The sequence below is a fragment of the Pyxicephalus adspersus genome, chromosome 5 (assembly GCF_032062135.1).
Source record: "Pyxicephalus adspersus chromosome 5, UCB_Pads_2.0, whole genome shotgun sequence".
In the NCBI taxonomy this organism is placed as follows: Eukaryota; Metazoa; Chordata; class Amphibia; order Anura; family Pyxicephalidae; genus Pyxicephalus; species Pyxicephalus adspersus.
Window position 1 is genome coordinate 39,687,838 of NC_092862.1, and position 72,089 is coordinate 39,759,926.

At 36.4% G+C, this 72,089-nt stretch overlaps 1 protein-coding gene across 1 annotated transcript; it reads left to right on the forward strand.

Annotated features, from left to right (window-relative positions):
• Positions 1-52,747: 52,747 nt before the first annotated feature.
• PPDPFL (pancreatic progenitor cell differentiation and proliferation factor like) lies at positions 52,748-60,430 on the forward strand. The gene is made up of 5 exons (XM_072411232.1): positions 52,748-52,903; positions 53,204-53,316; positions 53,618-53,698; positions 56,472-56,571; positions 58,561-60,430. The coding sequence occupies exons 2-5, from the start codon at positions 53,262-53,264 to the stop codon at positions 58,571-58,573; spliced, it is 249 nt and encodes an 82-aa protein (XP_072267333.1). The 5' UTR covers positions 52,748-52,903; positions 53,204-53,261; the 3' UTR covers positions 58,574-60,430.
• The last annotated feature ends 11,659 nt before the right edge of the window (positions 60,431-72,089 follow it).

Consider the following 72,089-nt stretch of genomic DNA (forward strand, 5'->3'; position numbering starts at 1 on the left):
CCCCCCCGCTGGCCATATTGGGGATGGATGGTAAATTGGTCCTGCAAAAAATGGAGAGAGGCTCTACTTTCTTTTTCCTCTGGGGTTGTTGCTGCTGCAGCTGGTTGTTGCGGAGTTCGGGTCCCAGGATGGACATGTGGACTTTGGAGGCATGTGTGGTTTTTTCCTTTTCAGGTTGGGGCATTCAGTTGTGGTTGGTTTTGTTGCATTGTGGGGTGAGTGGGGCACAGTCGCTTGGGGCAGGATGTGTGGAAGAAATTTTACAGCTGATAGTGAGGTGGTGGTCCCCCCTGGGGTGGGAATACCTTGGATCGGGCTCCTGCGCTCACAGGGATGGGGAATGGGTTGGTGCCTTGCACATTCGGGTCAAGTGAGTGGCCCTGGCATGGTGGGGTATGGGCTGCTAAGGTGATAATTTTGTGGTGTTGGCGGAGAGTGCCTGGGAGGGTTTCGGGCAGGACATAAGTTTCACACTGCCTGTGCAGACGGAGGTTGGCCATTTCGGTGATCAGGATGGGGGTAGCATAGTGCTACATTTTGTACGGGTGCTAAGGTGTTGCGGCCTGGTTGGATAAAGGGGGACCAGGACCAGTTGAGAGGGGTGAACAAGCTAAGTGCGGTGACCAGGCATGGGGCATAGTGCTGCATCCTTTTAGGCTGAGGATGACCTGGTGTTGGAGTCTGGTTCGATACAGTGGCCAGGACTGGTGGGAAAGGCGAGCGCCTGTAGTTCAATACTACATGAAGTGAGCTGAATACAGCGTTGGGCCATTTCCGTGGCTAGGAATGTGGATGGCGTAGTGCTACATCGTATGGTGTCGGAGGAGTGGCCCCTTGGCATGGTAGGGGTCCGTGCCACAGGGGGGTCGAAGGGTCGAAGAAACAATTTCCAAGTGGGATGTATTTCGGACTGGTAACTGGTCTTCACGGTGGCGACTGGTGTTGCGGTCTGGTCCGATACAATGGCCAGGACTGGTTGGATGCGGAACGCTCGTGGTTCCATTTATGTTAATGTATGCTTATCAATGTGTAAAATGTAATTTTATTTGGCATTTATTTTATTTGGATATTTGTTTGTTAATTATTTGGAAAGTTAACTTTATTTAATGGTGTTTTAAATAAACAGCTGCTTGCCAGCCAATTTAAAATGCAAGATTTTGTGTTGGGGTATTTAATGGGGGGGAGTGGCTGGTAAGCAGGGGGAGGTTTGGAAGTAGGCGGTAGTTATGACAATGGTGTTTATAAAGGATGGGCTAGAAGGTCCGAGCTACCCTGGTCATGGTGGAATTTGAAAAAATGGTACAAAACTCAAAGAGTACTCTTGGTACAGGACTTCATCCTGCAATGATGATGTCAACTGCTATACAAGAAATGTGCAACCTATGCAATATTGATGAACAATATGGTTTTTATTAGTGATGCCCAGGCATAACAGCAAGAGGTGTACCTAAGTACAAAGGGGACTTTTTTAGGTTGATTCCATAATTTTTCCTCATTGTTGAGTGATTCCATAACTTTCCCCTACTTGGTCTGAATAAAACATTTACCATTAATTACAACAATGTCGTTTAACTTTTGGAGGCATGTTTTGCAACCCCAGAAAATTCAGCTGTTAAATAAAATAGGTTTGAGTCTTATCTCTGTCCTTTTATTTTTGCATTAAAATATTTAAAAGTCAGCATTTTTTGCCAGGGGTTGTACAGTCAGAAGTCACTATTGGGAGCCCTGATATTTCTCTCCACTGGTTTCCTTTAAATCTAAATCAAACCCATTGATACTCACATGTCCTTGTTCATCCATCACAGGCACTTCTATCTCTCTCTTTCACATTCCAGTCTTTGGCCATTTTGTTTGACTAGAATGGGATGACATAACTCCCAGGCTGGCATGCAGAATTGTTTTAATTTTTGGCACCCACAAGGGAATCACTGATCTGCAAAGGTTAACAGGTAGATGGTGGTCAGGCAGATTAGAATAGTTATTGCGGAATGGACATTGCCTGTCCCTTTTTGTAATAAATACCTGCCCTGTTCTCTTTTACCTGTTACAACAATATACTCTTAGAAATGAGTTGTAGAATAATCTTTCCACCAGCCTGGGTGTTTTTTTTTTTGATTGGGACAAGCAGGTGCTGACTTTTTTGCAGGGTTCTTCTTTAAGCCAAGTGCTGACTTGGGTAGTAGGGGTATTGGCTTTTAGCAGTTGTGACACTTGATTGTTCGCATCTATCCCAAGGATGGTAGTCTTCAGAAGGGGGAAAGAATCTTTTATAAGGCTGATAACTTCTTTTGTGCAAAATTGAGCTAAAACATCTAAAAAGCATATTGCAGATTATAGAAAGTAAAATTGCAGTTGTTTCCTTAGCAGTTCCCAGCCGTACAACATTACCTTCAATAGACTGCAGGGTATGGGATGCATGCTAATTACTTATCAGATGTCCGCAGTTTAAAACTGCAACTGCTTCTGCAAGTAAAGTAAATCTAGCCAAAAACCTCTTAGCCCCCACTTGTAAAGCCCCAGAATAGAACTGTGCTTAGGCAGAATATCAATCAAGGAGGAAGAGATGATTAAAGCCTATGTATTATAGTCTAAATATAAGTCTTTTAGTATGCTGACACTTTGGTGTGGCCTTTTCTTTTCTCGTAGACTAAATGTCTTTTGTTTTTTTATCATTCAATTCACAGAATCATCCAATTTTCTGATCATTTTACAATATATATGTGAAGAAGGCAGTAAAATATTTAATTGCTACTTCTTTCTCTTAAAACCTGGTAGCTGGGGTACACAAGCCTCTACTCAGAAACAGATTTTCACAAGCAGATTTAATATTTTATTTCTCATACCCTCTTTAAGAAAGCTTTTTTCTTTTAAAATATTTAAACATGCTAGTTAATCTATATTCAGGCAAGGAAAATGGTTGAGCTGCACTCAGCAGGGATTCATTTTCTTTCCTCTAGGTCTCACATTTCTCCTCTAGCCTTTGACAAACATATATGAAGTGTTTCATCAGGGTTTCTTAGCATTTTATATGTAGCTTTTATTAAAGGTATTGATTGCTTTTCTCCCCTTCTCTCTGAGGTCCTATACATGTAATTTTAATCTGCTGCTCATTTAAGGTTTTACAGGTTGAACTGGGGTTTCTTTATATTTTCATTAAATCATCATTTTTATTAATTGAGTAGATTATTATAGGTTAAATGGTGTTCATTTGACTGTTTTGTTCATCTATTAACAAACTGATGCTGATAAATACAAGACTGGGCTTTACAGGGGCAAAACTACATATTAATGTGCCCCCTCCTGCAAACTCCCCAAAGGCATTCATCCAGGAAATAAATCAGACCACACTGTAATCTCTCACCACCGTCATTCCTGTCTCTACATCTCTACAAAGCCGCTGATTGTCCTGAAGACTGCTTAACAAGAGGTCGTATGAAGAAGACCACACTCAGAGAAGCTTGCATCTTTATGTAGCTATACTGTATATCCCCCAGTCCTTACTGTGACTTCAGGGGCTACATAGTGTAAGATAAGTAATGTCACCCTAGGACATTAAAGTCTATGATCAATGTATGTACCACACACAGTGAATTCCACACTGACCTCATTTCTCTCTTCTTTCTGCTGCTCCCTGTTATATCTAATGCCACCATGTTTTCTTTTTTTTATACTAGCTTCCATTTGATGACATCCACCCTCATTCTGTATATGTGCAAGATCTAGTGATGTGTCTTCCCACAAGGCCTCCAAATGTAAACAGCGGAGCTCCATTCTTATTCTGCACAAGTATTGCACAAGCATGCAAACATACATTGGTTTTTTTAAATTTTTATGATGCTCCAATCTTGCACATGTGAAAAGGAGCATCTGGCAGCCTCATTGGATATGGAATGTAAGCATCCTAGGAGTGCTTAATATGTAAAAGGAGAACTAATTATGTAAAAGGAAACGTGATTCCTATATTTTGATGATGGGTTTGATTTACGAGCATTACTGTCAGGATCACAAAGAGGATATTAGAAAAAAAAGCCAGAAAATGAAAACTATTGCAGCCACTCCATCCATGGCAGGTAAAATGCAATATGTTAAACTCTGTTTTTGTTTTGAAGATATGCTTCAAAGTACATAACATGAGAATACAACTTGGCAGGGGTACAGCCATTCTCTACTCTTTTAAAATAAAAAAAACTTTCAAGATAGAAAGAAACACTGAGCTGTTAATAAGAAAATCTCCAAACCTTTGAAGCTGTTTCCATGGCACAGATTGTCATTTTCTGAAGGCATCCTTTATGTCCTAGTATGTTTTTTACATGTATCTGCTGCCTAAACCCAAGTACCCCAAATATTCTTCTAACTCACACAGATAGCATAGTACATTTATATCACTATATCACCAATTTTCACATCTATCCTATTCACTTGCATTGGAAAGCAGCGAAATGTATTCTTTAAACTAACATCATCAGAAACGTACCCATACTCATCTTGGCAACAAATAATGCTGATGTACAGCAGAAAATGTTAAAAGTCTAAGACATATTGACAGAAGAACTTTCTTTTATCTTTATTTTATATTTGCTCAGTTATGACAAGCAAGGAAGAGTTATCTTATATTAGTCTTTTTTTGTTTTCTCTGCATTGGGTTTATATTGTGTAGTAGCAATAATTAAAATGAGTGAATGAGTTGCATTCATGAGCTGTACATAAACTTGGCAGTGGACTCCTTAACATCTATGGGGGGGGGGGGGGGGTTGAAGTTGAGCCAATTGAAGGTCTAATAAAGAAGCATATGAAGAAGTGGAAGCTAGGAAATTCCATCAAGTATGTGTTTTAATGCCATTAGTTATTAATTAATTAGAAAAAAACATTCAGTGGGTAGAGGGCCTTTGTATATGGCTTTGAATGTGTCATTGAAATAACATAAATCCCTTAAACAACAAGTTTGGGGCATGGTTTGAAGCTATACATTATATTGCTAAACATCTTACCAAATTAGATCTAAATGCTAAAGACTGGGCATAAGCGAGAAGGCCTTTCTCTGTCAGTCTCGCGAAAATTTCCTTGAACATCCGATGGGTCCGCAAAATTTCAGAGAACCGATTTCGCAGACCCATCGGACGTTCGAGGAAATTACAGTATGATTCCTACGGCTGCATTCATTGATGAGCACAGCTGTAGGACTCACACTGACAGGAGCAGTACTGCGGCTGTTTTCGTCAATGAATGCGATCCCCGGGCACTAGAGGTTAAATTAGGACAAGTCTCCCCATTCATCACCTCTAGTGCTCTGTGATTAACACTTTTAAAAATGCTATGAGGAATAGAGTTCAAAATGCCCTAAGAGGTGCAGAAAGTAGTAATGCAGGTGGATGCTGCCCTTGGGAGGAGACTTCTTATTATAAACCTATCAAACTTGTCCCCAAATTGATAAACCATCTTCTTGGAGTGGTTTATGGAACAGGTATAGGCATAGGTAAATAAGTCCATGATTTCCTCATGATTTCATCACGTGTAATGGAGACCAAGGTCCCATTCCCATTGCTTTATATAACATAGAACAACAAAGGCAAAGTGAGACCACAGCTCAGCATATAATAAGGATATAACGATCCGTAATCTCCAAAATCTGAAAAGTAGGGTCCCTACTGAGTTCCAAGAGTATGGGCCAACTAGGGGCGGAAAGCAGGGGTCAGAAAGACTGCAGGTAAATTTCAGGTGAGCAGTTATAGGGGTGGAGGGTGCTAAGGAAAGTAAAGATGACCAATAATTGATAAAAAAATATAGGGTGGTTCCTAGGAGTGAATGAGCATGGAATGTTATGGAATATTTGTCTAGACTCCATGGGACAGTGATCAATGTTTATCCATTGCTTGAACGTGGCATTCCCACACCAACCTACAGTTCTATTTAGGTGGTATGCTATGTAGTCAAGATGAACATCTGGGACCTCATCTCCATCGTTGGCATGTGGAGATACTTTCTTGTTTGATCACATAAATCAGAAAAAAAGGTGAGAACATCAGAGAAAAAGAAATGGGTAAAGGAGTATGTATATTATTCTAGAGAGAATGTTCATTTTTGTTTCATTGTTTTGGCCAAACCAAAAGAAAGTACCCTTCTCCCAGGCTAAGAGGTCTTGTCTGATAGAGTTCAAAGGAAAGGGGAGTTCAGGGCATTTATTTTTGTCTTACATTTGTTACATGTTTAAAAAATCCCCAGCCCATGTTGTCACTGTTGGGAGTTTCATAAATGATTCCCAATGTTTCTATACATCAACACCATAAATACCAGATTTAGGGGGACCCAAAGAATTTTTATTGGAATGATTTGGGTCTTTCTCATGCTTTCCTCTAAGTTAGATTGCTTCCCCCCATAGCTGTACCCATTTTTCCTCTTTTTATTTTTACAAAACACAATACACCTGATTTATTAAAGCTCTGCTAGATTGGCGAAGATACACTTTCATCAGTAAACCTGGGTGATCCAGAAAACCTAGAATGGATTTCTTAAAAGTCATTTGCTATTTGTTAGTAAATATTTTTAAATCTGGACCAGATCCAACCCTGGTTTGCTGGATCACCCAGGTTCATTGATAAAAAGGTACCTTTTCCAGTTGTGGATAGCTTTAGTAAATCAGCCCAATGTTCTTTAAACATTCATGGTCTTCCAAGCCATACCAATGAGTATTATCCAGGATCTTTTGGGTTTATATTTGTTACAATGCCGAAAATGTGAAATTTAGGCAGAGCATGTTCACTGTATGAGTGTTTTCACCTGTCCCTCTCCACACCAATACCTGTATTGTCACTCAATACAAATTCGTTCTTGAACAGAAACTGAAGCCATCAAAAGGTAATAAATTAATCCGGGGATGACAATTTTAGAAAATAAAACACTATTTCAGCTACATTACATGACATTTTCTGGATAGCCCCCCTCAGCCTGAAGGTTACCTGACATGCTTGCTTTAAATGTCTTGTCTAGAGCTCACAGAGTATAATTCTTTATATAGTATTACAATTTGCATCGCTTTTAAGTACTTGCAACCTTTTCTGTTATTATTGAGCTATTTAAAGAAACATTAATGTTCATTTTTATACATTCCGCTACAAGTTATTATACGAACACAGATGAGTTATTCACATAATTACAAAGGTCAAACAAATTAAAATGAATGCACTTTTTTCCCAGCTGTATACATTATCCACTGCAAAGTATTGAGCACAATTAACAAAAAAATGTAAAGCGTTCGTTAAGCAAAAAAAAAAAACATTCAATACACCTCTGGAATACTTACAAATGTTTTTTTTTCCTAAAACCAATTGAGCCTACAAAAAATTTCTGTTGATGTGCCAGAAATATAGAGTGCTCTTACCTTTCTCTTTGACATGACAATACGCACATGTTGTCAGCCCTGTCTTCTTTATTTCTGACAAGTGACAAAGAATACAAACCACCTCCCATATCCTACCCCAACATCCTTTTCATCTTCAAAACCTCTCCTGCACATGTACAAAGCACAGGAAATTCACAAGCTCATATGTTTTCGAGCAAAATCAACAGGCTGTTTTGAAATGATAACACACATATAACAAAACATTGCAAATGGGTGTATTACCAACAAAAGATATATAGCACACAACATAAATATAACATGACCAGGGTAGCTCGGACCTTCTAGCCCATCCTTAATCACCCTATCAGAGCCTCCACCTCCCCCCGACCCCCCAGCTGCTTACCAACCACTCCCCCACCATTAAATACCCAAACACCAATCTTGGATTTAAATTGTCTGGCAAGCAGCCGTTTATTTAACCACCATTAAATAATATAATTATTCAAGTATATAACAAACAAATATTCAATAATAAATAAATGACAAATAAATAAATACATTTTACACTTTTGATATGCAAGCATACATTAACATAACATAACACACCATTCTTCTTCTTCTTCTTCTTATTATTATTATTATTATTAATAAACCGGGAATAAAAACCACCAACATATTACATTGAATATAACCTAATTAACCACCAACCTAATTCCCCCCTTTTAATAATACATAACCATAACCGCAATATCCATAATGTTATCAAACTCCAAACTCCCAAAGAACCAGGCTGCAGGTCTCAGAAGGCAAAATCCACACCCAACAGTAATTTAACTCTTCCAACATCTCCACTTTGGCCCCTAGCTGCCCAGCAATGCCTTTAGGAGCCATAATCATCCGTTTACCATAAGGGGGTAGACCCCACCAAAGAGGATACCCCCCTGCCAAAATCCACTATTTTACCATGGAATGGATCCTTGCCTTCCAGGACCCCAAAACTAAGATCAAACTTTCAAATTTTAACCATAACAGAAGGCGTGGGTGGGTGGGAAATTTGTTCTTCCAAAAGAGGGCCTCTTACTTCTGTCCTGCCCCTTTTACCTCGTCCTATGCTTAATCCCCTCCTACCTCACTCTCCACACTAGCACAGCCCCTCCTAGCCTTACTTCATTTTATTAACTCTTAACACCCCTGGGCTAGGCCTAGCACCCTGTCATGTAGGCCCTGTGCCTGATTTTTTGTGGTTACGGGCCTCTCTAAATAATTTAGGGGCACCTGCCATTGGAGATCCTTTACCAACCTCTTCCTAAAAAGTAATCTAGCTGTAACTCTTATCTTCATATTCAAATAAGTTAAGTGATATAAAAAAAACAATGATCAAATGATCATTACTGCTGCCACAAAACTAGTGTTTTGTTTTTTTAAGGAAGTCAAGATGGCAGTATCTGTAGTTCTCGCATGGCATGGCATTATTTCAGAGCTGTGTTTTTTTTTAATAAATTAGTAACATAAACAGGATTTTTGTTACAACTGTTTTTCTAAATAGACCTTCATAACCACATGGGAACCAAAAAGCCTTTGGCAAATAATATAATAGATGGTGATAACATGATGCACAGTCTAGGCGTGCTTGGATACAGAAGATTTCAAATACAGGGTTGTCTATTTTTTTATTATTTCATGTATTAAAGGGTGTATGGTGTTTAGTTATTAATATTTTTGATTATTTTATATTTTGTGCATACACCACGCAGTTAACTAAATTCTGGTTACAGTCACTGTATGATATAGATAGAAATGTTTCTTGTAAAATTTTGTGACAAAATTGAAATAGTTACTTTTATGTCTACTTTCAAATATACAACATTGTACAATCAGAGAAAATCTTCAATAACCACTTGGTAAGATGCAAGTTAACAAATGGAGGAAGAGACCTGTGTGTGTGGGATAAATAGTCAGGGCAGCTATACATGTATTGTCCAGATATCTGTTTCCAGTTAGCAACGTCTTTTTTTTTATTAAGAGAACACTATCTATCAAGCTCTAAACTGTGCTCAAATCTCCTACCACTCAAATTCCCCTTCTATCATTCTCATGTTATAACAAACTCTGTTAAGTATATTTATTATTACAAACCACCAGGTAAAATGGCAGACATGTAGATTTACATATTGAAAATACTTATTTTACAATCTTTATATTTCCATATTTTCTGTATTGCTGTCTAATGTGGTAGAGAATACTCTCCTTAAATATTTGTAGAATATATTGAATTTGACCAAACTGTTTCTTTGAATGTGATTATTGTGCAGTGATATGTAAAAGGAAATAAATAACAACAGAGAAGGCTGTTGAACGTAGTACATGCATTAAACATTCCTGCAACAAAACAGGAAATAACATTTTAAAAATGTTATTGTATTTTAATAAATGTGTATTTAAAAAATGACAAATGGCAGTATTTCCATCTTTGCTAGATAAAGCCAGGTAGCAAATGTAAATTCTGAGATCTTCCATAGGTGGTTTCTACCTTTACTCTGCATCCCCTTTAAAGCAGATCTCCAGCCTTATCTTTGTTCTTGCACAGTTGCCCAGGTTCCTCTCGTGTACAAATAATATGTATTTACTGCATACTGTGACCTTGCTATAATGTACATTTGAATCTGCAGCAGGTCAAATACATGTCTAGAATAATGTAGCCTATTCTTCCCAAGGCTTACTGTTCCTTGGAAACCTCCTGCATTTAAGTTTATTAATAATGGAGCATCTCAGGTGGATATCACATATGGTTGTCTTCTTCTAAATACAGTCTACTTCTAAATACGTCTGCTTATGAATGCCCACTCATCCAGACTGACATTCACACATATAGGCATTTTAATAGTTGCTAGGACATTACAATACTTACTAGAAGCCAACTCAATGCACATATTGGAGTGAGGAAACTATGTACACTCCCTTCTACCACCCATGATCTTCCTGCAATAAAACAGAAGCACACAATAGTGATATCACTTTGACTAACTAGGGTATCTAATAAAAACAAATAGCTTCTTTTACAAATTTAATCACTATTTTAATTGTGTATGTGTGTGTTGGGAGTAAAATGAGAAGGCAACATTAAGCAGATTAGGCTTTTGCTTTAAAACCTAAACTAAATTGTTCTTCTCTAATAGACAATTTGTCCAGTTTTCATTATGCAGAGTCATTTGGCTTAGTAATAGATTTTGCAGTGAGGTATACTTTGAGATTCAGGTGGAAATATCATGTTGCTGAAGTAGAGAAAACCAATATGTGATCAATCTGGCCAGCCAAATCGCTAACTGATTGGCAGATTTATAGCTTTATAAGTGCGAAGGGTTTCTTGACAAAGGTACTTTCCACTCATTCTCAGGCTTATGTATCTTTAAATTATTCTTTAATTCCAAGTATGCCAAATGAATAGTGTATATGATGTTGGAATTATATTTACAAACATTCCTTCCAATGAAATATTCACCTTAATATTGGCTTCCTAAGCTTGTCTACTAGAAGGCACTTTTTGTCTGGGTTAAATGATTCTGGTTGTCATTTAGGAAGTGAAGCTTGTATCTAGGGAATGTGTAGAAGATCTAGTTGGAAGCCTGGGCTCAAAATACTGTTATAATGAAAAGTGATCATGTGTAATTACAGACGCATCATTCTATGAAGGAATAAGAACCATCCATAGCCAACAATAAAGGAAAAGTAGATACCTGTTTTATTGTTTTGACTTAGTTTAACTCTTCAGCTTGAGTTAACAGTTAAAAGTTGTTGCCTCATTAAATATTCTGACCTTAAACACTCCTTCATGACTTTTACGAGTACTTTAATGTTTCAGACTCCTAATGCTCTGTGGGATCTCAGGTCAGGCAGTAGACAGGGCCAAAACCTCAAGTGACTTGTGACCCCTGACTCCTATTTGGACTAAGGCCCAATTCAGAATTGCAACTGAAGCCCACGCTGTTAGCTGCTCCCTGCTTCATTACTTTTCATTTTACCTTGTGGTTATTGTGTCAAATGCAGTTCAGCCACAACTTTACTCAATCTGTGTGTCATTGGGTTAAGTGTGGTTGCTGTTTGCTGTGATTCAATGATTTTAGGAAGTTAATATATAAGAAGAAGCAGTGGGCTGCAGCTGAATGTGGTTGCTTTCAAATCAAGGCATGCGGTTGGCCGTTCAACAATCAAAGCCGTAATCCACTGCAAATGCCTGCAAGTGGTTCCCAGCTGCCTTTATTCAGTTGAATGTGAACAGTTGGGCAAGCGGTTAGGTTAGCAGCAGTCAACGAAAGGTCTGAAATTACATTAAGACTTGTATATCTATATCCCTGCACATTTATTATAATTCAAGACAGAAAAATCTAACTTTTGCATAAGACCAATCATGTCTGTTACTTTAAATTTTAATAGCCAAATTGTAATGCAAACTTAAAATCTAGTTTCTGTAAAATATAAGGAGCTTAATAATTAAATTTATTGCTGCTAATGGCTTCTTTTATATACCAGTTTTTGCATTTGGATTAGAGGATTTGGACTTGCAAACCGATAATATTTTATAAAAATAAGTTAACATGGTCATCTTTCCTTGCCTAGAGCTGTCAAAGGGGGCCCATTTATGAGCAGTTTGCACTCCTTATATCCTAATACCCTCCGCATGTAGCTGAATTTAATATGTTTGCCCATAATTTAAAATGGACATTATTAATAATACCAACATCTGAATTTTGCAGATGTGGCTGTAAGAGAAAACAGGACGCAATGATGTAGGTCTTGCAGAACCTTTTCTTGCATTCTGATCATTCAATAATAAGGTATCTGATAACCTGGAAATTATGGGCAGACCATATATAGTCCAACTGGTAGTGTAGACCTAAAACAGTATGTATCAATATGACTAGATTTGAGAGCAATGATATCTATCATATCTGGATATTTATCATGAAAGTGAGATCTATGTGCCCAATTCCTTTTTAAGGTTTGAATAGCAAGCTTTCTGTATTTTTTACATTTGTATTTTTTACTTTGTGTATTCATGATACATGTAGTCTGTTTATTCATGCAATTAAATAAATTAGATGTAAAGTAAGTGTCAGTATTATGTTTAGAAAACAATTCACTAGAACAATTTTCTTGTACCTGATCCTCATGGGATGATTCTATACCGTTTTAAATCGTTTTCCAGTCTCTTTCCGAATTATAATAAACAGACCAGACATTTAATTCAGTCTCTTGTGAATCTTCTCTTAATCCTGGACCATCTGGTATCATTTATTTTCACTTGGCATGTGTGTTTATTTATATCGCCATGGAATTATGTGATCCTAATAATACTAACATCACGCTGTATTCTGTCTTTATACTAAGTTCTGCTAATTCTGTTCCTAATAACAAACATTGAACCCAGCACACCTATAATAAATGTGTACACTTAAGTTTACCTCTTTTCCTGCTCCAGTAATTTTTTATTTTTATTTTGTATATTATATGATTTTGTAGTGAATCTTGTGTGAAAACATCAATAAACTTTGTATTAATATTTCCATTTACTGATTTGAGTTATAAACCCACACAAAAATCGGGGAAGGGGAGGCAATTGTATTTGCTCAATAGATATATAGATATATATATATTGTTTATAACATTGACCATGCAGAATTATTAACCATTTGATGAAAGTAAAGTAAATAAACTATAAAATATATCAGGAAGAAACTGAGCAAAACAGTTTTCAGCTTTCATGTCCAAGGATTATTAATATGCTGACATTAAACAGTCCCCAAGAAAATCATCAGAATGGATGAATTGGGTATTGAATTTCATAAATCAAATACATGTGGTATTTATAGACTTATGATGGAATGCACACACAATGGGGAGGGGGTCAAAATATGGGGGATAATAAAATGTTCTAAAAGAAAAACAACAAAAAAAAAAAATAAACAAATGCAGACTAGAAAGGGGAATGGCAGTAGGGAAAGATCTGTGTAATGATCCCAGAAGAGCTTAATTTTCCTTACTGTAAAAGCAATGAGAAGTTCAATCAATTTCTCTGGATAGACATATTGCATTGTTCTCAGGAATGACCATGTACTTTTTGTTTTATTCCAGTGCATTGCCAACCCATTAAAAATGGGTTGTGTAAAGCAGTGATTTTCAACCACTGTGCCGCGGCACACTAGTGTGCCATGAGAGATCTTCAGGTGTACCGTGGGAAATTATCCAATTACCATTGTGAAATGTCTGTGCTGTAGTGACTGGTAGAGTAATGTAATACTCTTCCATGTCAGTGGGTGGCAGTAGGTAGCCTAATTGCCTACCTACACTACAAAAGAAATTGGCTACAGAGAGTCATTTTGTAACATTTTTGATTTGTGGTGTGCCGCAGGATTTTTTCAATGTAGAAAATGTGCCGTGGCTCAAAAAAGGTTGAAAACACTGGTGTAAAGTAACACAGCATAAGTATGAAACTAATAAGTACCATCTTCTTATCCTATATTTGTTCCTTGAGGTATCAATAATGTAGATATTTGGACGATATAAACAGTCAGTATACATATGAATGGCCCCAATGACACTATGCAAAGTTTTTTTAATAAAGGCTCTGATTCCACAGGTAAGGATCCTCAGGTAAGGATTTACAGGTAAAAATGACCACTGACCACACTCCTAAAGGATAAGGCAGCAGTAAATGCATCCCTGTGGACTCACAATCTCAGGACCTGCAGGTGTGCAGCACTAATAAAAAAGGTCTCCTGTTCCCAGTGGGAAACTTAACATGAAACGATTCCTCGCGTATGCAAAATATTCACCGGGAATCAATTGCCTGAGACTGGAATCGTTGTTTTACAATCCCCCAAGGGCATTAATGTTAATTTGGTGCTTTATTGTCATCCACAGAAAAAACAACAGTCACAGCTTCTTTCAAAGCTTTGATATATCCAATTTAATGGTTAGGACATTAAGAGACCCATCAGTTTTAGGCTTTGATATACTACAGCTAGGTATCTATTATGTTCATCTCGCAGACAAGCAACTCTCCATAATAATGGTACTAACATTTTTCGGCTAACTGCAGTTGGCTCTTTAGATACAGTTGCTGAAAGAAGGATTTTTTTTCCTCCCTGGAATTTTAGAAATAGGACAGTAAAGGTTTTACCTAAAAAAACTTAGTTTTATTAACCTAATTACAGTGTTAGAAAAAAAGTTTTACTAGTTAAATTTCAAGAGGCAAAAAACAAATTCTTTTATAGAACTGTTTTTTATTGCTTACTGCAGAAACCTTTTTTTCTAATGATTCTCTAATGAAAGCTGTAAAAAAACTCTTTACAGGTTTCAGCTAATGAAACGTAATCAATTTGTACATCAACAGAGAATACATTTTCTCACCTCTTTCTTCTCTTCTACACATAAACTTCACATTTAAGGCTACTTAGGAATTTGCACAAATTTGGCCAAATCTAAAGCATTGCTATAAATAATAAATCTATAGCTCTTCAACTAAGGAATTTTCACACTTACTATATTAGTCTATATACCTGATATTACATGACAGAAAGGTATCGCTGCTATAGATTTAAAAGCAATGATACTATTCAAAGGCTCTCGAAGTACAGCTTTCACTATGCTTTGACAATAATTTATTGTATAAGGTTTTTTTGTTTTGGAACCATTGGACTTCACCTTGCACGTGTGAGGCTAAATCTGCTGTTTATTTTCCCTTTTTAGTTATGCTACAATTTGGTGAATATTGCTGGTTTAAGTGAATGTTGTTTTTTAATAGTGTTTAGGGCACAATGGAAGCTGATAATCTCTGGTGCTGACTGTGCCAAGCTGTATCATCCATCAGGATCATTTAATATTTAGGCAGGTATCTCTAAACTCTAAAAGTTGCCATTAAACCAATGTGGTCTCCAATTATTAATGAAAGTATAAAATGGCCTTTCTACATCAAATCCATATATCCTCATAAACCTTTAGAATGACAAGATAAATCCAACCCATAAGAACAGTACCAACGGTGAAAATAATACAGTGAAAACCAGACTGGAGGTATGCAAATGTCATTATTTAATTTGGCATTACTTAATTTTTCCAGCTTTTTTCTCCTTTGTTTCACATAATAAATAATCAATAATCCTATAATGAGGAAGAAATGGTGCCTTTTCATCTCCATTACACAGGGAAGGAGAGGGGTGCTGAGATTGACAGGTCAAACATAAAAGAAAATATTGATTTATGCTCTTATTTCTGCGCCGAAGAAATAGGGACCTTGCTGTACTTGCTAAAAATGTTGTTAGCTAACAACAGTAAAAACTAGTGCAGCCACCACATCCAAAGGCCAGTAAGCTTTAATATATTAAATTTTATTTATACTTAATTGGGAAAGGTTAAGAGTATTTCCACAACCCTAGAAACCTCTTGGCTTTGTAACATGGCCATATCATATTAATCCCTGTAACCATATATATATCTTTAATCAAATAACATTTTATTAAAACATTTGATATTCCGCTGTAAAATGTTTGAAAGTTAGAACACTTTAGCACATCAAAGTCAAATATTTGTTATGAGTAAGAGTGAGGTCTTTTGTTTTGGAATAAATGTTCTTGCTCATATTGCTTTCATTTTGTTCACCTCAAATGAAATTAGCATAGAAAGAAACATAATGACCTTAAAAGCTTTTATAAATGTCACAGTCCATTAAAATTGTCCCCAGGATATTTTTAACACCATGGAAGTGTACTTTCACATGTCTACTTTATTATCTTTCTACTCAGGTCTATTCAGTATTAAACTTTAGATTTTGCACTGTAATAAAACACAATATACTATTTTCAAAATAGCTAATTCAATTACTTGGTATTTTTAGGCACACTGTGCACCACTTCTGGTTTTTGTTTTTACATTACTTACCTGTAATCAGTTATAAAGAAAAGAAAAGTCAGGTTTCAAATAGGATTACATCATAAAGTCACAAAGCTATTTAAAGCTAGATGGATCACTGGATGGAGCAATGCTCAAAATTGGATCCGTTCATTGGTATGTTGAACATTTTTTATTTTAAAAGTCACCCCTTCAATTTAGCAGTGGAGAGGGGCACAGAACAGGCGTAATGCCGGTGTATTAGAAGCTGCTTTAGGGAAAGCATAGACAAAGCTGATAAACTACAAAGGGAGAGAATGTAGTTTGAACAATAATAATGTAATGCTCTTTGGTTTGGATGAATTTCAGCCAAAATAGCCAAAATCTTTAGTGTTTTCGGGTTATCCTTAATTCAAACACCATTGAAGTCAACAGGGAAGGAATTCTAAAGGTAATTATACAATTAATTTTTTTATCTTTTTTATAATGAGCTTTAAATAGTATCAGAGTTGTACATTATATAAAACCATACTTTGTTCTGCTTCAAAACCATACCACTTTGTTTTACTATTTATTAATGGGGTGTTGTCCATCCCAATACACCCACACCTTGATGAAGTGAGGTCAAGTTGCTTAATTCAAACCATCTTCTCCTCCTTTTTTTTCCAAACACAGAGCAGCCAAATAGCCATGAGCTATTACCTGAGAACTGAAAACGAACTGAAGGAGGGGATAATGACAGTCCCAGCCCTTACCTTAAGAAAGAGAATTGGGACCACTCATGGTAGAAAGAGTGGGGTGTGTCAGGGTGTGTGGTCAGCCCTTCACAGACTACATTTGATAAGAAGGTCGAAAGGCATTTAGAACTTTAGTTGCCACCTCCCAGTGCCTACTGTGAGACTGAGTGTGGGTAGAAGGAAGAGGTGGTACTAGATCACATTGCATGACCCAATGTGTGGTGAAGAGCAAGGCACCAGAGCAACAGGTGGAGGAAGAAGAATAGTGCCCTTAATCAACGTGGTTCTATTGCAGTGGCCACCAGCTAGCACATGTGCATGGCATATTCTCATCTTTAAGCTGAAGTATGTAGGAAAAGATGCAGACTACTTCCTAGGCAGAGGCTTTGTGTTCCCAGGCAGGCCCCACAGTGATGGTCTTGAGGAAGTGATGTAGATGTGTAAAATATTTTTGGTGTGTTGGAAGAAGGAATGTGTAAAGATGGATAAGTTGGTACCATAACATGGAGAACCTGTGCCTTCTCTTTTTTTTTTCTTTTTTCTACAATATAAACTATCTCAGACTTTTTTAAAGTTAGTTTTACCATATTAAAGATGATCATTTTCTCAAAATATATTCTGCATGGATAATCTAAAAAAGTATAGCGTTGGTACACAAAGCACTCCCAATTAAAAAAAATGATCCATTGTGCAGTGCCCTGCATAAAGATTGTCTACAGTAATTTTCATTTTATTATAAATATAAAAAAAGTGAAGAACAAACGATAATTTTCCTTCAACTGAAGAGCACTAGTTTGAAAATGAAGAAATGATTTAAAGAGAGTGAACATATTTTACCGTTGACATTCTGTACATAAGATTTCGGGAGTGTAAAATGACCACAAATGCACATTTCTGTAGATAACAAGTTCTTTACTGTATGACAAGTTTATCAGGAATTAACTTAACTCCCTTAAACTTTTATAAAAAAAAATAATAAAAACAATTTACTTTTGCAGAACCCCCGATCTCTTTGGACCCTGCTGACACCCTGTTGCTACGGGCGATCCATCCCACATATAAAATCTTTATAGATCAGGCATCACTGAGCAAAAATATCATATCTTGAGAACCCATTAATTTTTCCAACTGAAATTGTAAGCGTTGAAACTTGTCTTTTAAGAACTGATAATGGTTATTATCACGATGATATCACTGGAACAATAATACTTGAAATGCCCATTTTCCATTCATTATGTGACATTGCAGCATCATGTATTTCCCCTTTCTTATATCCGAAACAGTTCTTCTCTTGCCTTTTGTTGTTGGTAATCATTACTCATACTTGGTGACTCTTTAACAATTAATTTTAGTTGTATTTTGTATTTGGTGCTATCAACTATCAATTCATCAACATCCAACTTTCCCCTTTCAGAAAGCTCCTTTGTCTGTCCACCATTCTACTATATGGGTATTACTAGCTGCTTTTGCTAGTTTTCTGGAATAAAATCAATAACTCGTGCTACGGACTTCCTCTTTTCTGTTTTCATTTCATCAAGCTGAAGAGGTCAACAGCAGGGAAATTGAAAAGAAGGATTGATCTGAGACTTAGGCTGCCTCAATTCGTTTGATCAATTAAAGAGCACAGAGGTTAAACCTCCTAACATTGTGTCTGACAAAATTCACTAACTGCATAGGTGAGAGTCAGTACAAATGACAAGATTAATCTACAGGAGTGTGGTGACTAATATAGAAAGTGCAAGAGGACATCTGTAATACGATTAGGTTATATACTGGGTAACTCATGTCACTATTAGTAGTATCAAAAATATTGATGGACTGAACTTAACAAACATAAAGTCAGATTGTGAGCTCTTAAGGTGAGAGGCATCAAACCTCTTCTATGATGTGTTATTACAGTAAGCTTTTCATTATAAATTGATTTTAAGGTTTTCCACAAATTATAAAGCAATGTGAAATATGATGAAAGAGTATACATAGGGAGCAGTTCTGCAAAGACAGGCAGGTAAGTATTTTTTATTGCAGAAACATCATCTGTTCCTTTTTGCAATACAGACCTGCCTAAATGCTGAGTTTCAAAGCCTAACTATAATTCTGCTGTTCAGTTCAACTCTAGGTTTTCCTCTACCAACCCTTGTTATTTCTAAACCCACCATCTCTTTTTCCTGGAGCATCCAATATATTTGGCTCGTTGCCTGATGCAAGTCAACTTTTCTAGTGGTGAAAGGCTTTATGTAGAAGGTGCTATGCCAGATGTCCTCCAGGCTGAATATTGCTTGGTATCATTTATCTCAGATGACTGAGGACATCAAGGGGCAGAAGTTAATTTCAGAAGTGGACAGCAAGAGCTTTGATGTTAATAGTACAGCCAGAGCTGCTTTCCTTTTCTCCTCCACTACTTAAGGACTGGTTAAAACAATTTGCCCGGAATTGATCAAATATGTGTGAATTTGCACTTATTTGGTGAATACCTTAATAAAAATACTGACAATGAGAACTATGTTTTATTAAAAAAAGGTGAAGGTGAATGAAAACCTCACATGTTAATGGGTTTAGTTCTATATGGGTGCAGTTTTTTGGAACTTCCCAAGGTGACCATTTTGGGTTTTCCATCTGAAAAGATAAGTACAAGGAAAAAGTTAGTGACAGAAAAAGGGCCCATGTCAAAGGGCAAACACAACCTATTTTTAGTTGCCCTCTGTTTGCATTTCACATCAGAGTGACACACTTAGGATCATTCTCAGTTCATTGACAGGTGCCTTTGACTTGCAGTTGAGATCTTGTAACCTTCATTGTCAATTGCCATTGACCCATATAGGTAGAGAAAACAAAAGACTTTTTGATGCAGGTTTTAGAGAATGTCATCCTATAATTGTGTTTGGGAGAAAGCAGGGAGAGGAGAGTTTGATGTAGAGATATCCCACACCTAAACCTGTGTAACCTACAAAAGCTTGAGGCTCAATTTATAAAACTAATAGGTGAAAATAATCAACTTTTTTTTAAAGCAACTGTTCGTTTTAGACAGTTATTTGAAGGTTACAGTTATATGGTGACAGTAAAATAGAAATCTTTATGTTGTGGTTTGTAACTTGTGATGTGTTTGTGCTTCATTCTGAATAAACTGGTGTATGACACCAAATAATACCTTTATGTACTGTTATGAAGCTTTCCTTTTACAATTGCAAAATGTCTATTGACAATCTAAGTTTAGGTTGTCATTTTCATAAATAGAGTCTATTGTATATGCAAGGTAACTACTACCAGTAACCAACGCATGCAATCTAGATATATTTGTGAAAAAAAATGAAAACCTAGACAAATCAGTGGTGACGACTTGCAATGCCTGTGTTACAATGGGCCAGATTCATGAGTCAAGGCAACATTAAGATTAAGATTTTTTCCAATCTACCCAGCAATATGCCTAAGAACACTTTCCAGCCTCATTCACTTACCTCCCTGCTTGTTCATGTGCATCACATAAAAAATTGAAGCAATAGCACAAAAGCAGATGAATGGCCTTACAGCATCACATTTGTATTGCAGACCATAGTTTTGCAGATTAAAATAACCTTTATTATTACCTTAAACTAAGGCAATACTGAAATCTTAGCAGATGGATTTCATTGGTAAAAGTTTTGGAGATAATCACGTCTGTGGCATTTACTGTTACATTTCGTGAAATAACCTGATGAATCGTAAACTTGCAGATGGACCCATTATGTGAATGAAGTGGAAAATGCAGATTACTCATTTTCATTTAAAACCATTCTTTTGTGTACTTAGAATTTAAATTAAGCAGCTATAGTACACAATGTTTTGCCTCATTTGCAGCCGCTTAAGAAAAAAAAATATTTTTCATGTCATACATTTAATGTGTATTTTGCAGTGCCCCTTTCACAAAAAGTGCATATGAATAATTCATTTGCTTAAAAGGCAATATAAAAGGATTAGCCTGGATGTTCTTTCTTGCTGTATAATTGTAACAAATTAGTGAGGTTAAAGCTGATGAGGCTGTTCTCAGGTATCTGTTATATTTTAGATTGTAGAGTTCAATATAACACATAAAGTCCAGACACAAGGTTATGCATTTTTAGAGAACTTTAAAGCTCAGTTATTACAAAGAGAAAAAGAGCACATTGTGCAAATACAAATATTGCTGCTGTTTGTAGTTTTATGAAAAGTTCACAGCGTACACTAATAAGAAATAGCTACATTTACAAAATGACAATCTGCCTTTTTCTTAGTTACTGTATGTATGTGCTTTCAGTCTATTATTAATTAGGCAAGACTGCCTATTGTGCACCTGCAGGCCCTGTGCTCGGAGGACACAAGATTATGGGGAGTCTAAGAAGGATTAAAAAATGGAAGACAGAGATTTATTGGAACTAAAATCTAAAAATTACATTAAATATTTTCTATAATTTGTTGACTCTTTATTGGGCTTCTCTTTTCAGTCAAATCTTCAATATTATGTTCACAGACTGTATTAAGGGAAATGTTGCTCTTAGTTGACAAAAGAAAGTAAGTGATCCTGGCTCACAACTGAGCTTGTATAGTTCTTAATATGCTCATGTTCTGAAAGTCAGCTTTTTCATTTGATCATTGTATTGATAAATATTTCCACAATGTAATTACACGTTGTAATGTGAAATAGATCACAAAATAGGAAACAAAGATCAAACTAACTTTTTTCTTTTACTTTTCCCTTTCCATCTTTTTCTGAAATTCCTTCATTCTTTTCAAAGATAATACACACTACCTGTCTATGAGAACATATCATAAATCATTATTATCACTTTAGTGTTTACAGTAATTGGGGATTTTTTTTCTTGTAATAAAGCTTATCTCTGCCTCCCCTCCAGCTTGTTTCATTTTGGTGTGTTGATGTTGTACAACATGTGTTTAAGTGGCTGTCATATTTATGTTTGTTCTATGCACCAATCACAGGGGAAGGTTTATAACTTCCCTGAATGGACAGGATTAACAAATGTGCCTGGACCCCATAGCTAATAAATATTCCTAAAACTGTGATAAAATCTGGCTCCATGTTGTTGCCTATTAAATGACTTGATGGTGGATGGTTTCAGAAAAGTAACCCAAAACACACAGTACTCATAACAACCCCCCCTTACCTAATTTTAGGTAACAAGTCAATTCATTGTGTCCAACAGATCCAATCACCCCATACCCAAAAAACACTCTATGTAGTTCTCATTAATCAGAAAACAGCAAATAACGTATACCATGTGATCAAAGCACATCCATATATGTACAAGAAGGTGAGTTCATTTTTGTTTAAAGCAGAACTAAACTAAAAACAAAAAAATTACACTTACATTTAATCCTGCAGATCCCTCAATTGCGCTGGTCCTTCCCACAATCCGGCCCTGTGTGGTCCTGGAATTTCCCTTCATCATCTTTTGTCGTCTCTTCCATCTTTTTCTTGCCGTCAGCTCATCTCACACTGTGCAGGTGCAAGATCGGGTGACGTAGCTGCTGTGAAGGAGAAAATAAAAGATAATCTCACTGCGCATGTGTGGGATTGGCATCTCATTCCCCTTGGTGGAAAAATGCCCCTTCTGCGCATGCCTGATCTCGGAGCAGCCAGAGCCTCCCGGAATGCATGATGTAGGTATCTCAGTAGGCTCTGCTCTCCCATTGAGTTTTGTATGCCGTGGCAATCAAAACTTTGGGACGATTTATTAAAGATCTCCAAGGCTGGAGAGAATACACTTTCACCAGTGAAGCTAGGTGATCAAGCAAACCTGGAATGGATTTCTTTAATCTCATTTGCTATTTGCTAGCAAATGCTTTGAATTCTGGACCAGATCTATCCCAGGTTTGTTGGATCACCCAGCTTCACTGGTGAAAGTGTATTCTTTCCAGCCTTGGAGAGCTTCAATAAATCAGGGCCAATAAGTGGTGATGCTGCACCCTTTTTTTTTTTTTTTTTTTTTTTTTAAAGGGTGTTAGACTTAAAAAAAACAAACAACAGTTTTACTTTATTTAGAAGGGTTTTCTACCGTTCTATGTAAAGTAAAAATGTTGAGTTTAGGTTTAGGTTAGGCAAAAAGTGTCCATTGACATATTCCCAGTTCTGATTAAAAAAAAAAAACATGCTGTATCACCTCCACAATCGCACATATATTCACCAAATACTTTTTACCTCTTTGAATAAAGAAAGTTTTTTTTACGCTAGAATTGTTAAGATCTTTACCATACTCCTGCTCCATACTCACAATCCTCCCATAATACTACTTAGTCAATCATACCAGGATCCATGTAAGCAAAGCAAAGCAAAAAAAAAATTATTGTTTTTTTTTTAATAAATAAACCTCACACGGTGCTTCTATGTTCTCATTGTGTTTGTGTGGCTTACCTCTAGGTACTATGCTTTTCTTCCATATACCATAAACATAATGGTACGGTAACTGCCTTTTCCCTAAACTGACATTATATTGTCAGCTCTTATGAGGGCATCCAAAAAAACTTTAAATCCAATAGTCTTGAATAATTTTCAATTGCTAATTACTCTCAAGTCTTCACCAAAACGAGACCAAAATTCAAAGCAAGCTCAATTTATTGCACTTATATAAAGTATTATATAAAAGTGTGTAACCAATGTCTTTCAATGTCAGGCAGCAGCATAAAGACATGTAGTGTATTATAATCCACAGGAAGTGATATGAATATACAAGAAGACAACATTGTTTTGCCACTACATTAATCTTTGATAACGCTTCACCTTGAACGTGGATTATAATTTTGGCAATGGTCCATAACAAAGATGTATTATGAGACTAGGAAAAGTTTGCGGAACAGTAACAAAGTTAATAAGGGTAATGACACTTTTAAGATAACACTTGCCAAAATAAATCTGTTGACATTAGAAAAGGTTGTATTCTTATTATAAAGAAATACATTCAGTATAACATATATATGAACATTAAAAATTACACAAAGTCTTTATGATGCATAAGAGGTGATGGCAGATCTTTCATAGTGTAAAACTATATATTTTTTTTAAATAAAAGGGAAGACAACTATTTTTCTGTCTTTACCGCTGGATAGAATGAATATTGATTGATCAGTAGCTGCTAGCAAAGCATAATACTCTTCACACTTCAGGAACAGAGCATGGCTATAGGGAAGCTATAATCAAGACAACTAAGTTGAAGAAATTTCAAGAGCCTGTGCAGCATTGGGGAGAAAAATTGGAAAAACAAAATTATTACATACTAAAAGATAGTTTATTGTCTTTCCACTGGGCAAAGAGGGGCCTTAAATTGATTTGGCACCTAAGAACTATACCCAGTATAGGCAGTACAGGAATCCTAAGAGTGATTTCTGCTTAAGGGCATTTATGAATTTTCTGTGTTTGATATTGTATTTTTTATAAATGTTCTTTAAATGTGTTATACTTCTCCCTCTTCCTTTTTATGTGTTCTTGTATATGAAATATAGTTTTATCTTCTTTTTCTTGATCACAAATCTTCTTTCATAAAAATAAAATGTATCAAAATACCTTTTTCCAGTAAACAAATAGATTTTGCTTTGAATTAATTTTAGCAATAAATACCTCCGGCCATACTGTCATCTGTCAACTAATATTAGCTCCTCAATCAGAATTCTTAGGAGACTTGCTGATAGTTAGTAAACCACACAGTGCCCATATTCTACCTCTGATTCTTTGAGATTGTAAAGCATCTGTGTCACTAGGGAAAACACTGAAATAGAACAAGCATGTAAATAATTAGGCAACTCCAATCTATGCTCTGGTACAGCCACCACTGCTGATATTTGATGCTTCCTGGTGTGTCCAATGCTGCACCCCTACTCTGATGATGTGGTTCCACCTGTCAGCCAGCATGACATTATGTCAACTTTGCAAAGAAAATAGCTTAGCCTGCCAAACATTTCAGAAATAGTAGTCTTTGTTTTGCACGCTGTTCCAATTTATTTTTTTTCTCTCCATGTGTTGTTTTAGGAAGCAGAAGTAGACTTGCCCACTATTTTGTCGCTCCAGCTTTTTATTTGAACTATAAAGTGTAGGGTTCAGACTTGAAAACAGGAGACTAAAGTGGACCTTTTAGTAACTTACTTTTTTCTGGATGAAAATTTAGATGGCGGATAACACCAGGGCCTTATTATTCTCACGCCTACATCAAAAAAAGGGTTTTCCCTATTTGTGGGAGTTACCTTTGTGAGCTTCAGTCTTTTATCACTATCCGGAAAAATCATATTTTTTTGAATTGGCTTTTATCTAACAGCTGACCTTAAGGTATGGAGATTTGAGCTGTTGCAAGGACATCATATTACAAAGTTTGTAGGATATCATTCCATGTGTTGTGTAGATTGCTGCAAAATCTGACCTTTTTTTATTCTTTCCATTTTCAACTATGGTAAGAGTTATTTGATATGGCTATAGTTTCAGTTATGAAACACTTGCAAAAATAGCAATGGATTTAAGACATTAAGCATGATCTCACTTCCAGAAGTTATTATTTTTTGACAGATTGTTGATAATCATTAATGCTCAGAACACCTGATGGTAGTGCAGGTGTATGCCTTTGTAGAAGGAAGTATTTGTGGGAAAAACAGTACCAACAGTACTATTCAAACTTCCCATTGTGGTTAAAAAGGTGCACATGGAGCCATAATATGGTTATGGTAAATATATTTTTGGTGACAATGATCTAAGAATAATGAGCATATTTATTATATATTGTATAGAAATTTTTTTAATGATAAATGATTAAGTGTCTGGTGGATCATTCACGCTTGAAAAGAGCATTATTGTTCATAAACCTAGCTAAACCAATCTTTAGTAGAAGATCAATACACAGCCAAAAAAAAAACATTTTTTTTTCACTTGCCAAGGATTTTTCAATATTTAGTGTATTTCGGGTCTGCTGAATGTGAACAGATTTTACCAACAATAAATGTTAACTCAGCATATTATTATCAATCTTTATTTACACCAATGTTTTGTATTCTATATATTAAATGTAGCATTATTTTCATAAAACTTCAAGAATAAGTTGTTTAAATGATCCTAATGTATTTTGCTACATTTGTGGTGAATATTCTCAGCAAAAACAGAGAAGAGACATTACAGAATTTGTGAAACAAGCATATCTTGCATATTTTGATATTAAACTGGGGGACCAAGATAAGTATTGGGCTCCCCATATGGAATGCAAAACCTGTGTAGAGTGTCTATGTCAATGGAAAAATGGAAAAGTTTGAAATTTGGTGTACCTATGGTATGGCGAGAGCCCAAAAATCATCACAATGATTGTTATTTTTGTGCTGTGAATGTAAAAGGTTTCAATCATTACAAGAAAAACAAGTGGGAGTGCCCTGATTTGGAATCAGCGAGACGACCTGTGCCGCATGGTGCTGATGTTCCCATACCAGTGTTCAGTACACTCCCTGATATTCCTGTATCCGACATGGAGGATATACAGGGTTTGGAGTGAAAGAAGTTTTTAATCAAACCAGCAGTTCTCCCAAGAAGAGCTCAATGATTTAATAGGAGACCTAAGTCTGTCAAAACAAGCATCTGAACTTCTAGCATCCAGGCTAAAGGAAAAGAACTGCTTGAGACCGGAAGTTAAAATAACTGTTTATAGGACAAGAGAGGGGACACTCCGACCATATACCAGTGAAGATGGAGACTTTGTGTACGGTTGTAACATCCCTGGACTACTAGCCCATATGGGAGTACCAGAATACCGAGCAGAAGACTGGCTGCTTTTCATAGACAATTTCACTCGAAGTTTAAAATCTGTTTTACTGCATATTGGCAACTGCTTTGCATCAATTCCAATGGGTTACTCAACAAAACTAAAAGGAGAATATGAAAATATCAAAATGGTTCTACACAAGCTTTGCTTGCATGAACACCAATAGTCCATATGTGTTAATTTAGGGAAAAATATGAAAAAAAGGTGCAGGGAACATCATTAACAAGCCCATGGTTGACAAAGAAAAAAATCATTCTCCCTCCACTACACATAAAGTTAGTATTAATCAAGTAATTTGTTAGAGCTCTGAACAAGGACAGTGATTGCTTTAAATACATTTGTAGATTCTTCACTGAATTGAGTACTGAAAAATTAAAAGCAGGAATCTTTGATGGACCCCAGATTCGGAAACTGATAAATGATTTAAATTTCACAAGTTACATTACTGATACTGAAGCTTCTGCCTGGCACAACTATGTTCATGACTGTTAAGAACTTCTTGGGTAACCATAAAGCACAAAGTTATGAAGAATTGGTACAAAACTTGCTCTTAAACTTTAAGAATGTGGGTGCTACTATGAGCATAAAGGTACACTATCTCCATAGTTATTTGCAAATATTTCCAGAGAACCTTGGTGATTTCAGTGAGGAACAAGTGTAGAGGTTCCATCAAGATATAAAGGTGATGGAAGAAAGGTATCAGGGCAGTTGGGATAGACAAATGATTGTAGATCACTGCTGGAGCCTTCAACGTGATTATCCTGATCATCAGCATAAAAGGAAATCATACAGAGTTTTTCAATGACTTCTTTGTGATTGGACCAGTAAATATACTGAATTTAGAAAATATTGACATTAAGTATTTCAAAAATTAAATTTTGTAAATGTAGGCATATCTAGTTTAATTTTGCTTAGTTTTCACGTTTCATTCGTTTTCTATGAGGTTTTTACTGAGGTCCTTATTTCAAAAACTGGGGCCAATCTAGCAAAACCAATACCATATTTGGAATCTGTGCATCAAACCTAAAGTGAAAATGTTTGAACAGTGTAATATTTCCATTATTTATAATATATCACACATCTGAAATTTCACCCTGATATCGGTTTTGCATTGACCAAAGATAGGTTGTTTACTGTCGCATACATTCTGCACTCCTTCACCTCCTAATATTCAATATTTTTACCACCCACCAATGGGAACAATTAATACACAATTCTGGTAAATATAGGATGTTCTACTCCAAGTAAAAAAAAACTTTGATTTACCAGTGGCCACAATTAAGGGCAGACATATTTGACCAAGTTCTTGCAAGTCATCGATTGCCATGTCACTTGTAATGATCAGGCAATGTAGGACTTAGAGAGTGACAATGAGCATGTCTGACCACTTTAAACATTTTGCGATTTTCCTATTTATTAGAAGAAAAAGGAATACCTCTTCATGCCCATTCATTGTATTAATGTTGCTGAACCCCATAGACCATGTCAATGCATTTTCTACAGCACAATGATGAGTTCCAATATTGGCAGGTGTCTCCCACCTGTCTCTGGCCAGACAAACACATCTAACTAAAGCAGTTTTGTTTTTAAAGCCAATTACTTAACAGCAGCATGGGTAAACTCATTCACAGAATACACAACAACAGACATATTCATCTTGGTACTGAAACTTAATGTTTGTTTTGACATTTTTATGATTAAACAATTTATCACACTACATGCTTACATCATTTTAGATACTCTCCCAAGTGACAGTGTTCCTGGCGTTTTTTTTCTTCAGATTTTGTTTGCTTTTGTTCATTTTTTTTTATATAGCAGTCTGTTATATTGAAAATTACACTTATTAAACACCATCTATAACTTTGTACTGCTATCACACAATTCTTGTGGCACAATATTGGCTTTGGCATGAAAACAAAAACATAGAGTTGTCAACCATAAGAAGGGTACAGATATAGTTATTTTATTTTGTTTCTTTTCTTAAGGTTTTGGAACTAAGATTGACTGTGTGATGTGCCTGGAATGGATATTCTGATAGCTACATAGTTGTTTGAGCTGAAAAATTCACCAACCAATCTACATCTAAAAAATAGTAATACAAATGCCTACTACTGTTATACGTCATTCACTGGAATGTTTATTGTATTTGTGATAAATGTGATTGACTTGTAAGATATATGAGATGTGGTGAACTTTGTAAATCATAGTATGTCAGTAACAGCAGATAGTAATTTACTTTGGTGTTTTAGTTACATAACGATATTGTGCTGATCCCTAACCTTGGTAAAATGGAATGAACTTTTGGTAAATGAATACTGGTGGTTCTTTTAATTGTGTAAATATACACAATTTAATTACACAAGTACAGTACATTAAAAAAACTCTAAACCCCAATTTGTTTCATAGGCCTGTGTGCCTGCCAGGGAGATCACTCTCTATTTGTTCTGGTAATCATGATCATAGTGACTAAATTATACAGAAAATTCAGTGTTGAGTCGTCACCAGAATAGTAAAAAAAGAGGAAATCTTACCTTAGGGACTCTCGTTTCAGTGACAGCTGTTAAGTTTTACCTAACTTTGAAGAGATATTCTCTCATTTATTATGGTAATAATCACGAGCCTGATTCTTAAAGTAGGACTTTAGTTCTACTTTAACTGTGTCAACACCCATGAACTAAACTTTGCCATCTTGAAGAGGTAATATTCAGCATCTGACATTTCTGGGATACCTGCATTATGTGGTCTTATCCACCAGCAATTCACTACAGGATACAATTGTAATGTACTGTAGGAGATGTTGGAAAGTCTTGACAAGTACATCAAACCAAAGAGCTGTAAGAGACTAAAGTATATATAGTAATTCTTATGAAAAGTTGTTAGCAACACTGCAACACTTTAGCAACACTGTACCAATATAGTGATTGCAACAATAAACAAGAAATTTTACAGATTGATCTATATGTGTATATATTTATATATCTTATAAAAAACAACCTACTTACATACAATCTTCTGTGTAACTCTGTGTACATTTATAGCATACCTAGAGAATGAATGGACTCCCGTGTGCATGCTTATAGGAGGTACATTATTCTAGCCCAGCCAATCAAGATGGACAAAAATCCCAACCCCAGAAAAGCAGCCAGAATAAATATGAGGTCATTAACTGTATATGGCAGGGTTGCTTTTTACTCCCTGTTTAATGGTTTTAATGTATACTATATGACAACAAAGCCATGCATATGTGCAGCTTACAGTGAGATTTACTGCTTCAACTGCCTCTAGCAAATTGATATTAACATCTCAACAAAAATTTTATAGGTCTTCATGATAATTCCACTTTTCTAGATTTAAAACGTACACATTAACCACAATAAGATAAAATGTCAAATATATGCAGTGCTATTTACAATCATGGCTGCATTTTTATGAGTTGGTTTTTATATCCAGACATGAAAAAACAGCCCTGAACCCTTTCCCTGTACTATACCTAATCAAGTGCTGAATGAGAGATGTGACTAAACAACAAGCAGGTATCGGAACGTGGAAGAAGGTAAAGTTTTTATGACTACTAAATGCACATAATGAGAGCAAGTCATGCCAAAATCATATTTTCTCATTCTTTATATTAGTATATTTCTCATATGTAGTATATTGTAGTATAATTAGTATATTTCATCAGATGAAAGAGATCATCCTCAGACCTTTCAAAAGTTTCTATTTTCTGTTTATTAACATTAAATTATGTAAACAACAAAAAAATACCAAATATATAATGCAGTCTTTCTTCCACCAGCATTAAACCTGATAAATGTAATGTATCTCATTCCACCTTGTATCATAGATTTTTTATTTGATAATCCTATCAATTGATCTGATATTTGGAAACTTGTTATTACAGGGTAACAACACTATTCTGCAGTAAAATCACACAGAATTTTTGTCAGCTTGTTGACATAGAACTCTTAGTAATTCTACTCACACTATATAAATGTTGTCGAAAAAACTAAAAATGTGCATTCGACCCATCATTCTGTAATTGGTAATGAAACTTGTGAAAACTTGGCTTGTGGCAAGTGTACTTGCCAATAATGGCATTGACTTACCGGTTTGCAGCTACAGTGCAGTCATGACAGGTCATCGCTACATCGGAAGAAGACGCTAATAATAATATTATTACTACACAGTATTTATATAGTGCCAAAATATTACACAGCACTTTACAAAGTCCAAAGTCATGTCAGTAGCCACTCAAAGGAGCTCACATTCTAATGTCCCTACCATAGTCATATTTCTTTAATACAGTCTAAAGACAATATTTAGGGGAAGCCATGTAACCTAACTGCATGTTTTTAAAATGTGGGAGGAAACCCACGCAAACACGGGGAGAACCCAGGTTCCGGATGGCCCAGGTTTCGGTCGGCCCAGACACCATCCAGTGTCCGGGCTGAGATTCAAACCTGGGACCTGGCACCGCAAAGAGTGCTAACCACTGAACCAACTGTGCTGCCTATGTTTGCTTCTGGGTCTAGATGGACTAAAAGCACACTGGCATAACTCCTGTGCATGCTCATTGTCTGCTATATTGTCTGCGGTAGATAGCTCTGTGTGTGGCACTTCCACACCCAAAGCTGAGCTCTATACTACATGCATGCACCGAACAAAAAGCCACCAGGAGCTTTAGTATTATTTATTGATTTTGACAAAGGAAACAATGCATGTCACTTTTTTAATTATTACTTTCTGGTGGCTTTTTGTTTTTTGAGTGTGGGTTTTGTTTTGTTGCCTTCTGGTTCACTTTAAAAGGCAATCCTCCTATTAATGTTGTCTATAAAATTTACTAAATATATTATAGAAAGAATCAGTTTTTGCTTATATGATTGCCATCACACACTCTAGTCAGGACTGAATGGGAATGCTTGGGAACCACTTTGTGCAGGAGGTTGCAGTGGATTATGGCCTTGGTTGCTGAATGCAACATGCTGCCTCTTGCTGCCATTTGACTAGAATTTGACTGCCTTCAAGCTTATAGCAGTTGAAAAGAGGTTAAAAGTAGTTGCGATTCCTGCAAGAAGTTTGAAATGGTCTAGAATTTGCATCTATCAAGTTCATGAAAACAATTACCCAGAGCAAACTACTAACACACTCAACCACCCTTTAAGTGCAACTCAACAAAAGTTGAGTGCAATTCCAATTGAACTGAGGGTACCACCCCAACTGCAGGTCTAGACTACACAGTATTGGAGAGGGGTGGCTGGGAACGACTAACAGCAACAGTTTCCAACTACAAGTCTGCAAAGAGTCTTAGTAGTACAAAAAGTTTTACCTGAGTTTGGAAGCTAAACAATCCATGGTATTCTTTGTTTAGTTAAATAAAATAAATATAGATCCAAGATTTTATTTTTAAATCAGAAGTTCTAATCTTTTAGGGGCTTATGGCTTATAAGATCTCAGCACTGTGCATAGCTACTGGGCCTATTATAAGCAGTTGGGGAGTGTTTGTATCATGAACAATGGTGCATTAGTACAGGTACAAAAAACTAGCTATTGCTGTATCTCAGATGAAAAAAGGCAACACATTTTTTACCAAGACAAAGTAAATATAAAATATAACTTATGTAGGGAATTGATCCATGCATATACGTATTGTCAGGATTAGCATTAAATGGGCAGATGGCAAAAAGACAAGGCCAGTTGTCAGCGTCTCCATAGGGTTCCTGCCCGTATTTATTAAACTATTTTGTTTAATAAAACAAATAAAACTATCCTCACTCGCAGAGGTGGTGTCAGCAACACAAAAGTCCATAAAATCTAAAGAAAAGCCTCCTTGCTAGCAAAAACAACAAGCAACTTAATCTGGCTTCCTAACCAAAGCTTCTCCTTTCACAGGCTCAGGGGTCCTGCTGCTTAGTACTAGGTGTGCTATATAGGCTTGTGAGACTTGGGAACATAGGAAACCCGAAATTGGGAATCTTCCCCACACTACACTTGCAGACTTCAAGTAAAACCAGCCCCAGAACAGAAAATTTAAACAACCAGCAGGGTAAGCTAGAGCTTCCCTTTAAACAAATCTCTGCTGGTTCCATCTCAATAGTAAAATAATAACGTCCATTCAGAACTTTTAGCAGTAACACAGGCACCCTCTTTGTTCCTGTGTTACAATATATACACACATTTACATCTTCTTTAGGATTTAGGTGTTTTTAGAATTTACCATCAAATGGAGTCTTGCCTGGAGGATCAATGTAAGTTTCTATTACACTGGACATTCTGACACAATCTCATTTTAGAAGAGCAATCAAGTATGCTCCTAAATGTCAAATTACTACTGAGGCATCACTTCCATGATTGAAATGCCACCTTTGCATGCACACCATTGTTTTTTGTTGAAATTGCCTGCAGATTCTATGGTGATTTAGTTATCTTTTCTACTATGCATGTCGCTGTAATAAAACGACTTCAGAAATAACAATGTTTTCTAAGATACTACCTGCAGGCATGATTAAAAAAGAGATAACCTTGCAGATACAACAAGATTAGATTACAATGGAAAGTACAAAGTTTTCAACTCAATATCTTACTGAAATGCATATTACTTGTACCAATCTGCATATTGTTTGATGAGTGTCATACTTTAATTTTTTCACTGTGTTGAAAAGCATATGCTATGCAGTGATTTGTATGGCCTACCCTAATAGGAGATAAAGTAAAAATTGTGGTAGAATGTTGGGGAGAATTTTAAGTTAACCAACCAACCATTTTCAAAACAGACAAGCATGCAATATCTAGATTATAGGGTTCACTTATTGATATGTTACTATGAGTGTCTATTCTGAATGCATTTAGAGGATCAGATACAATTTTTAAAGAGCCATGATATTACCAATACCCCACAGCATAACAATTCAATAGGACTACTGTAAACTGTACGTAGATTGATTTCGGGTTGTTTTATAACCTCAACACTTTCAACACTTGCTACCCCTCAAACATGTGCACACACAGTGCAGTATAAAAAATAGGACCACAGACCACTTCTTGTATCTTGTTTCTTCATTTAAAGCCCTGACAGAAGTGCATGTGATACATTTTTCCTGAAAGCAAAAAAAGCAATGCTTGATGATTTATTGGTGCTACAACTTTTAAGGAGATTTTAACATAATTGTGCTCTCTCATTGTTTGCTGCAATGGTAAATTCCACCAATTCTGGAAACCTCTCCAATACAAGCATTTTAGCACTTTTTCTAGCATATCTCCTATAAAGGTGTGGTTTGGAGGGATCAACATGGATGACACTATGGCTGTTTTATATGTTTAGTTTAGAGCATGGAAAAACTCCAGTTCAGTAAAGGTGTGAATTACATATAAAATCCATGACTTACATGGAAGAGATATAATTTATATAAATCACAGATGCCCTGCAAAGCTGTGTTTATTCCCACCCAAGGACATCACAGCTGTCTAAAGAACCAGCTTTCAATAATATAATAAAGACTAGTTAAATTTTTCTGCATAATATAAGTGCTTTAAAGATGTAAGCTATATATCATAGTTACTCTTGACAGTGTTGGGCACAGAAATAAATCCACTCTCCCTATAGGAGCTGAATTTGTAGGGATGCAAGAACTACTATGAGAAGACTTTAAGATCCAACCATATGAAGCCATCTCTTCATTCCCAGCAGACTGATTGATGGATTGCTATCATTATATGACAGCATGCACATAAGACATAATGCCTTCAATGTCTCTCTCTGGTTCAACAAAACAATATTGGAATTGAGAGTTAGGGGGAAAAGAGGTGGAACCTTTAAAATGGGATGGAGCCTGTATAAAGAATGCCTTGGGCAACTTAGACTCTAACTGCTGCTCTGCATGGCTTTACTTTAGCACACTGTTATACATCGCTAAATGCTGTCTGCTTACATTGAACAGAGTTATGTCCTGTCAAAAATGTCACTGCTTATTTTTAAGAAAAAGAGCTTTTCAGAGCTCAACATAAAATTCTAGTAAATAACATGGCAAAGATTATGTGCTAGTTTGCAATGACCATTGACTTGCCATGCCTTCAATGTCAAAAGAAAAATAATATTTAGTTTATATTTTACAGATTTACACTTGAGAAAAACAAGTGAAGTTGATATTGGCCGACATTTTTCATTTTTTTGACAAGCAGAACTTTAAAATACTAGAAAAATATTAATGTAAAAAAGAAACTGCTTGATGCATCCATAATTTATGTAACTGTACTGTCAGAGGATTCTGTATTTTTTTTACTTAGTACAGTGGTCTCCTTGAACCTTAGTTTAGGTGTTCTAATGATTTATTCCAATAAAATAATTTATGACTTCTGTCAAAAACTATATCAGTATTAAATATTTAGCTTACATGACCTGTTCTTTCATCTGTAAGCTTACTCGATAAGAAAGTACAGATAGCATGAAACAGATATTAACACTTAACAAAAAAAAATATTGTAAAAACATTACTCATCATTATAATTTAATAATAATATCTCCATTTTTCGTGGGCTTAAAAGCAAAAGCTAAATAAAATGTTATCTATTTTATTGGACCTACTTTTGCCCTCAGCAACTATTTGCTGTAATTCTTAATTGCTTCTTCAAATAGCATTGTGTAGTTGTTCTAGATTTGTCAGCTGCACATCTATGATGTATATCTCCCATTCTACCACAATTATAAAGGTACTCTAGTGGTTTGGTACCTGGTGACTGTTCAGGCCATCTGAATACAGTGAACTCACTGTCCAAAAAGCCAGAAAGTAGTCATCAGAAGATGCATACACTTTGGTCAAAAAGGATCTTGGGCATGTGCAGAAAAGGCATTTTCCCGCACAGAGAGGAAGAGGTGTTGATCTCACCCATGCACACTGAGATTGGCACTCTTTTTTCCCCCTTACAGCAGGCTACGTCACCTGATCACGTACCTGCCCAGTGCAAGATTGGATGATGTACCCAGAGGAAGGAAAAAGGATGGCCAAAGATGGTGGCGTCCGGTGCTTCCTCTGTGCCGAGACGAAAGAGAATTCCAGGATGGCGCAGGATCAAGGACTTCTCAAGCATGATCGAGGAATCTGTGGAATTTAAGGTGAGTGTGATTTTTTTAATTTTCAGTTTAATTCCACTTTAAGATTTCTTTTACTTTGTTGTTTTATGTAGAGGGGGTAGTCACTAGGACTGGAAGTAAATGCAAATCTCCCCACAGGGACACAGACTGCAATACAAACCTGACATAGGCAGAACATTTCTCTGCACAATCAAATGCTTCTATAAAAAGTTTTGCTGGAGTTTTGCTTTAAGGCTTAACCCATAAAATAGATTTGTTACATGATACACCGTCTTTCCATATGAATTTAAATTGGTATTCTGCTTACAAAGAAACTTACTGGGTACAATACATCTGTATTTTTGTTTTCATCTTCTAGGCTGGCAAGAATGAAAATGAAAATAACCTTGTTTGTAGAAAGCCACATATTTTTTCTGTTTTTCTTGGAGTGTCCTTGTGTGATTGCCTGTACTGTATTAATACTAGCAAAATGTGTGAAGCATACTAACTGCAGATGTGTCTGTGATAAAATAAGACAGGGATAGTCACAGAGATGAAGAATTACCAACCTAGTCCCATAAATCTTCCATATGGTATTAGTCAGCATAAGCACCAGCTATGTCCTATTGTTAACTATAGGAGATAAAATGAATATCCTCATTAAACAGAAGAATATCAGACAAAGTGCTGATGCCCATTTAAAATCTGGCTTTATAACAGGAGCCCGTTAAATGGTGTCATTCAGAAATTTCACATCTTGTTATAAAACCGGAGTCATATTTTTTAAGACTGGTAAAGTTTCATCACACTTTGCCCTACCTAAACAATAAGTATATTTGGCTTAAATAATTTTTCACTCTCTTATCTTCAAGTTTACAATGGAAATTTGCAATTTTGAGGAGTAATGAGAAGTAGTCAAAATAAAAGGGAAATATGTGAAAGAAAAAAATAGTGACTTAACCTTGAGGAAAATATGTAATAATTGTAATGCAGCGGCTGGGTTTCTACAATAATCCCAAAGCATAATGGGATATGATTTGCAAGGTAAGTGTGGCTATTAATGCATTCTTATGGGCAAAGTTAGAGTAAGGAGTCAGGATTAAAGCAAACCCATACTTTTCTAGACAAACAGATTATTTTTTTCAGGCCGTAATAGTAGACAGCACTTGATAATGTAATTGTGTCGTGTTTTCTTCTGTATAGTTTCCAACAACAAACACAATGGCTCATTTATTATAGCAGTTACTGCTTCTTTAATTGGTGATGTATAAGAACCTGAATTTCTGACCCCCAGTTAACCCTATATCACTACGGTCCTGTAGTAATGTAGGTCACTTGTGGACAAGGTCACTAACACTTCCACAAGGGAATGCAATGTGTTCTTTGTGTGGAATGCTTTCATTTGCTTGAATTGATTTTAGAGATTGGGTTACTTTACCATAACAAAGGTTATTTACCCATGAATGAATGAATCATTTCTAAATTGACATTCTAACTTTCAATGCCCTAAATAACCCCTGCTAAGAACCTGAAGACCATACCCTTCTTTCATGCAGCTCCAAGTTCATGGCATTTACTACCCAGTAAAACATTTAAACAAAAAGGGATTTTTTTTCATTTTAACAATATCAGAGCTACTTGATTGCAAGCCCTTCAGGGGCAGGGTCCTCTCCTTCTCCTGTGTCACTGTCTGTATCTGTCTGTCATTTGCACTCCCTATATAATGTACAGCACTGCATAATATTTTGGCGCTATATAAATCTTTTATATAATATAATAATATTTATATAATTATATAATAATAATTATAATAGGATGACAGATAGCAAACATCTAATACAATTACAGGTGAGATTTTTTTTTTTTACTGAAACTTGTCCTACTCGTCACTTGTGAAACCAGAAACTGGACTCTCTCCTCTACAATCTTTTATAAATGCTGCAGCCAGACTTATCTATTCCTTCCACCAATCCCCTTCTGCTGCATCTCTTTGTAGTTCTCTTCATTGGCTTCCATTTCACCTCAGAATCAGATTCAAGCTCCTGTGCTTTGTCTTTAAATCCATGATAGTTCTCTGGAATGGTCTTCCTCATCCTACTAAGCTTGCTCCTACTTCCTGCACATTACAAAAAGACCCTAAATCCCATCTTTTCAAACTCACCGTTGTCTTTTGTCTCTTAAACCCCCACTACTTACCCACCATTCTATATCACCACTCCTATTGTGTTTTAATTCCCCCTCCTCTTAGATTGTAAGCTCTTTTGGGCAGGGTTCTCTCTTACTCCTTTGTTTTTCTTTGTATTTGACTGTTATCTGAAACCTGTTTATAAATACAAAGCGCTTTATAAATATTGCTTTATAAATGCAGACTTTATTCATAAAGTCAGCAATGACAGATGTTATATGATCATTGGTTTTAGGGCACATTAGATCAATGTGATGTGTTTATGCACTTGTTAATCTGCATTTAATTTAATAGAATTAAAGCAGCCTATTGAAAATGAATGGGCTGCCAGCATATCAGAACGTGCTGAAAAATCCGCTGAAATGGCCCTTTTATTCTAACAAACCACATGTTGCCACTGTGCTTTGAAGACTGGTATGATGCAAATGTGTTGGGATACAATTTAAAATTAATTGAAATAGCGCTACATAAAGATCTGAACATGCCCCTAAGGTATATGTCTAGGTACAACAGCAAAAATAAATACATCTCTTCAATAATGCACACTTTTCAATGTTTTATTCCCTAGAAAATAAAGTTTGATCTGTCAGAAGTCCAGAGCATTCCTTAGATCTTGTTTAAGCTGACAAATGCTGCCTTTGCTACATTGAAATCCCATGGGGCATTTTCAGTCCTGCCAAGTTCTTCTATGCTGCACTGTAGAATACCCCTCTTTCCCTTATCTCCAGGACATAGGATGTGGTGTTCCATAGTCCAAAAGGGAAGAACTCTGGCAATAATGCTTGCTAAGAATTCAGTGCAGCAGAAGCAGTTATCAGCAGTTAGATGTTCTACAGATTTTTGGAAAGATCAATAGGTATCTTTGTATACTTGTATTATTCTTAAATAAACAGAACACATGAGAAATATACATGCATAGATGTATGTAAAATTATCTTTTTGTTAGCAGCTATATGTTTACATTGGAACAAAAGATTTGCTTTGAATTCAGTCAGTGGTTCCTAAAATGTGGTTGTATTCAAAAACTTAAAAAAAATTTGGATTTACAATGCACACTTGTTGGTTTACTAGGTACATTTTATTGTGTGATGCTTACTCAGAAGAGAGCAGGCCTCTTCTTAATTATATGGTACAACATGACGGTGCATTCATGTCTTTAGCCAAGGTGAGTAATACATCAGGCAAGAGGGGTGTCATTTTTATTTTTTTTGCTCATGATAGAATTATTTTGTGCACTTGAATACCAAAGCCCAAAAAGCTGTATCTGTAGCAAATATTTGTTTAATAAAAATAGGTATATGAAATGAATAATAATATTAATGGTGTATTGACTATCTTTTCTGGTCATTGCAAGTTATTTCTACTTTGGATTTTAAACACACGCAAGAATTACCATTTAAAGCATTGAATATATTGGTTGCATGCAAATTCACAGTTGGGGATGTGGCAATATACCAGCATCTGGTTCTTATCCTTCCCAGTGCTGACCGTTGACTGAATATTATTATTATCCAGTATTTATATAGTGCGACATATTATGCAGCGTTTTACGGTCCATAGTCTATCAAAGAGGTCTCCAACCTCCGTTGGGTCGTGGTCGTCTGACAGCTGGGCCGTAGCTCTGGCCGGCGAAGGACCCAGCTTGGAGGGGTGCACCGGCCGAAATGGCAGATCACATCTCCTGGAGACATCGCAGGCTCAGGGTGGTGGGCGGGTTGTGTCTCTGAGCACAATCCGCGCACTCTCCCATTGCAGGCCCAGACCTGCAATGGGAGAGTGGGTTCTGGCATCATGACATCACTCTGGGGGAAGTTTCTTCTCCTTTGAGTCCGTAGTCCTTTGAGTCTTCTTTTTTGAGTTTGGAGTCCATTCTATACAAGCTGCCTTCCAAATGTGGTATCTCTATATTAGAAAAAGAGGAAATGTGGGTAAAGATTAAGAAATAGTGAAAATGACTAAAAATAAAAGGGTTTGCTACTCTGGGTTTGTGGCCAATTCCTAGAATTCACAATGTTTAATATTTTACATATCATTTGCCCTAGATCAATAATTTGAAGAAACAGATAAGATATGCCCTATTATAATAACAGTCATGTTGTCATTGTGTGTCGGAGCTGTTAGGAGGAAGTGACAATTCTGTGTAGGGCATGATATTGTTTATTTTTTTATTTTTGGAATTGGTATATGGTGGTGTCCAGTTTGTCATGCCTTTGGGCATAGCTTGCTTGTCATCAGAATTGAATATCAAATTTTTCACTAGACTTCACTAGTGTTTGCCATAAACTTTGTGAGCAATATTGCTGAAACTTTGTAAGCCCCGACAGAGTTACTCATAACTATATTTTTTTTATAATATTCAAGTTTAATTTTTTACAAATGCTTTACCTTGCCATTAAGCCTTAAGCATAAAGGTTGTACTGCCACTTTGCTTCAAGAAATGAAAGAATCTTATTGTCTTTGGGAATAGTCCAACAACAACAGCCGTGGACATATTCACAATACCATCTGCTGCTGTGGCCAAGATCAACTTTAGTCCTTTTTTATTACTGTTACCTTGTACAGGTCCTATGATTAATTAATGCATGTTCATAGTCAGTTGCAAATGAATGATTGTCCCCACATTACTTCATGTGACTTTTATACGAAAAACTATATATCAAATCGTTTGTCTTCTGCATTCAAGGCGATATATAGGACACTCAGAAAATAGGCCATGACCATTTGCAATGATAAATTACTAGGTGATGATGGACTATACACAATGAGCTGCTGTAACAATAATCTAAATTGCAAAACCAAATGTGTCAAACCAACTGTTATGTACTGTAGGTTTATCTAATAATATGTCAGTTTAATCCTTTAACGGCCAGTCATGAATAATGGATTATAGCAGAAAGCTGCAGTTTAGCTTTACCGATGCCATGCTATTAAATAATTACATCCCAATTAAACCATCACACTCTACCATGTATTGTATTTACAGAGTATGTTAGGGATTTTAAAAAGCACTGACAGTTCTGTTGTTGCAGCATGTTGTTGCTGTTGTATTCCTTTTTAGTCATATTGCTCCTTTCTGTTGCTTTTAGGTTCTGTACAGCATTTACATGCAAAAGTGTGCATTTTTGAAATGAGATATCCAGATGTCCTAACCTGGGTATTGGTACAACATCTCTGTTGATCTGTGCAGGTTTTAACCACCTAAGCGTTACACTGAGGTCTAGATTTCTGTACCAAAAGTGATCCACTGTTTTTCATGAAATTTTTTTTTTAAATTGTAGACCTGTAACTTAATGTACAAAATCTCGGGCTTAACCATCCTTGCAGTTTTTTTTTGCCCGAGCGAAGGTCGGGCTTAACTGCAAGGAGGTTAATATAGAAAAACAAATTTGGAATGTTCAGCACACAATATATGCATGATTAGACAATGAAGCATTAAAAATAGCTTTAGATTAACAAAGCAAATCTGTACCATAAAGAAAACCTGAATATAGTGCTATATGAAGCTGCACTGTGCATTGTACATGGTTTCAGCATCACTCTTAGCAGAAGTGGAAACTTTTCCAACAAGACCTTTAAAATTTGTCACATAGTAATATGAATTGTCACATGTTGCCACAGCAACATATCATCTCAAGTGTTCCTGAACATTTTGCTGGAGATGTGCAAGAGCTGACAATGACTTGGAATATTGCTTTCATATGTTGACTGGTATGTATTTTCTTACTGTAGAAGTGTCATAACCCTCACAAAGCAGGCTATAGCGCTAACCTGTAGATAACAGAGGGAATACCGGGCCTTCGCTATGTGGAAGAGTGAGGATACTAATAAAGTTGTCAGTGCCTCCACCCAGGACAGGGTTTCTATTAGCAGAGAGGCTCCCTTCCTGGGACATAACAGTAATAAACAAATTGCACCCGAGGAACCACTACACCCAGCATACACCATTACCATTGCAGCTAAATAAACACACAGGTTGGAGTATTTGTAAGCTTTATATCTCAAAACAGTAATAACAATATTTACAATCCATAAACATCAATAAGTACACATAGCAGGAGTTCTGAGGAGAATTGTGCACAGACATACCCGGGTATATATACAGTCTATAACCACAAATACCTCCAGTTATGATCAGTGTCAGGATGAGTTGCGGAGGCCTCTGAAGATGTCCTGATTAGATGATCCTGGAAACAGCGGCAAGGAGATCCTCCAACTGACAATTGGGCTGTGTATGATGTGATCCTGGATTGCAGGGATGCAGGCAAAGTCTCTGGAGTTCAGGAACAATCTATCTGCACTACCAGTTAGACCCTAGCAATCACACTTATTTGCCAATGCAACCGGACCTCTGCTACCTATGGGCCATCGGATGCCTAACCTTTGCTAGATGTAACTAGACAGAAGGTGCAGATCAGCAAAGATAAGTGAAAAGGCAGAGCCAATATATATTTTTGTGTGTAGCTGATACACTGACAGTAGGGATTTCCCAAAGTGATCTCTGATGACAGAATCACACATACCCCATTAAGTCAGTCAGCATGTTCTCATCTCTGCCCCTGTACTTTCTGCATTTCATTATATCCTGGTGGGGGTTTCTAAGGCCACTATCAAGGGCAGGAAACACTTCAACAACTTTATTTACATTTTTCAAAGTTTCAACTCGCCTTGCAGATAGAAAAAGGCAGTCCCCTACACTCTACCCCTGGTGAAATCTTTACGTCCCAGCAAAGATACATAACATTTTTTATCAACTTTAGTTCAAGATAACAACCTCGTCCTTTGCCTCTGTTACAATGGCTTGCTGTGAAAGAATAATGCATTAATAACAGTATGTGCCAGGGTGAGCAAAGACTGGTAGCATACTAACCAAATTAAAAACTGCCCCTACCCAAGCATGGTATAATTTGGGCTGACTGATGAACCTGGGATCACCCAAAGTATCATACGTTGGAATAGGTGTGGGATGCCTAACACTCTCCCCCTTGCACACCTCTCTCTGAGGTAATCACATGTTTTCAGGCACTGGACTAGGACTATTATTCATGGTAAAGGATGGCACTGGTTGTGTCAGAGGACTGTGTGTCTGACTGGTTGTACTCTCTGGAGATCTAGGATTGAATTGGTCCCTTGGGGAAGACATAGTGGTTGGGCTAGAACTTTCAGGAACTACAGTCGAATCACTCTCATTAGTATCGGGAAGTAGGGATCAACAAGCAAGTTTTTAAAACTCAATCTCTCAGCGAATTCGGCCATTCTTGCTTACCGAATTTTAAGCGAAAACAGCCCACGTAAATTCGCCGATCGAGGTTGAATTTAAAAAAAAAATTTTTTTTTTTAAGTGTGCAATCTGCGGCACTACAGGTTAATTAACCTCTAGTGCCGTGGATCACACATTTTCTCAAAGAATGCGGCCGAGGCAGTCGCATTCATTGAGAATATCCCCGGCACTAGAGGTTATTAACCTCTAGTGCCGCGTAACACACATCCGAGGCGGCCGCATTCATTGAGAAGAGTGTGCAATCCCTGGCACTAGAAGTTAATTAACTTCTAGTGCCCTGGGGATCGCAAACAGGAGGATTCCCTGTGAATCCTCCTGGTAAAATTTCCTAGATCTTTCGATGGATGAATCGATTTTTGCTCAGTCAACCCTATTAGGAAGTTCAGGTAAAAGATCAGCCTGAGGCCGAAGAGGTTCACACTCTGGCGTGCCATTTGAAACATCTTCATCTCTTACTTGGGGAATAAGCAACGGGTGATTTCTGTGCCAGGCTTTGACTCTTCCTTCTAGTCCCTAATTTTGTATACTGGAATCCCAGGTAATTTTTCCACCACTGTAAAAATATCCTTTCGCTATCTGTAAGCCAGTTTATGCTTTCCAGAGGCTCCAAGATTTCATAGAACTCGGTCACCTGGGTTCAAGTCACACAATCTAACACAAAGATCATATCATCTTTTGTTTCCCTCATTTATCTTGGCTGCATTTTCTTCAGCTAATCAGTAAGCAGACTTGAGGCCACATACTGATAATTGCTGTTGTTGTTTATCCTATCAGTAGAAATGCCTAACAAAAGGTCAATAGGAAATCAGGGTTCTCTTCCAAACATCAAAAAGTAAGGAGAAAATCCTGTACTCTCATGTCTTGTATTGTTTTAAGCATGGACCATGGATTCAACCTTACGGCTCCAGCCACGCTTATCATCAACTTGTAGTGTACCCAACATGTCCAGAAATGGTCAGAAGTGGTCAGTCACCACCAGTACATTTTCAGTTCCTCTTGAATCATTGTCAATGCAAAGAAAATCAATGCAGACTAAATCCATGGAACCTGAACTCTTTAAATGCCCCATTGGAGCAGCTCTAGTTGGCAGTGCTTTCCTCTGTAAGCATCTAATGCAGCGTCTGCAAAGACTTTTCACGGTTTCTCTCATCCTGGGCCAGTAGAATCAGTCTTGCACCAAGCCATAAGTCTTTTCAGGACCAAGGTGACCATGATGATCATGTAGACTTTGAAAGACCATTTTCTGAAAACAATAGCGGAGAACCAGTTGACATCTTCCAGGATAGTCATGATACAGAACCACACAATAGAGCAAACCCTTTTCTATCTTAAACTTCTCCCAGTCTCTCAGGAATGGTCCACACTCAGTAGGTAAAGCCTTCTTCAACATTCTTGGATCATTGGCACTTACTTCCTGATACAGTTCCTGATTGCTGTTGTGGAGATATAGGGCTTTTCCCAAATGATCCCAGTACAGTAGGATAGGCAAATATATCAGGCATTGCTTCTGGCCCACTTCCTATTGAATCTATGAGCCTCATCTCAAAGAAAGCTACCTGATCTTCAACGAGTGCAGCCATAGCACACAAGGCTCCCACACCAGGATTAGGGACTTCCTCCCCTGTCTTCTGTGTTAGGAGTTAGACATGGGCGTCTAGATGGAGCATCGGCCTCAAATGTTCTTTGGACCTGGTTTATACTTTGAGGTAAACTGATAGTTGGATAAGGCTGCCAACCACCTATGCCCTGTAACATCCAATTTTGCTGTAGTTAGGACATACCTCAAATGGTTATTATCTGTCCTTACTTCAAATGTAGCTCTGTACAAATAATCATGCAGCTTATCCACAATGGCCCACTTGAGCGCCAAAAGTTCTAACTTGTGTACTGGATAATTAGGTTAACTAGGGGGGAGGCTCCCACTAAAATTAAGCAATAGGCCGGAGTCCAGTTAGATATTCTAGGTGCAACACACCACCCAGTCCTTCAAAGCTAGCATTACCATGAAGCATATAGGGCTTCCGAGCATCAGCGTACGACAATACTGGTGCTTGGCTCAACTTCTTCTTTAGTTGAGTAAAGGCCTCTTCACACACAGGTGTCCAGCTATCTCCAAAGGGATGTTTTGAAGACCTTTTTTGTTTCTCTTGACCATCCACATCATTTTCCAATAGGTCATGTAGCATTTTGGCAGTTTTGGAATATCCCTCTACAAATCGACGGTAGTAGCCACAAAATCCAAGAAAAGAACCAATGTGTTTAAATCTTCCTCCATTTTTGTTTTTAACTAACGTGTAACATCTTTGTTTGTAAGAGCTTACAAACACTTTCATACATGAGAAATTCTATTGTTTCCCACAGTCACCAACCAGTATTAAACAGTTATCATACAACTCCCATTTTACACAACTAGCTAAAAATGTCACAAATGTTCATGAAATGGACAGGAGCATCTTCCATGTAAAGATCGGAAATTACTTTTGCAGTAAAAATCTCCTAAGCAAAACTCCTAAAGCAATTGGACAGTGCTAACTTCTACCTGTTCTTTTTCCTCCTGTCTTCCTCTCTCACAGTCCCAGGCCTCACATTAAGGTTCTCCTACTGGTTGGTGCACACCGCTCACCTTAAGGCTCCAGAAAAGCCTAAAATCTATTAGTGAATCAACCCTACTCAAATCCCTTAAATACATTACTTGAAGATGCTTTCCTTCCATTTCCTGGAAGAGTTAAAATGTACATAAACCTTTAAAACCAAGAAAAAAAATCTTTACGAAAATAGAAACACCAATTTAATAAAAAAATCTTCATGTATGTCCCCAGAAGTAAATCCATTGCCAATCACTTTGTCCAATGATGCCAATCCACAATATTCATATTCACCTGATAAACAATAATGTTAATCCATTGCACTTCCATTCCTATATGTAATCCTGGATCACATCATTGATCATATTTGGTCGTTGACCTCACCCAAGTTTACTTGCTCTATTAACTTTTGTAAGCTGTGGACACCGTTCAAAATCTTTACATTGCATATTGGGTTACAAGTTTGTCCTGGTCAAATTCATCATTGTTCAATTGGTGTCATGAATGTAAAAAATGTAAGGTTTGACTCAAATCCAGGTTAGACTTGAACTTGAAACTCATCACTACTGGTATGTATGTGATTTCCATGATGTCAGCAAAGTGTGATAGAGCAGAGAGTTAGAATAGTAACTCTTGGCTGATGAAGGCTCTCTCTATAATAAGCTGCTAAAATTCTGTAATTACAATTCATGTAAATTTGTAAATTCTTCTCTCTAAAGATAGATTTTTGACTTTGGGACAACTTTGAGCAGTACTTAGGACAAGTAATAGATAGGACTGTAAAGTGGCTAAGGAAGGCACAGATAATACTGGTCTAAAAAAATCTCAAATGTCAAATTATATTGTCAGAACTAAAATGGCTCATATCACTCTCAGTATCCAATATCATACCATGCCCCTAGTGAATAATTACCTAACCATGCAAGTTCCAGAGCCTTGTAAAAAATTCATAAATTTGTAAGCTCTAGTATCAGATTCTTAAACTGGGCACACTTTATGTAGGACTTTTTGACCCTCTATTGTAATAACTAAAATTAGTTGTAATGGGGATTGCTCATAAATTATTTCTATCCCTGTAATAAAAGGAGCCTATCAGAAATCCACACAGTATCCTACACCTGGAAATAATACACAAAACCTACACCTGCATGTAATACACTAAACCATTCACATGCAAATAATTCACTGAGCCTACACCTGTAAATATTTAAATAGAATCTTATGGTTCTGCATCTATGTACTGCTTTGTAGCTTGTACACTCCTATTGTTACACTGATAATGATTAATCATTCTCATCCAGGGCATCAAGGTGGCTAGCCTTGAGGTCTATGATCATCCCACAGTTTCATAGAATGAATCAAGAATTAGATCTTGCAATTTTGCAAATTTTTATTTTGTGCAACTTTTGTAAAAACCATATTTGAAACTTTTAAAATGTATAATAATAGTACATATAATATTATTATATATGTTGGTAAAAATGCACAGAAATGTAATTTAATGCACCCAATTCCTGGACCTGTTATTGCTGCAGGGAAACTGCACAAGATAAGTATGTGACATATTTGGCATGTATGCTATGCATACGTGCCAATTATAGAGGACGCTACCCACCAATCAATGGGTTTAGTTCTGCTTTAACTTGCTAACTGGATAACTTCCTAACTGTTTAGATTGATATCCCATGTTTGGTGTTGTACTGTGTTGAGTATTATTATTATTATTATTATTATTAATAAACAGGATTTATATTACGCCAAGAAATGATGCAGCATAGTACATTAAATAGGGGTTTCAAATGACAGACAGATACAGACAGTGACACAGGAGGAGGAGAGGACTCTGCCCCAAAGAGATGACAATCTAGGGGGTGGGGGAAGTAGCACACAACAGTAGGGGGATATGGTTTTAGGAGACAGAAGAAGAAGGGTAGGCAAGTTTGAAAAGATGGGTTTTGAGTGCTCTTTTAAAAGAACAGAAAGTAGGAGCAAAGCCTAAAAGGAGGTAGGAGACCATTCCAGAGATTTGGGGCAGCTCTAGAAAAGTCTTGGAGCCGTGCATGTGATGAGGTTATGAGTCAGGAAGTCATTAGTAGGTCATTGGAGGAGCGGAGAGAGCGGATAAGGAGTACTTTTTTACCAGGTCAGAAAGGTAAGTGGTAAGTAAGAACTGTGGAGGGATTGGAAGACAAAGCACCGGACCTTGAATTTGATTCTAAGGTGAAATGAAAGCCAATAAAGAGAAATACAAAGAGATGCAGCAGAAGAGGAACGGTGGGAAGGATGGATGAGTCTGGCTTCAGCATTCATAATAGATTGTAGAGGAGAGAGTCGGGTTAGTGGAATACCAGAGAGGAGGATGTTACAGTAGTCCAGTCGAGAGACGATAAGAGCATGTACAATGAGTTTGGTGATCTCAGGGGATAAGTAGGGGCAGATATTGCGTAGGAGTTGGAGATGTTGCGTAGATGATGGGGGGTAAATGAGAGGGCAGAATCAAAGGTGATGCCAAGACAATGTGCCTAAGGGGAGGGACGAATAACAGTGTTGTTAACATTTAGAAATATGTCAGGGGGAGATTTGGAATTTGAGGGGGGGAAGATGATGAGTTCTGTTTTATCTGGGCTGTGTTTCAGGAATCGGTCAGACATCCATGATGAGATGGCTGACAGGCAGCATGAGACCTTATCCAGGACTGAGGGAGACAGGTCAGGGCTGGACAGATTTGAGTGTCATCAGTATACAGATGCTACTGTAAACCAAAGGAGGCTATGAGACTACCAAGAGAGGAGGTGTACAGAGAACAGTTTATATTATATAGTTGATAAGTACAGGCTAACAGTTACATTTCCAAAGACAAATCTTTAAAACCTTAAGCTGCTCCTGAAAAACAGGACATCTGTAAAGCTGTAACAATGCTAAAGTTTTAAATCAGCTTCACTTTTTTGAATGGTGGCATGAAGGTGGGGAGCACTGAGGTCATATCTTTTTAATGGAGTTCAACACTTTGATCAGTTTCAGATATGAGTTACTGTTGCCTGTTTTTCGAAAAGAATATAATATAATTTCTTTTACTTAGAACTGCAGTGAAATCAGGAACATTGAACAATGCAATTTACCTTCATGGTTCATATCGGACGTTTTTAATTTAAGAGTTTAGTGATCCTTTAAATACATGTCTTTAGGACAATCTGCAATTTCTCTATATAGAAACGTCATAATGATGAATATTACAAGCTGAGTCAACAATTGCTACCCCAAATACTGATTATAGATTGACTAGTATTTAACCATTTCAGTAAAGTTCTATGTTTCCAAATTTAGTAATCACCCAGCAAATGGGTGGAAAAGCAGAGACTTAGCAGGTTGATAGTGGCAGTCAAAGTTGTGAAAGATAGAGGAAATGGTGGCAGATGAAACTGGCAAAAAGATAGGAGGGGGATTTGGAAAGGCATTTGCACCTTGACCCCCTTCAACTATTAAACTTTGAAGCAATTAAATAGAAAAGATTTAGATGGAAAATATTGCATGTATGTACTTTGGATAGACCTATGTAAACATATTGGGCCTGATTTGTGAAAGCTCTCTAAGGCTGGAGAGGATACACTTTCATCAGTAAAGCTGGGCAATCCAGCAAACCCTAAATTAATCTGGTTCAGGATTCAAAACATGTGCTAGCAAATGACTTTGAAGAAAACCATTCCAGGTTTGCAGGATCACCCAGCTACACTGGTGAAAGTGTATCCTCTCCAGTCTTGGAGATCTTTAATAAATCAGGCTCATTATGTCATAGTGCGTTTTAATAATATATAATCTATTCATTATGTGTCCTTGGGTTTACCTGGTCTGCACACATCATTTCCTACCAACACCAAAGGGAGCTGTAGTCAGCAGTCAGGGGATTCCAGTGGTCAATCAGGGAGGATAAATAACATCAATCTGTTGCATTGAGCCCTGGATGAGTCTCCCTTTATAAGTTCATTCTGCACAAATATGATATTTTATTTTATGGTATATACACTACATAGAAGACAATGGCTTTTTGGTTGCCATCTGATCCACCTGGAGTACGCAAAGTTTTATTGCTCAGCATTTCTAGTTTATAAAGTTCGTTGCTCAGCTCTTTAACATTACTAAGGTTTTATTGCACAGATACATTTTCCTTCCCAAGCTGATGCATAATCACTTGACTTTATGACCCTTTATAAATTAGTGAAATGCATCTGTAAGAAAAAGTGCTTTTCCATTCGTATTACAGTCAAGAATGAGGATGAAGAGTACTATAGAGTGAAAAATGAATATATCAGCAAATTTTACTTTTACTATAGCATTGACTGTGAACAAAATGGATCTTCGTCTGGTTTTGTATCATATTGTTCAAGTGGAAAAGCAGCCTTACCCATCTACACCCATTGCTCTGGTAGTGAATACCCACACTAGGCAAATTCCTTATATTTTGCAGCATTCTAACTAGCAACATATTTTTTTCATTTTTCATTCAGGTCAATGCTTATTCTTTGCATAAACTTTGTTTGGCATGGTGTTGCAACTAGAAACTTCAAAGCCTCTTGGAAAACAATCAGCACACACAAAATGACAGTTTTCATTGAAAGTCCACCATACAGAAATAACTTTTGATTTTTTGACACTTAAAAGTAGATGTAAACCCCAACTGGAAAACATTGAGGTTGGTTAAGTTCTGTTTATCACAAATAAATTAATTATTAAACTAAGATTTATGGCATTTTTTGTGCTATTTTTGCATTATAGAGATTCTAATCTACTACTTTCTATTTCAGTTATTTCCTGTCCATAGGCATTTGGCTTCTTGATAGTGCATTGGTGGATCATGCCTGTGCAATTCATGCCTGCATACCAGCTCATAGTCTCTTTTATGAATTAACAGGAGGGACAGGGTGATAATGTAGGATCACAACTGGAAAACATATGTTAGCTCATTTCAAGTAGCGACTAAACAAAGGTCTTCATGGCAGGACGCATAACTGAGGATGCTATACTATATAATAAAGTTTAAAACTGCTGGATGCTTGTTGGTATTCATATATGATTGATAACGAAGAAAGGTATATTCATATTGTGGCACACTAGCTAAAGTAAAATACATGCAGAGAGCACAAATTTTGTTTTAGTAGATAATATGTAACAAAGCTAAAAATTAAGAAAAAACCTAGTCACAAAGAAACTTTGAAGGTCACCTACCCTCCCAGGAATGAGGAAACATATTAGTATTTCTGAATTTGGGGTAACATGGTATTTATTCCTGTTCTACCTACAAAGAAACTCTGGAGTTTGGCAAACTGACTTAGGCACCTATCGCTGTGACATTGGATATAGGAAGAGAATACTCAGGCCTGTTTAGGTTCCAGGGGGTGCCAGAGTAAATATAAGGTATTTTTTAAAAAAATAAAGAGGGTCACTAGGTGGAGGGGTTCTGACAATGGGGGACAGGGCTGTCAGATAACACATAATGGAGGAGGGAGAGATGATTAAGTCAGCAAACACTGTAGACAGACCTGTTACAAAATCTAGTGTAGATACCCAGGGAGCAGTTCGACACTGGTGTGCAGGGTGTATTGTAGTAAAGGACAAAGCCATAGGGGAATAAATAATGTCACCACCAGGGTGTGGGCACATGTGTGTCGGGCATCTGTATTGTCACAGTGAAAACTTACTGCTACATTAATGTCCTTAAAGTGGACCTAAACTCAAAAAAAACAAAATGTCACTAGGAGGTAGAGCTAATTGACAAAAGAGACATTCAATATCTCTTTTGTCAAAAAATGAAGCATTGACTCCTTGTGGATTTGTGTTAAAGCTCCACACTATACGGTGCATGTACCATGCAGTGTAGAGCTCTGCTCTGTGTGCAGAGATTGCGCTTACAGGGCCAACCATTGGAGACAATGTAACTCCTGCGCATCCATTGGCCTTCCAGAAGTCTACTGTGGAGCTTGTAGCGAAGATGGTGGCTTCCTCCTGATACAACAGTGACAGGTCTTTGGACCTTGTTGCAGGGCAGTTGCACACGGGTAAGTATGTGCTATAATCAGCATGTATGTATGTCAGCAAGTATGCTGTACATACTTGCTGATTATGGCAGAAGCTCACTACCCACCAATGAATGAAGTGGGATTCATAAAATGTGGGGTTAAAAGATAGCTCTACCTTTGGTACAGGTTGTCCTTGAATGAAAACAGCTCTTCCATTGAGTGAAGCCCTCCTGGTGTCCAGTGGTCTTTACTCTGTGGCCCCACACAATCATTAAAAGAAACATCCTCAATGGGTATAATTTAGCCTGCAAATGTGCTCCAAGGCCTTTTTCATTCCTAAGTGGAGCCATTAGGAATAAAATAGTTGCATGCGTATGAAGAATGAAGAGGACGAGGGAGGGCTTTTCAGAAAGAATGATAAATGTGGCTGATGGGGCAGATTCAGAATTAGGGTGAGTATTGAACCAGGTGGCCTCCACTCAGTGGGGTGGGGGTTCATTTGTTAAATGACAAATGACCCACATTTGTACTAACACGCACAAACCATTTGTTGTTTCAGCAATGATAAGTTTGTCTCATGAAAAGTCACACTATTTCTAAACTAAAATAAAATGTGTGAAAGTTTGGCAAACTTATAAAAATAAACATGTTTTCTTTTTTTTTTTCTTCTGTATTTTATAATACCCATTATGTTGTTTGTTGTTGATTAGTGATCTCGATTAAATGCAGATAATGTTTTCTTAGTGAACGTTTTCCTCCTCTGTTCTTTCTATTAGGTTACAGCAGATGTCAGAATGAACTGTGTTTTTGCACACCATGTTCTATAATCCTCCTACAACTGGCAAGATGTATAAATGCTCAGATTACATCTCACTGACTGCTGCAACCACCCCTTATATAAACCTTCCCCATAAAACCGTAGAGAAAAGAGCTGAGAAGTACTCAAGACCCACACCTACCTACTAGCCCGGGTGATTCTGAATATTGCCAACAGACTGTTGAACGCTTAACAGACTTTTATCTCTTATGGAACTTAACTCACATTTAACACTCATCAGAGAGCATAATACAGAAGGTAAAGTACAGACTCATAAATAAATGTATATATTGTTTAAAAAGTCATCAGCATTTTTATGTCATCCAATTTGCTTTTGCTTCTTAATATACGAATTTGTTGAGCTAATTTGCAAGAAATTTTTTTGAATCTGCAGCTTAAATGCCTCAAACGGCCCCAAACCATCTGTATTCGTACTGTGCATATGGGCCAAGCAATGTCACTTTTCTTTTTGAGTTTCAAATTTGAAAGTGCTCTCTGTTCTGACTTGTGCTGTTTTGTAATTAAATATAATTGTTTCTGTACTTTTTTGTCTCTCAGGTACAGTTTAGCTGCATTTTGTACTACTCTTGATACTTGTGTTGCCTGAATTGGGACTATGGCATCTGTTCCATCAGCTGGCTGCCTCTTAGCAAAGAATCAGTTCTACAGAGGTAAGCATCTAAAAGATAGATGCTTTTTAAAGTTTTTCAAAGATCTGAAACTTCTGTACATGTCTAGGCACCTCTATGCATAATCAGGCTTAGTGCAAAGAAGTAATCAGGCTCAATTCACCGAGCAATAATGTTCAGTCACCCATAGCAAAGTAAGCGTACAATACATCAGTATAGAGCAATCCAAACAATGGAAGATAATGCTGATTGGTTGCTATGGGTGACCACACTGTGTGTTTTACCTAGACTGCTCAGCTCAGCAGAAGGTTTATTCATTCGTATCTATTTTTTTTATATGCAGCACGGCTGAATTCTGAGTCTAGTGTGTGCTCCAGCAATTCGGATTTAGGTCTTCCAGGCGAATCAGATAAACCACCCTCAGGTATGTTTATTTTACAGGCTTCTTTTGCTTTGTGCTTCATTTTTATACATAACCACCAGACATCAACTTTTATGTAAATACATTTCAAAGCAATGCTTAAAGGAAAACTGTACTAAAAAAATATGTAAGATACTGTTCCTGACTTCTCCTGAAAATGCTAATTGCCTGATCGTAATGCTTAAGCTGGGTATACATGTGCACTAATTGTCATTGGAAAGGATCTTTCACAATCAATTCCAGCGACTAAGGACTGCATGATGCATAACCGAAAGCTGTACATACAGCACCATTGTGCTCTATGGAGGGGGGGGGGGGGAGAATGACAGAGTGGCACCCCGCTGCGCGCTCTCACCTTTACTTCCATTATGATCATTCATCGTCCATCGTCCGTGGATCTGCCAGGACGGTCGTTCGGACATCTTATATCAACCCTGAGCCGATTATCGGACGAGAAGCATTGAACATGTGTAGGTAGCTTTAGTCTCTGACTTCAATACCTTCATTATGTATACAGATAAGTTGGAAAAGTATACAGATCAGAAGTTTTAACTTCACCTTGATCTTTTAGGTCAGTGGTATTAAATAACATAATGAATCAATGTTCACTCTGTAAAGTAATAGTTCACGTTTTGCCTAGTGAATACAGTAAAGCAATAAATAAATCATTCCTTCAATATTGTGTAAGTAAAAACTACTTTTTTTCCTTTGCAAAAAATTGGGTATTCAAAAAAAAAAAAACATATATATATATATATATATATATATATATAAAAATATATATATATATATATATTTACATGTAGCAGACTTTACTTACTAAACTGAGTGAGTTTACAGTTTCATAAATAGCCTCTCTTTAGACATTTAAATCCAATAACTTTTGAGTATTGAAGTCAGACATCCTTGTACAGATGCTCGATTTCCGGCGCTAGATACGATTGTTCTTCAGGTGGAAATCTACCATCAGTACAGGTGTTCCACAACACTGTTTAGCAATCCTCCATTCCAGATTACTAACCGGTGAATGCTCACTACATTTATTGTTTAACTATTGTAATCCCTGCAGCAGGCCATTTTCCACTTAGATTGGTAAAGCAATCAATTTTAGTTGTTTCGTTTGATGTTTCATTTGACATTTGACTATTTGTACAGTGCTCAGAACTTTTTTTTTCTTACCTTTTTTTTTTTTTATATTCCAACTGTTTGTTTTTAATTTATGTTTTAAAACAGTAGTTAGAAATAGGGACTTTTATTTCATTACAAGTTTATTTTAAGAACAAAAAGTAGAGCCTTTATAACACAAACAGTGGAAGCAGATGCACAATCTTTGTGACTTGTAAGCTATATACAGACATCAGATCCATATTGTTGGAAATTATCTTTTGTAATCATTTGCAGTGACTCCCAAACAGGCCAGCGCTGTACACACAGATCTGTTCAGTTCTTTGGCAAGGGTAGGGGGAAAAGTGAGTGGGAGTCACCAAACTGTGTTCTCCTTTATAGTAAATGTCAGTGGTTGTCACCAGTCAGTCATTTAGAGATCTTTCCCACCTAATGATGTTGGGGAACTAATGTACACATGCTAGATTTCCATCTGAAACTGTCATGATCATTCCTCTCAAATGACAATTGTCTGAAGCATGCATAGTTTAACAGAGCTCACTGTAGTTTTCTTACTCTTTCCTGACATTAGGTTAGCAAGGAGAACAATAAAAGCCAATTAGTTCCCAGTGTCTAAGCAATTTACAAGTTGTATGGAACTTTCAGAGGAGCATAACACAATGCAAAGCTTTAATGAGCACTGGTGGGCACTGAATGTTGCTCAGTATATCAATTCTCTTTCTAAATCAATTGGAGGTAATAGATGTCAAGTATGTTTAAAGTGCCCCTTTATAAACAGAAAAATAGATGAGATTGTCATAGGAAACATATTTCTAACACAGTTGTTCTGCAATGTGTCCATTTTTGGGACTCGTAGATTACTGTCAGGAACTGGGATTGTTGCAAGGGATACAGTTTGTTTGAAAGAAAGGTTTGACTGTTGCTTATTCATCTTGGCTCACAAAATAATGCTGAACTTAGACATTATGTATTTCCTGATTGACGCATTAAGCCACAGCATAAATATGTCCAATTGGCTTATTCAATAAAATTAATTGCAATGCTCAGTTACCCACAGCACTCTTCAAAAACAATTTACGTTTCAATGATTATTTTCAGCAAGAAGCCTGCATGTGTAGAATTATTTGAGTAAGGGAAGGAGAAGTGAATTTAACACTACTGTATAAAAATTTTTTGAACAAGAGAGTTTCAAAGGCGGGGCTTTCAAGGGCTATATAGTTAAACCAATAATTTTATTTATATACCAAAAAATACCTAAACATAACACGCAATTCCATAAAAAACAATAAAACGTATTGTTTTTCACAAATTTACAGAGAGCAATACAGTATTACTTGTATAATCACATTCTCCCCAAAATTATATCCATCATTTGAAAATGCTGAAATGTTATAGAATCCCGTTTATATAGTATACCAAAGGTACCCTGGTGCAGAAGCAAAACAATTTTCATTCATTTTATTTCAAAAATCATGTAGGTAATTCATATAGTTGGTTTTAATTTGTAAGCCAAGGGAATTGAATGATGTAACCAAATGAGCTTGACCCACCTATTGGCATGTCTCCCAAACACAACCAGATCAGGCTGGAATACATGTATTCAAATAGCACCATTGCTTACACTCATCTCGCATTTTTGCATTTTTTACAGGCTTGCCAGAAATGGTTGAAAAATGCTGGTGGCTGAAAAACTTTTTTCACTGTGAGCAAGCTTCTGTGTCTACACTAAGAATAAACATATCTAATGAGGGGTAAGACTGGAACAGATCATTATTAGAGTTTAGATGTAAAGTGTGTATTATTGTTTGAAACATAATAAACACACAGTGTAACTGCAATTATCCGTTAAACTTTGCACCTGATTATCTTTGTTTCCATTGTGTGCCCTGCTAGTAATGAGTTATGTGTGATTTGTACCACATATTATCAGAAAACCCACTTATTATAATATAAGCTTACTAATAACATATCTTCTCTATACAACTTATTGCAATGAAATCATGGAAAACCATTTTACAGTGCTAGTTAATTAGATCTTTTTCCTTTGTAAATTGAACTTAGCAGAAAGAAATGAAAGGATGTTTTTAAAGAAACCATACCTTAGAAATATTTAGTCTTTTGTATTCTTCAAACTTATCCATTCTGATTGTCTGGCTTCGAAATGTTTAAGTATGCCGGATTTTTTCAAAACTTTCTAATCTGCATACATTTTTGGGTCAGTGGCTTGGAAAATACTAAACCCAATAGGGTTAATTTACTAGAGAGCTGCCCTGACCTATTTACAAACCTAGTACTGAATAATGGCTTAGCATAAACTGAAGATGTGATCTCTACAAGTCTCCAATCATGGAAAAGGACAAATGTGCACTTGATTGGGTGTTGTTTTATGCACTTTTACCAGCATTTTTTAAGCTTGCCTTTAAAACGGCTGGAAAATGTTTATGCCATGTTTTTACCACGTTTATGTTTTAAGCACTTATAAACGCAGGTAAATGCCCCTATTGAAACCAATGGATTTTTTTACATGTGTTTTCCCACGTTAGCCCTGTGTTTTTATTTTTAAAACGTTGCAAGAAGCGTTATCTGCTTTAAAGAAATGCCCTGGTGTAGATTAGCCCATTGGAATGCATAGACATTTCAAAGCCTAAGGTTAAACAAAATATAAAAAGAAAATATAAATACAATCTTAGTGAATGCAAATAAAATTTGTATTTCTGTATCATTTGTATTTTGTCCTTTATGTTATAAAGCTGAACCTACTTTAATTATTTTAGAGTTCCAAGGAAACAAATCTGAGCTAATCCAGTACCAACTGAAACCCAAAGCTCAGGTTACTAGTGGCATCACAACTATTCCTATAACATAATGATTTATATCAAAGTCTCAGGAGTTTTTTTCCCAGCATACACATCTACTTTTCAATATAATTTTAGCAGATAATCTCAGTAGGACATTTAGTGCAAAGCCAGCTATCACTGAGAACAAAATATAAGCCACCATTTTCCATCTCATTACATATTGTCTGTCAGTTTCAATCATTCATTTGATGTCCTTGTGTGTCTTGTATAATGTAACATTTTCCAAGGGCAAACCAAAAGTATTGTCACTCTTGGATGGCAAGTGTGTTAGGATCATGGAACATCAATTTCTTACCACTTCCTCATAACACAAGGGATGTTCTCTAGTCCCCAGAGACAAAACTAGGAAAATCGCTAAATGATAAAAGTCAGCAGAGACAGGGATCACAGGAAATTAGAAATGTAAGGGATTTGTGGAAGGATCAATAGTTTTTTTGCTTGTATTAAAAACTTTACTAAGTTAGGACTTTACATGGTATATTTATCAGACTGAAAAGAAGTGAATAAACAAATTAGTAGGGTTTACATACACTTTCATTTTTGTGGTGGTCAGTGGGAAGAATGCCTCTTACATTTCTGTCTATTGGGAAGAATGTCATTCCTACACATAGCCAAAGAGATCATTGAGGTCACTTGTACTGACCTGAGAGGTCAAAAACTGGTCAAGGAACCCCAGTAACCTCAGGAGGACCCTGGTTGGGGAACACTGCTATGTACAATATATTGAATTTGTGAACAGACATACCTATCAATCATACAAAGTGGCAGTGTCCTTTTAGACATTCTTTTAGCATTCTCGGTTACAGTTATATACAATCCCATCCATTGTTTGCCTGTATTAGTGTCACAGAATATCATATCCTAACTTGAGTTTTTTGACAGGAATCACAGCTGATTACTCCTCTCTACCTCTGGACTGACAATTTTGTAGGACGATGAAGATATAAACATTAAATACTTGCTATGGTAGAAGACCGAAGAGGAAATGCTACCACCCACCCTGTCTGACTGAAGTAAATCATCTCTGCATTCTAAAGAGATAATTAATTATATTCTCTTTCACCTAAACATGCCAACCTGATACTTTTATTTAAATAGCTCTGTGTAATCACTCTAAATATTTTTTTTTCTGCCTAATCAGACTGAGCAGCATATCAAATATGCATATCAAAGTGATTCAGTTTTTTCATAATCAACCATTTTCCCAAAACTGTAATTAGCATTAAATAATAACAATGCTTTTATGTATTGTATGCATAGAAACAATCATATTGGCTTTTAGCATACTTTTTATGTAACACTGTTTCTTGTTTCGGTTTGGGAAATACAATTCTTTTTATGTTTGTGTATTTGCTTTTTTTGTTGCTCACAAGGAAAATGAGAAACATTTTTTTGTATTGTTTTCTCATTTTACAAAATTTATTAGACAGCAGCAATGTATCTAGTCTTAAACCTGTAGGATATTTTTGATTTTTTAAAATTGAAGAACAGGGTATCTATCATTACTTTAACGCTTCATACTGGGCTAAGCCCCACCTCCTACCTCCATATAAAAGAGATCCACCCATGAGTAAGAGTTGTTTGCCACTGAAATCACTTTAAGTGCACAGGGGATAATGGGTGGTTGGGGCTTAGCCTAGGATGTGGGAGGTAATGGCTTTGGCATTAAAACAAACCAGGTGGTTGGAAAATGCTTACAAAATGTACATTTATGCTTCTTTTTGTTCCACCTGGGTAGGGCTTCAACTTCTAAAATAGCAAAGGTTTGACTTAAACAAGTTATCTAAACACAGCTATATAGACAGAGCACAAAGTGCAAAATGCATATTAGCATTCTCTGCTTTGAAATTCACTTTCTTTTACTTCCGCTAGCATGCTGAACATAGAATCAGTTTACATTTATCCTCTAAATAATGTGGAATAATATTCTCTTCTGTTTTATACTCTCCTGCATTCTCCTCTCTAGTTATATGATAAAGCTGTCTAGTCATTTCTGAGAATATTCTGCAGCAGAACAAGTCACTTGACCTAAATAGCTTAATTTGCTTCCTGTGCCTTGTTTGATATTACTGGGAAATTAGAAAGTAACGCCAGACTGATACTGGCTGGTGAGCAGTGACGTCCTTAGCAACCAGTCGTTAAACAATCCTGGTAACAATAACTGCAAAGTAGTGCTAGGGGAAGCTGGAGAAAGGAAGAAACTATTTTTAGTTCTGGACATAGACTCATGCATCAATGTTTACTAATCATCTTTAAACGAGAGGACCACTCCAGGTGTAGTGGGTGAAATGACGGTAATTAACCTTAAGCCTCCCCTAGGCTTTTTTATGCAGTTATTTCCCTATTCCTCTGATTTCTTATGCTGTGTCAGACTCATTAGGAGAAAACATTAAAAAAACTAAAATACCCAGTATAGGTAAAATAATGCCAATAAACAACAAGATATTTAATAGTCAGTGCCAGAAAAATGATTCTTGAAAAATACACTTAGATATAACATGATGGCTCTCATACCATATGATGTTTTGGTTGAACTGGCTAAGTTGTAAGGAAAGTTGTCAACAAAGGTTAGTGATATACGTTAAGACCATGATTATATGGCTTTGTTAACTTTGAAGAACAGTTACCTAAATGTAAAAGTGTGTTATTGCTTTAATACATCCATATTTTTCATGGATACCTTGTTAAACATCTTTGTTTTATATTTTATTGTGTTTTGTACAAAAATCTAATAAAAAGCTTTTTTAACAGATGCTATTTTGACATTTAATTATATTATTTCACTTTTGAATCATACTTATAGATAAATATGGCCCCTTTCATATTAGCCACATGCATTTGCACGTGATTGCAGCTGTGCATGGCTAAAAGGGACTGATTGTATTGTGGAATGCGCCTCAATCCAAGGCAACCACAGCCACAAAAGCACAAAATGGTTCCAAACCACTCTCATTTAGTTGAATGGAAGGGTTCAGGACCATGGTTGAGTCTTTGGCAGATCGTTGTTGTGAACTGTAAGTCTGAAATGACCCTATATCTCAGCTTTAGGAGTAAAATCCATAATGTGCACATCCAACAATGCCATATCATAATACCTTTGCTTATCTTGAACAATTATTATATAGGCTTTATATAATAAATACCCAATAAAAATAAAGTCTCATGTCCTTCTGCATGTCTGAAAAAAGCATGCCCATTGGTCCAGCGTTTTCTAAATTCATAATTTCTAATCCAGGACATTCACAAAGACAACAAAGGCTGTGAAATTGTACACAAGGAAATGTGAGTCTTATAAACTGTACATTTTTATATTATTGGTAAGTATTATATTTTTAAGAAAGTGCCAACATATTAACAAGTGCCATATAACAACAAAATGGTAACCTACATAGGCCTTTTTTTATTGATGGTCTGATTGGTGTTTTAGTAATGAATTGTGACCACCACTTTTATGAATGTGGGGATCACAATACCCGATTTGTTAAAGCTCTCCAAGACTGGAGAAGATAGACTATCATGGGAAAATTTTTGTTACCCTGCAAACCTGGAACGGACTTATTAAAAATCATTTTTTTTAGTTGGTTGTAAATTATGGATCATATTAATTCCAGGTTTGCTGGACCACCCAGGTTCTCCCATGACAGTCTATTGTCTCCTTCGTCTTGGTGAAATTTAATAAATTAGGTTCAATGGATTACCCTTCTTTAAATGTTTCCTAATCTTACAGTACCATAAAACTAAAAACAAACTTTACTATACATTACAAAAACATTTTGTGAATGACAAAAGGGACTTCAGTGCTTTCAATTAAGTAACTCTTCACAAAATGTCAAGTTCTTGGGTGGCTCAGTTTCAGTTCCCTGACTGCAGCTTCAGAATCAGATCTGCTCTAGACATACAAGCCAATTCTACAGGGACTCAGTCTGCCAGGGGACAACAAGGTTTAGGTTCTCCAAAGGGGTTTGGTCTTGCAGAAAAACATTTATAATTCTCAAATGTAAAATATGTTTCACTTTTATGAATGTGTTCACCTTAGCTGTATATGTAATTTAATCAACTTGGGTATTACATTGGTAGAATGAAGGAAAAGCTGTGAAAAGTCTTAACATTACATGAATAATGTTGATAGTTAATACTTAGTACTACTAGATATATAATGATCTAGATTAATGAGAACCTTCGCAGACATGAAAATAAGAAAAAAGTGGAATCTACTGACTTAGTATTATAGTCACGTAATTAAGGATATTTGTCTTAGCACTTTGTAATTATCTGAAGCGTGAACCATGATTCGTAAATGAAATGCATATTGCAAGGTAATTATACAATAGATTACTCTGACTTAATTGTGATCAGTCCTTTTTCATAATATTACCCATATACAGAAACATTACTAGGCCCATATGGTGTCCTGTTTCAAATAATTATGGAGAACATTGTTAATCTGTCTGTATATTTCAATGTTAATATGAAAAGCCTTATTATGTGACAAAGAATAATGTGAGCATGTTTTCAAAATAGCTTTCAAATAAAAGCAAAAAAATACATATACATTTATTCAAATAATATAATAATAGAATTGAAATACACTTATTTAGCTTGTTTCTTAACAATGGGAATGTGATAATATGCATATCAACCATGTATTCCCCCTAAACCCTAATATGAAAGGGTTCATTGCATTTCTTTCGAAAATTGTCAATGGACAGCTTAGCTGTGAACAAGCACACTGGAAAATGTGGCCATAAATCCCAGCTCCTAGATTGTAAGCTCTTTGGGGCAGGGTCCTCTCCTCCTGGGTGTCACTGTCTGTATCTGTCTGTCATTTGCAACCCCTATCTAATGTACAGCGCTGCCTGATATATTGGGGCTATATAAATCCTGTTCAATAATAATATTAAAAATATATTCTTCTGTGTGTGTTCTTGTTAATCACAGACATTGTAAAAACAACAGGACTTAAAAGTAAACCTTTCAATAAACTTGTGAAGGTAAGAGGGAGGTGATCTGCCCTCCAGCGTGAGAATGCTGCATCACTATACATGACAGGGGTACAAGAAGCCTTCGCTGCCCGACCAATCACTCCCACCCCCCAAAACCACCCCTTTACCAAGAAAGGACACTTACACCATTGTGTTGGAAAAAATTGGCCACAGCAGCCCCTTTTATTAACACCATGTCTCTTTATCAACAAACAATTATTATTGTACAATTCTTATACATATAGGTCCATGAAAGTCACCAATCCTCATTCATCATCTTGCTGTCTCCGATCCACCGCCAGGCCCCCAGACGCCCATACACCGCCTCGGGGACAGTTAGCAGATCTACCTCCTCAACTTAGCCTCCACAACAACCAAGTGTCATGCAAGGCCAACCTTACTGTCCAAACCCAAACCATTCTTTGTGCCCCCATCTCACCTATATTTTTCATTACCCCACCTTTAAGTTTCATGGACCCAAACAAAAAGATGCCCAGCCAGCTGCTATGATAAAACCCCCCCCATACTTAAGTCTCAGTCTCTGGAGATTTTTAAAATGCTGACCCCCAACCCCTGAGACCCCTCTTTTAACTCCTCACCTTCTTCCTCACCCCTTCCCTTACCCTCAATCCAAAACTCCAATTTTCCCGCACTTTTCTGCCCTTTTTTTTTTTTTTTTTTTTTTAATTTATTTTTTTTTTTTATGAACTTTCCTCTCCGCTCAGCCTTCCCCACTCCCCCTGTCATGAGGCCCTTCGCCTAGCTCCTTACTTCAGGCCTGCTTACAGTGCGATGGGTTAAAACTTTTCAGCAAAGGATGGGAATTGTGTTGATTACAGAATTGCTAGGTGAAATTAGAGATAGAAAAAAGAAAACAAAACCAAAGCATCAACCAAAATAGACTAAATGCAATAATATATGTTCACCTTTATTTAAATATCCTATATTTATTATAATATTATATGTGTAACATTTGGATCACTTATTCAAAATTATAATATATTTTTACACAGTGGGCAAATATTTAGTTAACATCTGTTAGTAGAATATTTGTCAGCCCACATAATTCCTGCTGCCAAGTATCTGTTCTTATTTCTATTACTTCTTTTTCTTCTACTTTGTTCTTTGCAAGGTAAATTTATAATACATTTTTTTATGTTCCAAACTAAAATGAGCAAGGCACATTTGACACAGAGCTTTGAAAATGACATTAGTCTGTGACAATCCATGCAAAAAAATCCTGCTGTTAGTTTTGCTACATATCGCCTTTGGGTATTGCTGACCCTTTATAAAGGAGCATTGTTTCAGAGCTGAATATGAATCACTTCAGAGCCTATGACATAAGATTTGAGTATTGCACAGATTATATTAAACCCTGCACTTCTTGAGGGGATAAAACACCTTGCAGCTAATGTGACCACATCATTTTGGAAGAGGGCTATTCTATTTATCTCTTTATAGAGATTTATATAGTGTGCCGGTCCAATGACAAAGCACACTTTTTTTTCATTAGTAGTGTTTTATTTTCAGATTTTCATTTATGATGTTTAATTTGGTGTTACGACAATAATTAACAAACTGGATATATGTGATTCTTTTAAACCCAAAAGCTCCATTTTTTTAATACATGTTTCCTTTGTGCCTGGTTTTTGCAGCAGTTTGCAGATTCCATGTCATCCATTGACATCAGACATTAGGGTGGGCCATGAGATGCCAATTATTGCAACCTAAAACCACATGGGAGCCTGGTAGTGACCTGAAATGAACGTCCCTGGCTTTCCCCTTGCCCATTGTTCGGAGTGTTCAGATGGAAGGACCTCCTCTATGCACAAAGATTTAAATTCTTTATGAAATAATTGGGCACTTGTCAAATCATTTTTCAGTTCATTATTCTTAAAGTACACGTGCTGGAAGAATTTTCCATACAGGAATAGATTTAGCAAAACTATACTTGGCCTTTAGAGAACTTTAGTGGCAAATTATCATTGTTTTTTGTAATATTTCATGAAACATTCTTGCCTGTCACTTCAACACCTAACTGTAATCCTTTATTCTTTAAATGTATTTGGCTTAAAGTGGAACTCCAGCCTTTAGAGCTAAAATTAGCTCTAATTTAATCCTCAAATTTAAGATGCTCAGTGTGCAATATATACAACCAAGTGTTCACTATGGGCATTATTTATAAAACAGGCAATCTGACATTCCCCCAAATCCTTCTGGATATCACTTACTGATTACGAAACACATGGACCTGTAAGATTCCCACGAGTGAATGTCTGCGTCCCTGCAAATATTTGTATGTTCATATAGAAATATAAATTTTTAATATATTCTGTATCATTGCATGTTTATCTGCAGAGCTGGCATTCCCTTTGCACAAAGTTTATTTTGTACTGAAGGCTAAATGATAGGGAAAAAACCTGCTTTATCACATTGCATAATTGTATTAAGAAAAGAAAGGATTTAAGAGAGCCTCACATTCCGTAATTACCTGCGTGTGGTATTAGCTAACTCTGCCAACAGTGATAAAATAACTGTTTATTGTGTCCAAAGACCCATGCACTTATTACTTACTATTTAATGTGAATACATTTTTCATAGAGCAATTAACAGAACCCTTGTCTTTCTATTTCATGTCTTATATATTTCACAGCAAATTCCTTCAGGCACTAAACGGTTATATAACATTTAATGTTTCTTATTATGTGTATGTTTACTACTATTTGGGTCTGTGGATAAGGGATGAAAGTTTAGAACTGCCATTGGCAATGACTGTGTTTTTTTATCCAAGAATTGGCAGTCCTTTTCAGATAAGGGGAATAATTTATATTTGTCTGCTGTTCTGCATGAGTTTAAAAATTATTTCAAAGCCGTTGAAAAAGTAAGAATTATTGGCAGTGCATTCTACAATTCCCTAATGTACCAGGCTTGTGAACATATAAATTGATAGGCATAGGCAACTTGTCAGTAACTCACCTGCATTGTGATCAGATTTGCCTCCCACATTCTACGGATACCTTGTCCCTCATCCTATTCCTCGGAATATATGCCTGCATCCTGAATAGTCCAGTGTGTTATTTAAGGTTAAATACAAGACTTACAACTTGGTCATCCTAAAGTCTGTTACTTTGTTAACTCTTGCTTCAAATTAGTGAGTAAACATATGTGAAGGCACAATGTAATATGCAGCCACTTCATGTTAAATTGCGAAATGTACATGCAAATATGTAGTACACAGTTTTGAGGTACAAGTAAAGTTATATACAAAGCATCAATACATTCCTATTTGGGTGATCATAAAGCTGTACTGTCTTCTCAATCATGACGTGTTTCACCCATCAGGCTCCCTCAGGGGATGTTAAGAGACCTTTATTTTCAAAATGATCACTTGGTCATTGATAGATGGATAATTTTTGAGAAAGGCACTACTTTTTGCATGTAAGATTTTATCTGAGGGTTCATTATCTCTTGGGAACTGCTATAAAAAGGTAGAAGAAATCTTGATCTGCTCTTGCAGATGATTGCATGAAACAGAGATTGCTAGGGATCCTGGTTTCCTCTGACAGCTTTTAGTGCTACATTCCTTTTGATAGCAGTTCCCGAGAGGTTATGAACCCTCAGATAAAATAAAGTGATCATTTTGAAAATTTAAAGTCTTTGAACATCCCTTGAGGAAGCCAATGGGTGAAACACGTCAGGATTGAGGCGACAGTACAGCTATATGATCACCCAAATAAGAATACAAAATTTTTGCTTTGTATATAACTTTACTTGTACTTCAAGATTGTGTACTACATAATTGCATGTACCTTTTGCAATTTAACATGAAATGGCTATATATTACATTATGGCTTCACATATGTTTACTCACTAATTTGAAGCAAATATAAACTAACTTATATGGCAAAAAAACCCCTCTTTTTCTGCTATTTATATCAGTTGTCATAATTGGGTGTTGACAAAATCATATCTAAGGAATATATGGGAAGAGCCCACTATATCTCTCTCTAGGGTCCCTGAATATGACCCTTAGCCCCTATAGAGAAGTCAGCTTTCTGTCACTGGAATTATTCTATGGTGAAGCACTGCACACACAGCTGTGTTCTGTGTAGAAGTGAGGAGGGAACATGAGCAGGTGACTACTGAATCATTAAACAATCCGTCAGGGTTGATTGATGAATGACATTGGGGGGATCGCTGTACACATGATAGATTTATGCCTGAGATGAAAGTGCTTGTCTCTGGTGAAAATCAATCATGTACAATACTCTCCTGACATCATTCACTAATTATCTATGTCAAGCCCAATATTTTAGCATGTGTACATGACTTAATTCTCCCCAGCTATTAAGCTGCTATTGGCTTGTTCATTTTAGGGACATTGATACCTGTAAAAGTTTCCAACCCCACCATCATTTGAAGGCCAGGTACACTCAGACTAGGCTGCACCTTGCCATGAATCTGTTTCTCTATCCAGTTGGTGGCTCTGTGTATCCTCAGCCTCTCCTGCTGTGGTCTCCAGTCCAAACCAATAACTTATATTATACTATCTATTTAGTCTTCTATGTAATATACACTGCAGATTTTATTGCATGCAGATGGCTTCTTTTCTAGTAACCTTATTCAAGCACAAAGCAATGCAAGGACTGTTTATTAGAAAGAGTTTCCTCTACATTTCAACCATGATGGAAGATATTTAAATCTGATAACTGCAATAAGCAGCTATTAATTGTATTCTTATCTCCTCATTGTTAACAGGATAAGGGGTCACTTTAAACATATCCAACTCGATTGATGGACTCTGGTGTACAGAGATTATTTTGATTTGCTCAGGATTTCATTAAATAAGTAAAAAGTTAATATCTGACATTGTTATCCATTGTTTATAGGTACCATTATCTAGAGAACCTACGTGTAAAGATGAAAATGAGGACTTTTGTTAATTATGTACCAGTGTTTTGTAGTTTTGTTTGTCTAATAATTTATAGTGATATTAGGACAGGCCAGTTATAGTGGAAGATACCATTTTTCATGCTAATTGTTATTGTAGTTACCTGGCTGACCTGCCGGTATCTTAATTTTAATGCTTTCTACATTACTGCCCTGGAACAAGCAGTTGGTAAAAACAAAAAAGTGTGAACACTTATATTATGCACACATGTTCTCAGCCAGTGAACAATGAAAATATTGAAACCAGAATATTTTCAGGACAGACAAAAAGTTAGGATTTTCTAAGGAAGATCAATTCTTGATTACTTAAGGCACAGCTGACTGTACTGCTTTTTCATTCATTTCAGCTAGATACAGTATATAAATCCATGTTGTCTTTATTTTCTGAACTGCCCCTAATTAGCTTATGGTAACCCTTATAGAGGGACACAACACAGACAACATACAGTATTGGTAAGAAGTACTGTAAAAGCGGGTTAAATATGTCTGTGATATGAATAGGCTATACATTCACCACATTTGTTATTTTTCTTTTATAAGCAGGTAATGTGTTAGTTTTACACATTGTCAACAACTATTCTTTAAGAAGTCATTGCAGTCATTGCATAAGGAAGTCATTGCAGTCCTTTGTATTAATGTTTTCTTATTTGTACCGTGGTTTAGTTTATGTTGAATATACCATGTCACATTATCAAGTTGTTCAATTTATATTGTTTTTATTAAAAAAAAAAGGTATTCAATCTCCTATTAATGTTAAATATTAATGGAGAGTGTCTTCACCTTCCAAGTGACATTATTGATATCTCTAATAAAATAGTTTGCCAGTTTAACTTCACAAAAAGTATAGATTGTGTTTTCCGGATTTGCAATTTTAATTGCAATGAACGAGATTGCATCTATAGTCCAAATGTGGACATTTTACAAATGCAGCGAGAATATATGATTGTAATGGGCATAGTGATAGCAATCCAGACCAGTCAGAATAATTTAATCTCTTGGTTATGTTACTCATTTCTGGCTTTCTTTCTAGGACATGTAGACTTTGAACCAACTCAAGATCTTTCCTACTTTCTTACCCCAACCAAGTACTGCAGTTTCCTTTCTTTATAATGTACACATACAAGAAGGATTGGAAATTAGTTAAACTGCCCATGCAGTTTAAGAAACACATTTCAGTTAAAGAATCTGTTAGCGGTAATCTGTGTCTTCCTCCCTTTTTGTCTTCCTTGTTTGGCCCTATTTGCCCATTTACCTTTCTCCAATTTACAAGGAAGTGCAGACTGGTGGATTGGCAGAGAAAAACATTTTTCTAAATGTGTTACTAACAGCAACTTTGATGCACCGCAGTCCAGCAGCACTTCTAATAATTTTACACGTAAGGTTTTTTGACCTCCAATGGTCATTCCCAACATATGCACATGCCATGGGATTTTATTTTGGATGGCTATTAGAATGTTCATATCCTGACATTTACACTTTCAAGGGTAATTTATTTAGTATAGGAGTACAAAATGCTATCAACATAATTGTATAGTAAACTTTTTTTTTCAACAAGAAAAGTATAAGGCACGCTTTCATGGTGTGAGAGTATCTTAGCACCAATACACTGGGTGATCAGCCTGAATAACGCTGGTGCTATGACTATCCATCTCTATAAAAAGAACATCCTTCAAGAAGGCTGAAAAATCTGCTCTGTATGCCTCTCAACATTCCTCTGGCCACTGGTCTACTGTCCAATGTTTTTAACTTTTCCATTAATCCCAAAGGTAGGCATACAGGATTAATGATAGTGTTCCCTCAATAATCCTAACAACTGTATAGTCCTATGTCTTGTAATTTGCTTGTATGACTTTCTAGCCACTTTCATGGGGTCATTAAGTCAACCATGCTGTACTAAAAAAGAACACATATAATACCTGCCGTCTTATTATATCTTTCTTTTAAATTGTGAATTAAAATCCACAGATTTACGGAGCAGACAGTTCTATTTTGCTGTAGTCCATTTAAAACCCCTAGCCTAATCTATACAGTAAACTCTCTCAATTTCTCAGCAGCTTGAAATTCCCACCCGGTCTTATTTGCAACATATTGATATCAATGAGCTGCAAATGAGGTGACTGCCAACAAGAGGTTAAAGTGAAATTCCTGAGCAATTAAAAATTAAATCAAATATATCATTTTGAATTGATCTGAGACTAAACAGAATAGGGAGAGTGCCTATCAAACAAAGAACCCCAGATTTTTTCATAGCCCTGTACTTCCAATCGCCTGTCACCAATTTTTTTGCATATCTAGATTCCAAGCATGGGTAAATATAATTATCTCTATCAACCTTCGGTGGGTTCATACTCTAGGGGCTTTTGATGCAGTAATATATTTTAGGCTGAAATAATAACTGTTTTCCTTGTCTATGCCTTGATAGGTAACTGTATGCTATGCTTTTGCTCCTTGATATGGGTTTGCACATTGAATGTTATTTTTGATTAAATTCAGCTCCAGTTTTAGCAAACAGACATTTTCCTGTTTAGAAAGGATAATAAATTGCATGATCTGTAGCTAATTTGCTAAAAGAAACTAACTCAGCAAACTCACATGTTGCATACAACCAAGAGCAAAGAGTTTTTTGGGACCATACACAGTAATTTCTAGGCATGTGGGGTGGGGGAATAATTAAATAGTAGATCTCCACAAGTATTGACAACACAAAGAGCTCTTTATCACATTTTATTGATGTCATAGTGGTAGTCAATCCAACAGTTTGTCATTCATTGTTCTTCATTGTTGGTCATAACCTTACATAAAATGTAAATATAATAAGCTAATAAATAAATATAAATACAAAAAAAATATATGGTATTTCATATTAGGACCGCATTTAACAGATTATAGTTGGTTTGTGGATCAGTGTCCACATGATCAGGAGATAATTTAGGTGTTGTAAGTCTCTCCTATTTCAAAACTAAAAGCTTTGGAATTATGATGCAATCTGGTATATGAAAAGGTTGCAGGTGAAAAGGAAATCATTGCCCAAACTCCCCTCCAATGTAGGGTGAAGGATACCCAAAAGGAAAGATTCTTAACCATAACTTTTGTGCTCAAGATATTTACATCTCACTTGGTCCAACATTGGGGGGGAACTTGTATTTTCTCTACAGTGCTCACTAGTTTCTACTGCCAACCTCAACCTACTATACCATAGTGACACCAAGGGTGGCAGAAGGAACCACAGAGCACTGCAGAGGAGCAAAGAAAATGCACATTTCCAGATATAGCCATTTTTCAATGGACTTCAATTGAGGGTTTCTGTGAATATGCAGGCAATGGGTAAGGTAAACATTTCTGCTTTTGCCGGTATGCCTGTTAAAATATAGGGTTGCATTAACTCCATATATTTGCATTATTAGGTTTTGGATCGAGTGGGGAAGGATGTGAACAGCTGTCAGGTTTTTATTGCAGTCTGGGTCTCCTGACCCTTTATAAAAACAGGAGTAAAAGTTTTGTCTTTAGATACTTTAAACTAGCTTCTCTACATAAAAACTCTGTTTTTGACTGTCTTCCAATTTTCTGCCCCTGTGACAACTGTTATCAAAATAGAAAGTAAAAAGAATTCTCAAAAGCTTTCATGTTACCAGCATTTAAGATGTTCCTGCTATATATTGTGGTATGCCAGTGTATTTCAGGGGTCATGAGGTTGATTTTATTTGCAAGTGACTAAATGTCTATAACGAGTGCAATGCAGATTAATAAGCAAATAAAGAGCTCTACTCACTTCACATAAGTTTTATTTTGGCTTTTGGCAGCTATTCCAGTAAAACAGAATGTGTCACTCATTACACTTTTACTAATCATATTCCTGCCATCCGCTGGCAGACTCAACTATTTATTTTTAATAAATGCATGGCCCTGCCTGCTTTTCGGATCGAAAACCACCATTAAAACAGATTGATTTTTGAATGTTTTAATAATGTTATTTACTCCTATCTCACTTTAACAGTGAATTGACTTTAGTTCTCGGTGACCTGTTTTGTACCTAGACTTAAATGTAATATAGTGATAGAATTTGAAAGACAACCAGCTGGATCCGTTCCTGGACCGATGACAGCAGCTAAAGCAGTCTCAACAGGAACCCTCCAGCCGTGTATACTGAGAGCTAAATATGAGCAATCAAACAGCCACTTGGTATTATGCCTAAATGAAATGCTTTCCTTAGAAACATTTCTATGACCTACTTAAAATGCTCCCCATCTGCAGCCGATTTTAAAATTAACTTTGTCATATATATACTTAGAGCCACGATCACCTTTGCAGTAACCTTCAAAGAAGAAGAAAAACAACTCTGTAAAAAAAAAACCTCAATGTTCTTTCTGAAATAAATTAATCATTTTTTAATAATCATCTACACTAAATTATACTGTTTTCCTTCAAAGGGAAAAAAAAGTTTTAATGATGTCAACAGATGGCATGTGATATATTCCCATG

What these genes read in the sequence shown, in the direction of transcription:
- PPDPFL (XM_072411232.1), top strand. Translation starts at nt 53,262, where the DNA reads ATGGCATCTGTTCCATCAGCTGGCTGCCTCTTAGCAAAGAATCAGTTC. An exon ending in AAAGAATCAGTTCTACAGAG is followed by an intron (nt 53,317 to 53,617) that starts GTAAGCATCTAA and finishes TTTTATATGCAG; the next exon opens with CACGGCTGAATTCTGAGTCT. An exon ending in ATCAGATAAACCACCCTCAG is followed by an intron (nt 53,699 to 56,471) that starts GTATGTTTATTT and finishes CATTTTTTACAG; the next exon opens with GCTTGCCAGAAATGGTTGAA.